The sequence below is a fragment of the Camelus ferus genome, chromosome 26, assembly GCF_009834535.1.
Source record: "Camelus ferus isolate YT-003-E chromosome 26, BCGSAC_Cfer_1.0, whole genome shotgun sequence".
In the NCBI taxonomy this organism is placed as follows: domain Eukaryota; kingdom Metazoa; phylum Chordata; class Mammalia; order Artiodactyla; family Camelidae; genus Camelus; species Camelus ferus.
Window position 1 is genome coordinate 23,831,543 of NC_045721.1, and position 72,089 is coordinate 23,903,631.

The window sequence follows — 72,089 nt, forward strand, 5'->3', positions numbered from 1 at the left end:
CTCCTGAGAGAAGGAAGCCCCCGGCCACCCACGCAGGGTTGTGTCCCCACTGGGAGAGCTGGCCCCAGGTTACTAACGTGCAAGATTGTGAAAGTGAGAGGCTCCGGCCAAAAGCATGAGGCCAACAGGACACAGGTAATCTGTCATCGGTGCTGACCACGTGGAGCCATTTGCCTCCTCCACGGGCCTCCTTCCTGCATCCAGACACCACCTGAGGCAGAATCGCCTGGCAAGTGGTTAAAAAATCAAGTTTCTGGGCTCCTCCCAGGCCCACTGACTCAGTTTCCAGAGGATGGGCCTGGGAGATTTAACGACCAGACCTCCAGGGACCACTAACCCCTTGTCTCCCCAGACCGTGAGGCAGGAGTGACTGTAAGCTGTAAGCGCTGGGGAGCTGGCCTCCCACGGAAGGCAGAGCTGATGGCGAAGTTCAGTCCTGTTCTCCCAGCAGTTGGGAGGCAGGAGAGAAAAGGGGTGCAGAATGGAGCAGATCACCCTGGTGGCAAGCGAGGGCCCAGGAAAGAACCCAGGACCTGGGCCCGGCCGCGGGGCGGCTCCCTGTCCGTTCGCGTTAACAGGATGTCTTGCTGTTGTTACTGCTCTTGTTTTGTTCTCTCGATCTTGGTACTTAACTCATCGCTTAATGACTTGGATTCACGCCCAGTCGTCATTTCCAGGGACAGCTTCAGCCTTCAGTGGCCAGTCATCTATCCGCTGGCCACCAGGTGGTGCCCAATCCCCGGTCTGCGACCCTGGCCCCCTGAGCGCTGGGTGGCAGCTCCCACTTAGCTGGGAGGCAGGTTAGAAGAGAGAAGACGGCGGGGAAGTCCAGCCTAGGAGAGCATTTCAAATGGAACTACAAGAGAAGAGCCAAATGCAAATGTACTAAGTCTGGGAACCCATCTGGCAAAATAATTCTGGGGCCACAGAAGCTGGGAGGCTCACTGTGAGTCAGAACAAGGCCCCCAAAGGTGAAAATCTTACACAGACCTGGCGCCTCCACCCGTAGGAAGCAGCTCAGTCCGGGCCACCTGGAGGCCACAGTGCTGCCCACCAGCCTCCCTGACTCCCGCTTGCTCCCAACACAGTCACTTTCTGCCCGAGCTTGGCCAGTCTGCTGCTCCATCCCCCGCAGGAAATGCCTCTGAGCTGTTTGTGCCTCTGGGGCCACAGCAGGGGCTCTGGCCTCGCTGTGTTTAGGAGGCTGGGGGTAAAAATCCCTCTGGTACCTCAGCCAGGCGCATCCCTTGATGGGCAGAAAAGCTGCCACCTGTGTGGCTCGTCCTGTGGAAACTGTCTTTCCGGGCACATGGCTGTGACTTTTGACTGGGGAGCAGCAGGGCTGCGGCGGGAGCTGGCTGGGGGTTGGCGGGGCTGTGACTCGGACATCCTCTGCCTTCAGTGCCTGCAGGATGTGGCGGTCCCAGGAAAACAGGAAGGCCTGGGGAGAGGGATGAAGAAACAGCATCCCAAAGCTTCCCTCAACTCTGTGTTGATCACCTTTGAGAATGGCCTTATCACATGGGGGTAGAGGCTTTCCTCGATTCCTAAAATACCGCCAGTCTGTTTGATTCTGCCTCTGAGGTAACATGAACTGAAACAATAACACCCTAAGTTAGTTAGTTAGTTTGTTTATAGTGAAGCACAGGCAGTTACAATGTGTCAATTTCTGGTGTACAGCACAATGTCCCAGTCATACATATATTCGTTTTCATATTCTTGTTCATTAAAGGTTATTACAAGATATTGAATATACTTCCCTGTGCTCTACAGAAGAAATTTGATTTTTATCTATTCTTATATATAGTAGTTAATATTTGCAAATCTCAAACTCCCAAATTTGTCCCTTCCCACCCCCTTTCCCCAGGTAACCGTAAGATTGTTTACTATGTATGTGAGTCTATTTCTGTTTTGTAGATGAGTTCATTAGTGTCATTTTTTCCCTTTTTTTAGATTCCACATAAGAGTGATATCATATGGTATTTTTTTTTCTCTTTCTGGCTTATTTCATTTAGAATGACAATCTCCAGGTCCATCTATGTTGCTGTAAATGGCATGATTTCATTCTTTTTTATGGCTGTACTTTGCCAAGGATAAAGTACATAATAGGCCAAGGGAAAGGGGAATGCAATCCAAGTCCCAATCTTTCTCAGCTGTTCAAAGACTAAGACAATGAAAAAAACACCCTACAAATCACTCCCCCCAAAAGCATCTACTTCAGCTCACACAGATGACCCTCAGAACAGCACGGAGAAGTCAGTCCTCGGAGACTCTGCTAAGTGACCGTTCTCCTGTAATGGACCTTAAGAGATCTCAAGATGGAGAGAGAGTTGTTGAGTTGCTATTAGAATGTCAACAGTAAGAAGTATATAGATTCTAGCAATGATAGGATGGAAGGGAGATTTAAAAGCCTCAAGGTCATCTCAGTTCACTTGTCTAGACAGGTTCCATGTATACTCGACTGGCTGAGAGGGTGTCCTGGCCCCGCAGCACGGAGCTGGAGTGGAGCATCAGTGGGAAGCACGTTGCAGTTCTGATGGGCCAGGTGCGTCTCGGGTGCCAGGGTCTTCTGCTGGACGGGGAGGCTCTGAGCCCAGCCGTGATTCCTTGTTGATCTCTGTTGGTCTTCTCTGGCTGCCGTGACAAAGTGCCACAGTCTGGGGACTTAAACAACAGAGAGGCACTTCCTCCCAGTTCTGGCGGCTGGAGGTCCAAGATCAGGGTGCAGGAAGGAGTGGTTTCTCCTGAGTTCTTGGCTTGCAGACGGGCATCTTCTGTGTCTTCACATGGGGTCTCCTCTGCGCACATGTACCCCTGGTGTCTCTCGTATAGGAGCACCATCCTATGGGCCTAGGGTCCCATCGGGCAGATATGAGCATGGACCCTCCATCCCAAGTCAGGCTGAGGCCTCTGTTCCCTCCTCGCTGTCCCCACGGCCCACACGGCACAGGACAGACAGGCAGAGACCCGGGTCCAGGGCTCTAGGAGGGGGTGACCCCAGGCAGGCTCTTACCCACATGGCCTCCGGCTCACCTGACAGGCACCTCTGTGCCGTCCACTCAACTCCAAGGCTGGCGTCTGGCTGTGCAGGTCCCTCGGGGTCCCCGAAGGTTTGTCCACCAAGTGTTTATCCACTGGCCTCCAGAGATGGTTCCTCACCTGAAAGGGCCTGGAGTTTGGGGACCACAAACACATCTAACCAAGACACTGGGCCACAGTCACTGCTGCCCACTCACTGCCCATCTGTGTGAATGAGGATGTTGCAAACACCTCACCCAAAGGTGTGTGCAGCTGAGACCAGAGGAGAAGACAGTCCCCAGGGAGGACGGCCAGGTGTGGGTCTGTGGGGGCCACACAGGCCAGCAGAGGGACGACATCCTTAGGGCTGCGACACGGCCAGGAGTGGGCAGAGGGCAGCTGACTGCAGGTGAAGCCCTTCGAGTGGGCGCAGGGAGGGAGGATGCCGGCAACCCGTCTGCTGTCTCCAAACGTGTGTGGCAGCAACCTGGGCGTGGCGGGGCCCGAGGTCTTCCGCGGAGCGAGCCGCTTCTCGCCAGGTCTTTGTCCTGGACGGTGAAGCGCCATCCTGCCATTAAGTGGCCACCAGGGGGTGGCAAACAATCATGGGGAAGGGGCTGGATACGGAGGTCCTTCCTGCTCTGTCACACTTCACTTGACCCCCATCTCATAAATAGTCATCCCTGTGAACAGGACCCTTGCGGGACCACCATCTGCTTCACAGGGTTATTGTGAGAATTTAAGTAGAATGTATGAAAAGCACTTTGTACACTGTCTATCAGATGGCAAATACTCAGTAACAGAGCTATTCTAATTACTACAAATGGAGCTTTTATTGGCATACGGGCATGGCTGATACTTTGAGAATTTTGTCAGCTATGAGACACTTTATTGATTAAACATTGTTACGTAAAGTCCCGGTGTTACCCTGGTCCGGCGGAGACAGGTAGACATAGCACATCTTTGACTACGTGTTAGCACGTAAAGCCTTCTACAGGGTGTTAAGAATGGCAGTAATCGGGCACACGCGGAAATTAGGGAACGCAAGAGTAAGCCACGTGTCAAAGGCAGCTGCCTCCAAGTTAACTGGGAGGCGTCGGGGCAGAGGTTGGTTAAAGAGTTTTTTGTGCCGCTGAATCGAGTAGTGGGTCACCAGCCCAAAGAGCGTGAAGGGGAGGTTCCCCAGATCCTGGGTTCAACACTGAAGATGTAAAGAGAGGTGATTCAGCATTGCCTGAAAAATCCTTACCGTCAGTGGTAAATCATATATTTATAAGCACACATATTTCTTTCATATGTAAGCTTTCTTTATCCTGTACATTCTTTCTTTATCCTATATCCTTATAATAAAGCCCCATCAACATTTGATGATTACAGTCCGTTGGGCGGGGGACCAGGAGACCACCCCTCACCCCTCTGCCTCCAAGATCGGAATCCAGGTCCTCTCCCGTCACTGTCGCTTCTCTACAGTGAGTCCCCTCCCCCTCCTTGGCTTTTCCAACTCAAGGTTCCCAACTGCGCAATCTAGTAACTATTAGTCTTAACCTACAGCGTCCACATTATTTACTAGATTACAGGAGCATTCTTCTAACAACTCGGTGGGGAGGATTATCTTGTTTCCTATGCACTTCTCGGAATTAACTGCAACCTTGTTAAAAAGTCTCATTCTTTTGCTGTTGGCATTCAACATTTTTAATGTGTCTTCTGAGGCCACTAATAAACACACTGCCTTTCAACACGATTCAAACCAAGTAATTTCCTTTGGGAAGAATGAACAAAGCAGACAGACGTAACACAACTTAAGCTCTTCATTATAAGCAGATGCAACAGCAGACAGACACTTCCAATAATTCTATCTATTGAGTGAATTACACAAACTTCCCGGACATGCAGGGAACTGTGGCGGAGTCTCAGGACCCACAAGCCCCCGACCTCTGTCATCCTGTAGACCAGTCTGTCCAACAGAAACATAATTGCAGACACATATGCATGGGAGAGCGGGGCCAGCCGTCAGTAATAAAGTATCTCAGGAAAAGAAGCAACACAATCAGAAAGGTCAGGGAACCAGCAGGAACCTGAGTGCACGCGGGAATGAGAGCAAGTTAAGGACAAGCGCAGAGTTGTCCCACACAGGGACACGTGGAAGGATGCTTTGTGCTGGATTATTTCATTTTAGATCAGAATCTAAAATTCTTTATCTCAATTTCTAGAAACAGAGAGAGGAGGGAATACAGAGACAAACAAAAGAAGAAAAAGAAGAAAGACATTAGCGCAGAAGAGGGGGATACGTTGTTGGGTTGATCTTTTTAATGCACGTTATTTCACGTCATGATGTCGAATTTGTGCTTGTCATATGCCAAATTAGACCAACAAACCGAAAACCTGAAACAAGACTGTTGCTAGTTCTAGTGGAAGGCAGATCCACGTATGGACGTGTATGTGGACAAAGTAATTGAGATGGTTTAAAACAGAAAGCCCAGGTATAAGAGACTTTTGGATGGCTTAGCGGCCCACTGGATACTGGGATTGCAGGGAAGAGGGGCGGTGACCTGGGTCGTGGCACTGAGTTCTCAGAACACTAGTAACACAGCTAACACAGCGCTTAGGACGTGCCAGGCGCGGTACAAGGACCTCTGTCATCCTGGAACTTTACACAGGTTACTGCATGAATCCTCACAACCACCCGATGAGGATGTACCATCATAATCACTGCTATTTTGTAATTAAGGGAACCACTGCACGGAGCTTAGGAAGCGGACCGAGCTGGCGAGGGGCAGGAGGGCTCAAAGCCCCAGTAGCCTGGCTCCGGAATCCATGCCCTTACCCCTTACCCCACCACCCCTCCCCAAAGCAGCAGGTTTCAAAGACAGAAATGAACACTAAAGGGCCTGGTCTCCCCCATCTGGACAACACAAAGCCACTCTTCCAAGAGACACGCAGCATGTAACTGACAGTTGTCCGTGCTGTGACCCTGAGGTGCTGGAATCTTTGGGTGCCCCTAAGTCAGGGTAGCAACTGCTTTTACTCCTGGTTCCAGGTGAGAGTTGCCTCTCAGGAGAACACGCCAGTGATGGATGGCGTCACCCGCAGCTGTGGTCCACACAGGTCCTTTGAGCAGCGTGCTCTGCCGAAACCTGAAGGAGGGGCGTGGCAGGGTGACCACGCCCAGGGGCACCTATCTCCTAGTATGTCTTTGGCTTTGCTGGATTCACCAGCTTTCCTTACGCCCTAAGCAGGCCCCTCTGGAAGTAACTTAGCTCAGCCCTGGCAGGTGTTCAGTGATGTGGGGTGAGTGGGTGCAATGCCGGCTGTGGGTTTAGAAAACCTGCGGAACAATAACTTAACTATAACCCCAGATGTCCTTAAGTGACAATAATTGTACTGCTAGTTGTTTTTCCTTTCAACTAGAAGGTCAAACTTTAACCACCACCACCACCACCACCACCACCACCATCAAGAATAAAACCACCCCAGCTGAAGCAGGCAAACGCAAAGCCTGTAGGTATTTCTTGGACACGTTCTGGGTTCCAGGACACACTCGGTCAGCTCCTCACATGCGGTGCACGGCAGCCGGACGCAGAAATTCTCCTTTCCTTCAACTGGTACTCAGTCTGAAAATGTTCTTCCTTCTACGGTGGGTTCTTCCCTTCTTCATCCTGGCTTCCATCATACTGATAAGAAATGTTCTCCCATAGCGTTTACTGCTGTTTTCCATTCTGACCGATGATGGGATGGTGGGTGAGAAAAACACAACTTTCTCTGTCATCTTCCCTGAAACAAACTTCCAAGGACCTCAGAGACCATGGGTGCAAATGAGAGAGAACAGGACAGTCATGAACAGATGAGACTGGTAACGGTGCGGAAATTAAGAGTCTGACCTGTGACCCAGAAGGAAAGTAACTCAAGGATGCCCGGACAGAACACAACATAAATATGATCCGGAATGACTGAAAAAAAGTTTACTAATAAATATTCCTAAGAATTATGGGTTTCAGTTCCAAAACATGTCAGAAAATAATTATTTATTCACACATTACAGACAGTAAGTAAAGCTGAAATGATTTAGGAAGAATTGGAACAATCTCTTCACATTCATGAGCTTCATATACGAATGCACTCTTACAACTATTACCTCATTGGACTCTAATGAAACTCCATGAGGTAAGTATTCACTTCATTTTACAGATAAAGGAGGGATCAAACAGGGAAGGTAATTTGTCTAAGATTATGCACGTATAGGGACAAAGCAGATTATCGTACAGTATGGGGTCTCCCTTAGTAAGGGACTTAAGTTGGACAATTTCGAACACTACCCTGCCATTACGGGGACAACCTCCGGGCCTGCCACTACACGTCACCTTCACCAAGCGTGGGAAGGATTCTGTGCTGCCAGCTCCTGGGGGCGGGCATCTCCTCAGCCCTCAGGACCAATGTGGAACCAATCTGCAGAGACCATGAGATTTTTCTTATGAAAGATGGAGAATTTTTCCTTTTGAATCCCTGTATTATTTTATCTAGATTTCAAAAACATGTAATCTTTAAATAACTGTGATTATGGCCATGACTTAAGTTGAAGGCACTTAGGTAGTTTGAAATACTGCATTACATCTTCACGAAGCAGAGGAGTACTTTTTTCTGCCGAAAGTGTTAGTTATGTGACTTTGTGTATTTTATTTGAACTCTGAGCCTCAATCTCCTCATCGGTAAAACTGCGAGCGGGAGGAGAATTACAGGAACGAGACTTATTTGGCACCTGCTGCGTTTCCCGCACGACATACGGTGCTTCAGACGCACGGACTTCCTGAGTCCGCAGCACGATTATTACTGCTATTTTTTATGGATGAAAATAATTGGGTCACAAATTTTAAATAACTTGCCCAATCAAACACCAAGTGGCAAAATCAGGACTCAAAATCTGGCAGTCTGCCTGCAGACTCACTGCTCTCAACAAGAACCAAGATACCCTGCAGTCCGGGATCTGTTATGAGGACTGGATGAGACAGTGTCCAGAGGTCAGCAAGCTGCCTGACACCCTGTAAGCACGCTACACGTCTTGGCAAGTATCATGACAAAATGAGCTTTTAAAATAATATATAGTATTCTGTAGGTATATTTGTCAACAAAACAATACATATATATCACATATATATGAAAGAACTATCACCAAACACATCTTTTATCGTTACATGTATCACCAAATAACTACCTTTTGAGATTTATATCTTCCCCTTTTTTGTTGAGCATTAGCACCAATAAACTCAAGAAGATGTCAGAATTTATTCTGAACATTCTGTAAGGAGAGAAGACTGTTAGTAAATACTCTCTCCTGCTGGACACAGGAGACTATCAACAGTAGCAGCTTCTTCTTCCTCTGTTTTTTCAGATGTCAAGATTTATAAACATGAAACTGTAGAACATGTCTTTCTTACACATTCACATGTAAGATCAGGAACCATCCCTGATCTGGATGGAATACCGACCTGTCTCGTCACCATCAGTAAACATTTACTGAGAGCTTGCCCCACATATCAAATTTCCTTCAACACGGTAGAAATGACTGAGCTTTCTATTTATAGTGGCTTTCTGAACAACAGCTTTTTTTTTTCCTGCTCAGGATAATAACTAGGAAATCTTTGACCCCATGCATGAGTACCCCAAGAATGACTCCCTAGTTGATAGAGGGAATGGGGTTACTTTATCGCCCTCAAGTTGGAGAAGGTGTCAATGAAATCCTGGGGATAATGTCAAGTCTTAACTCCTCTAAGCCTAAATACCTTAGTGATTGCATACACGGCTCCTCGAAGTGTCTGAACAGCAAGTTTTAGATTCAGTCGAATCACATGGAGATTTTACCTATGTAATATCAAATATCTGAGTTTTCAGTAACGGTTTGACCAAGTATGGATTTTCATTCTAACGCTTGGATGTTAGGCTAATGCAGTGTGTTTATAATGCCAGTTATACTAAATGGTAACATAATACTCCAAGGTAGCCAGTCTTTAATCTGAAAGTATCTGTAACTAATAAAAACTGCCCCTCCCCCCAATTCCTACTTATAAGCAAAGATTTGTAAGTTACTACTAGGTGATGTCCGGAATATGTGCTCAGATGGCCGTTCCCTCCACCTAACACTTCAACAAATATTATTAGGTTAAAATTTACCTCTACTATATAGATTTTCAATCGTACACATGAGATCATGAAATACTACTACAACACACATTTCTCTGTTTTCACAAATGTGCACCTGATATACATCTGGCAGTTACTTTGTGACTATACTTGACGGGCAAATTTCTTAGTTTTAACAGTTAATTTATTTAGATCGCTTTATTGACATAGACCTAGTCAGTGAAGGTAAGTATAAAACCCGTAACGTTACAAAAGAAACAAAGTCTGCACAATCTGGCTATAAAGGAAATTGTTATTCTAAATGAAAAAAAAAATCACGTGGAAGTGAAACAAATGAAAGAAATCACTAGTATGTGTGATGTAAAGATTAGTCAGACTGGCACTTTACCCACTAACCTGGCTGATTTTAGGCATCTGACATGTTTCAGTGAGCTATCCTAATAATCACAGAATTAGTAAGCAATTCATATTCGCCATATACTTTGTAAAACATATGGATGAATTTATATAACCAAACTAATATACTGCTTCACAATTTTGAGTATTTTAATATATTTTTTTTTAAAAACGTGCTCTATACTTCTGACAAACTACTGTAGTTTTATATGTTCAGAATGCAGGGCCAGTCATGAAGCCTATTTTATGTAACAGGAGACTGTTGGTGAATTTTGAGGGTTGCAAAACATTAATAGCACAGACATTAGAGACAGTGAAAGATTTTATTTTTTTCTTTTACTTTCATCCAAACACCCTTTTGTGAAAAACATAAAAGCATGCACGCTGATTGCATTCTTTTAAAGGAAACCCAAGTAATAACTAAGCTGTAAATCAACAATAAAAATAGCACAAACAAAAGCTTAAATGATATCTATGTGAAATGATTTATAGGTAGACACAGGGCTCTTAATTTCAGAAAATAGTAATTCAAGTCATATCAATACATGTTAAAAAGAAGCTTCTAATTTTCCAAATATTTTGATACAAAATTTTTAAACAAATATATTATAGACCTTTTATGAGACAAATATAAGGATGGTTACAAGAAACACGATGTTCCAGTGATCTTATGCAACTCACTCTGCCTTCTCCAACTCACTTACAATCAACATCGTTCCAGTGGGACTGCTGCTTAAAATTTAAACTTAGAGCATGTCCATGACACTCAAAGTAAGTTACACAACATGGATTGATCTAAAGTGAACTTTACAAGTAAGAGAAAATTGCAGTTTGGCATGAGAACATGTTTCGTAAGTTCTACCTACAGCCCCATTCATAATTAGGCCAACTGTATCCCGTGGGAATGTGTGAAAATGTGTGCACACTAACGCACACAAACCAGTCCCTGCCACCCAGTTCTTGAAATGGCTGACTCTGGTTCTGGAAAACTCGACACAATTTCCCTTAACTATGAGTTCCATTTTGATTATCATGATTCAATTGGTGTGTTGCATCTGAGACACTGATATAATTTTGCAGCAAAAATCCATTACCAACAAGCAGAAATGTTATCTTAAAGGACTAGTAGCTATCAAGTTTGGATTGTAACATAAAAATAGAGCAGATCACACTTTTAGAAAAGTCCTCTTCCAGGGGATATATTGTTCCATGACTAAAAATTGTGTGATTGGGTTCCTGAAACACAGCTCTTCTTTTGAGGTGACACAGATTAACTGTATGGCTCCATTAATACTCATGGGAACTAAACAAATTCACTCCGTCCTGGTGGGTTAAGTCTGTATTTCACTGGCTTGAGGAAGGTGATTTCTTGACATAGACGAATGCAAAACGCCTTTGCCACAGCCGGTGAGCTGGCTCACGGGCACTTAAGTGATCCAGCTCCGCAGCAGGACACGCTGGCCGCGCGGGGAGCCAGGGAGCCAGCGACCCAGCAGCGCTGCTGCCGGGTAGCGGGGGGAAGAGGACTTGCGTACAGCGGAAATGGTGACAGAAAACATGATTTCTGGATTAAATGTTTTGCTAAACCCAGAGAACCAGGCGAAAGGCTCATGCTAGGAAATTGGGTCACGTGTGTGAGAGCTCCCACCATCTTGGCTCCAACAAAGGCTCACGCTGATTATTTTGATCTAAAAGTAACAGGACGCCTTATTAAGGTTTTCAAGTACTTATGGCACAAATGTTGTGAAGTCCCGGGAGCTTGGCTTCAATCTTGAAAAAGCTGAGCAATTTAAAGTTCGGCTGCAATGAATCAGGGCCGCAATATTGGCTTAAACTTAATTCTCGTATTTTATACATTATTCTTTTGTACAGGGTACAGGGTGTGCAAACGAAGCAATTTCAATAAATATTAGAAATGCTAATTACTTTGCAAATAGAACGTGAAAGCAGCTAATACCCCGGGACGATAAAAGCGCGTGCTGACCAGACCGCCCGCGAACACTTCTCGGCCCTCTCCTCACGTCCTCCTGAGACTTACCCACAGCATCTTTCATTGACTTGGAGAAATTAAGCAAAAAGCAAAATATTACACAGCTGCAGGATACTAAATAGTTTAGTGATAAGAGTTTGGACCAGTCGAGTTGTGAAAAATTGAAAACAACAAACACGGTGACATACACTGCAAATTAACGTTCCTGAAGGCAGCTATCTGAACGACAAGACAATAACAAAGTGCACAGTCCTAACAGTCGTCTGGAGTTGACATTAGTTCATAGGAAATGCCAAGTGTCACACAAACTCTGCTTATCTTTTCCCTTCCGGCAGCTTCCGCACTAACGTTGTGAAGCCGTGTATGTTTGCCCAAGACCAAATGCATATTGGCTTTAGTCAGAAATTCTATTTTATCCAATGTTCAGTCAACAAGGCTTTATTTACACTTCTCATTAAATTCAGGAACAACCGCAGGTTATGTGCAGCCGCCAATAATAAATAGCGCGGCACATCCCGCTGCCCGGAGGCAGCTGCTTGTTTACGCTTTAATACTAACCCACAAGCAGCCAATCAAGCTTCCATAAATCCACGTCTTTACGTACAGGTTCCTTCCGGTCTCGGTCATGAGCAACCCAGCAGTCAAACCACTTAAGATCAAGAGTGATGGTAAAGTCTTCTTGAGACTTAGTTTAGAAGTAACACTTTCTCCAGGAAATTTGTTTCTTCTTTCTGGATCCAGTGAATCATAGAATTCTATAAGCAATCTATGGCCAGAATGGAAAAAAAAAAAGTTTTAACTTGCAGGGTTAGTCATTTCAGTACTTTAATTTGACAAGTATCTATTGGGTGCCTATTACGTGCTGGAGAAGTTATAGGTCCTTATAAGGATACACCCAGGGACTTGGTTTAATTGGAGCTTCTAGACCTCAAAAATATCTTTAAAATGCTCTCAGATTAGTGTATATGAATTATATTATATGTAATATTTAAAAACAGATGGCTTTAAGTAATTTTATAGGGATGTTTTTGTTTTTAAAATTTTAGATCTTTAAAATTGTACAACGACCTGACTCACATGGGCTTTTTCTCCGCCTCTGCACCCTCACAGCTCCCGTCCCATCAGAAGTCAAAGATCCGCAGTTCCTACACAGAGAGCTGCCTACCAAAAGCCCTTATTATTATTAGATTATATGTATTATTATTATAAGAGCAGGTAAAAGGACAAAATAGCACCGTTTATGCATTTTCCCACCTTATTTAACAAATGTAAAATTATAATAGCAGAATATACTCAATATAAAAATCTCAAAGTACAAAAAGGGAAAGTCCTTCTGTTGCCTTGTAACTCACATTCCCTACAGAAAAATCACTGTTTTCAAATGTCCAGGCTCATTCTAAACATATGCAAACACCTATAACACAAAATACTAATCATATTGTTCAGGTGTTTTTTTCTGAGAACAGATTTTCATGTCAAAGCATGTAAGTCCTACTTTTAAAATTCCTTCCATAACCATGTGGGTGGCACTGAATGGCTGGGTTAATGAACTGTCATGTACAACGGAGAGTCAGGGAAACACAGAAATCTGTTCACGCACTTCATACAGTTTCCTTTTCAACACAGTCCATTTTCAGCAGTTCTCACTTGTAAAGTTAATCCAGGAGGGTTCGTCAGGAAATATTGTACTGTCATACAACAAGGGGCGGAGAAACAATGGCACTTTCCCAAGAAGAAGCACATTAGGAGAATAAAACACAGGTAACATTTCTGAACATGAACGAAACTTGGCAAGTATTTTTTAAGTCTTTAAAAAGCCATACTTTTCAATGTGGTCTTAGTAAATTTAAATGGTGCGTCTTATAATTAACAGATCCATTTTTTTTTCCAAAAAGAGGATAAAAAGTAGATATTTAAAACAGAGCTTTCAAAAACCAGGATACGTATTAGCAAGGATAAAATTTCCACTGATAGCAAAACAGACAGTAGATAAATAATACACCCAAGAAAATCCAAGAAAATGCAAGGTCTAAAAATCATATCGAAACCTCAGAACCCCGTTTTTATCTTCCTAAAAAGAAAAGAAAGCTCTAAAACTTCTGCCTTTAGAAGTTTGTATAAATCAAACGTAACACGCTCTCCTGAGGTCACCTGCAGCTCCCACCACTCTTCAGCAAGAGACAGAGCACAGTCACTCCCTCCTGTGACCCTGAGGCCACGCCTCACCCCACAGGCATCCAGACACACCTGGAAGTGACTCACAGGTAAGCCCCCGCAAGCTCCAACACCACAGCTTGCTCCGAAGTCAAGTTATTAGTGGGAGAAACAAAAGGTCAACCCAACTGTTTTCGGCCCCAAAACGCTAACAGCAAAAAGATGTTTTGGTTCTGAAAATGTCATGTGCTCCTTCCTCTTCTAACAAACACACCGGCATCAGCCCCGCATGCGCATCAGACACCGTCCTGGGGAACCCACAGCCCACTGTCCACGCACTGCGGGCCCAGCGGCCTGTCCTCAGGAGGCACACCTCCCCACTGACCTGGGAGCGCAGGCCTCGGGCAGCTCAATGGTGCAAAGCTTTCTGTGTGTCTCTCTTCTTTAAAAAACTTGACATCTTACACAAACTACTGAATGTGGTAAATAAAAATGAGCAGCTTCCCCTAACAAGGTCCTTCATGGTGACTCATAACAGCAATGTTTAAAACGTGAACAGATGAAACATAGAATGCGATTTGACCTGAGTCTCCAAAAAGCATTCTTAAGATAACAGAACTGTTTACATTCGTTTCAAATTGTTTAGTGATTTAGCGGCACTGAAGTTTCTGAAGAGCTGGAGCTGTTACTCACTTGTCTTTTACTTCAAAGCGCTCATGAAGCCATCTCTTCATATATACTTGCTCTTCTGGGACGTCTTTTTTGTCTATCCGATCAATGTGAATATGAATTTTTGGAGAATCTTTGCAGAGAAATTCTATAAAAGAAAAAGATCTCATTTTAATTATTCTAGAACAAACAGTTACATAAAATAACAAGGAAAATGAAGTTTAAACAGTTTTAAAATGATGAAAAGGTACAGAAGACAAAGGTATAGTTTTTCTTTTCAGCAAAATAAATTCAAAGAAAATGAAGACGATAAACTGGTGGTTTTGGGTTTCAGGCTGCAGTAGAAAAGCATATTATAATTTCCAAGTCTTCCACAATTATCAAAGTCATTAGTTAAATCAAACAGTATCCAATGTTACTTTTCATACAACAACCTAGAATTCTACAGGCAGCCAAGGACCAGGCAGCTGGACTTGACAGTATGTACCCATCCTCTGCAGGGCCCCCCAGATGCCAACCACAGCAGACCTACCAGTCACCTTCATGGGACCCCCAGCCCCCTATTCCCAGGCCGAGTGCTTGTCACACGTCGTCACTGCTGCTCCCCGTGCCTGGGCCAGAACACGGCCGCCTGCACGACTGTCTACATGGCAGGAGCCCACTCTGGAGGCCCCCCCCCCCCATGACCTGCTAGTGGTCTCCACTCCCTGCTGCTCCTTGCTTTCCTGGTCCTTGCTGTATTTTAACATATTCTACTTGGTTTGGGAACCAAATTTTTTTGGAATAGCCGTGAGCCCCTAAATCATGACAATTTCTAAAACATGCTAATTTGAAAAAAAAAAAAAGCAGTCCTTTGTCAGCCCGGGTTGCACAAGGGATGAAGTCAGGATTTATTTCAAGATAACAAAGACCTTTGAGTCTGGAAATTCTCTTTTTGGTAGGTGGCTTTCTGTGGAGACAGGAGAATAATAATGTACTTAAATTCCTGGAGAACAAGGAAATATTGCTAACAGATTTAAGAGAAGACTATGTTCCCTGGGTGGGTGGGAAGCAGGAGGTGGAGACCTTTGATCTCAAGTTGAAATGTGGTCCAAGACGTGTTCCAAGAAATGGTGGCTCATACGTTGTCCGTAAGGCACTGCTAATCTGAGAGGAGACGGAGCTCCCACACGCCACGTGCCAACCTTGCCCGCAGTGTGTGCCATGGGAGGGTGAGAGCAGGAAAGCCACGTGAGCTAGAAAGCAGGTGGCGGTGGGGGCCTTCCCTGGAGACAAAGCCCAGACCTGATGGGGGCAACGAGGGGGAAGGGGCCTCACGTGGAAAGGTGGCCTGGCTCACAACCCCCCACTCCAGTACAGGCCGTGCATGGAGGCGCGGGAGGATTCCAGTAACAAGGAGCAAACCAGTTCCCCCTGGGCAGCATTGGGCAGGAGCAGACGGTGTGAAGGAGGCACTCAGGGCAGAGAGCCGGTCCCTGGATGGCAGGCCAGACCCACAAGGGGACACTGCCTGCAGGGTCCCCAGATGGCAGGCCAGACCTGCACGGGGACACTGCCTGCGGAGTCCCTGGATGGCAGGCCAGACCCGCACAGGGACACTGCCCGCGGAGTCCCTGGATGGCAGGCCAGAGCCTGGGGACACTGCCCACGGAGTCCCTGGATGGCAGGCCAGACCCACATGGGGACACTGCCCATGGAGTCCCTGGATGGCAGGCCAGACCTGCATGGGGACGTGATAAAACCAGCACTTTAAAAAAGTTATTGTGGGAATTATAACTGGTTGTCATAAATAATAAAAACATGTTTAATCTTATTTTTAAATGTCTGATAAACGTTTGGCAATGTTGTAGAATAACTAAATATAAGTCTGTCTCCAAATGTGAACTAGGGCAATGACTCCTTCACTGGCTGAAAAAGAAAATAAATATATCATATGCCGCCTTTTTTATAAGAGGGAGGGGCAGTGGAGTCAATTAAATTTGCACCCATCACACCCCAGAGGTGAAGAACAGTGGCTGCCGGGGGAGGAGCGGTGGCAAGGCCAGGCGAGTGGGGGCAGGGTGGAAAGCCAGCTGTTCCACTGTGCACGTTACATAGTTTTGATTTTTAAACTGTTCGATGCATAATATACACCAAAAAAATCACATTTAAAATGAAAAAAAAAAAAGCTTCAGCTTCATACTTCACAGTCATTCTTACTTCAGATGTGGCTACCGCAGGCCTTACTTCCTCCCACCACGATCCGTTTTTGCATCACTTACCCCTCAGTGCCCACCCCGTGTCCTCTCTCCCAGACCTCCCGCTCTGGGAGCTACTCTCTCTGTGTCTGGAGCGTATTTGAACATCGGCCTTCGGAGCTCCCACTGACAGAAGCCGTCTGACAGGCACATTAGCTCCAGGTGAGATGCCAGGCCCACCGCTGCGGACACTTTGAGGCGGGGCCGGCAACTCCCCACTTCCTCGCTGCCCCCTCCCGTGTTCAGATTTCCCTAACGATCATGAGTGTCTTTGGTGATGCTTAACAAAAACATTCTGCTCATGTAAAATCCTGTTTTTTTCTTGCTGTATCTGACATACACGTAAACAACAGCTCAAAGGTTCTTAATAGTTAGCACAGGTTTGAAGAAAGAAAAAATCACACTTAACAGTTTTCCTTCTTGTGCGTGACACTAGATTTCATAAATATTATGTGAGAAGTACATAGGAAGATGCACGCTGACCATCAGCGCCCACCTCAGTACTGCGAGGTGCGTGCCGTTCCGCCTCACTCCTTCCTTTGATGTCTGAACCTTTCCATTTTCACGTGTGACCCCCGGGTAGAGAGAGGCTGAGTCAATGACAATGGGCAAGTCTAAAGGACTAACGTGACAGCCAAGAAGTACCAAACTTAGCAGGACTAGTGAAATGCAGCTGTTACAGATTCATAAAAAAGACAACAAGTATACATACTTGGAAGATATTGCCAAGTAAATGTAATACAGTAGAGTGCACTTACCAATTTTTAAAAAACAAACTATCCATTTGTAAATAGAGATGACCTACTTGATAGAGTTTTTTGTTTTCTGTTTTTCTTTTTGGTGGGGGGAGGTAGTTAGGGTTATTTATACATTTATTTTTAAAGTGGCAGTACTGGGGATTGAACCCAGGCCTCGTGCATGCTAAGCACGTGCTCTCCACTGAGCTACACTCTCCCCACTGATATGACCGACTTTGAAACAGACTCACCAGCCATGGATGGTGCTTCTTTCCGCTGCCCTTTGTCGTCCACAGTCCCTTCAAACGCCACCGTGACATCATAAATTGCATCTAAATAATCCTTCATAGACTCAAAAGCTACGTGAGTTGCCTTAATTCTTGGTGTCAGCACATGTTTTAATACTGGAAGGCCTAGAAAAGAAGTTGATTCAGTGTGGCCATAAATTAGTTACAAAACACCTTGACAACAGAATATAACATCTAAATGGTTTTTCAGTTTCCACTGAGAGACAGACCAGAATATACTGATACCATAATCTCTATAGGACTTCCAGTTTAGGGAGCACTTTCATGTGCCTTTCTCAATTTAAATCAACATTTATTTAATACACGTGTATTAAACAGCTACACATACAAGACACTGTAGGGAAGGGCTGGAAAAGCCACACTCAAGAAGCTTACAGCATCTCAGATACCCTCAGAAACTCCAACAAGAGCAAACACATGATCCTCATCTCTGGCAACAGAACAAAGGTGGTAGCATCTTGCCCATGGCCACTTCAAGATTCAAGAGTTCAATTCATAACTTCTGACTCCAAGTCCATGATTCCTTCAGTTCTATTTCTACTCAAATAGAAACGGGGTGGGATTACCCAAACGACCCCCACTGTGCATAATATCTGAACTCAGGGCTGATGTGATCTATATACCACAAAACACTGGCCTGATGCCTTTAGGGTAAACTGGAGATCTAGTTTCTTAGTACAATTTTTTAAACCTTTGAAATCAAATTCATATACCATAAAATCCTCCACTGTAAAGTACAAGATCCTGTGTTTTTTTTTTGTATATTCAAAAAGCTGTACCACCAACACTACTATCAAATTCCAGACCATTTTCATCACTCCAAAGACACTCATCACCCTTTGTGGACACTGCACACTTTCCTTCTCTGCACATACCACCCCCCAACCCTCCCAGCCCCCCAGTTCCCCACTACCACAATTCTACTTTCCGTCTCTTTGGATTTCCTGATTATGGACATTTCACATAAATGAAATCACAGAATTGTGGACTACTATGTCTAGTTTCTATCATGCAGCATAATGTTTTCAAGGTTCTTCCATACTGTAGCATACATCATTACCTCATTACTTTTTATGGCTGAATAATATTCCACTGTATGGATATACCACATTCTGTTTATCCATTTAAGAGTGGACAGACATTTGGGCTTTTCATCCTTTGGCTATTATGAATAATGCTGCTATGAACATTCATACATACTGCATATGAAAGCTGCACATTAACAAGTTTTGGTATGAACATAGAATTTCAATTCTCTTGGGTATATTTTATATATATAACACACACACATAATATACATACACACACACATGCACTTTTAAAAGCTTCTTTGAGAAACTACTGCAATTTATATAGAATAATTAATCACGTATTCATTAGTATTCCTGCTAGTGCTAAGAATTTGTTCTTCTCTCCTTCCTATTTCCAGCTGCCTCCCTTTTCCTGGATTGGAATATTTGCTCACAGTTTAACAGAAAAGTGTAGCTCTCTGAAGAAGTGACATGAAAATAGATGAGAAAAAAAAACTCGACTTGGATTTTCTACTGCCTGTCTCCAGGGAAAATCAGCTGCATGAGGAAGAACAGCAACCGCATGTTGGGATCTTCCTGCAGAAGAATTTTTAAAATGCAGAGTGGTGTGGGAAAGCAACAGATTCCCACAACAGCGTATCTGACTGAAGTCCCCAGGGCAGAAGCAGTTTAATTTATTCACAAACTTATAACAAAAATCTGAATAGTATACCATGCCGGGAAACATTTATTTGTCAATTAAATTAGTTGATACTGCCTTCTCTGCTATTGGAACTTGCTCAGTTTTACTAAGTCCATAGTTCCACAGAATCACTCTGGTATTCAGTAAAAACAATTAATTCTTAAAATCTAAGTAAGTTAGTAAGAAAATAAGAAGACAGAAAAGTAATACTTCCTCCAAAATGAGTCATAATGAAGGCATGGAAAACCTGGCTTGGTGGCGGACGAGTAAGAAAAACCCATCAGAAGGACGTAAGCAGAGCGGAGACAAGGAACGCACGAGGGGCGGCTCCCATCAACACGTTTTCTAGATCCAGTCCGTGTCCAGCACATTCCAGCTTTCACCTACCAGTTCTTGAAAAGGAAGCGCCAATGGGAAGGAAAAACATAAGGAGGCTGGGGTGACGCAGATGCCCAGAGAAGAAAACGTCTCAAGAAGGAAGTGGTCAAACATGCTCACTGGAAATCACTGAAACGTCCAGACGGGACCAAACTCGGACCAAATGGAGGCCACGCACTCCCTGGACCAGTGTTTTCAGTGGGTGGTAGGACGGAGGGGCAGAGAGAGGGTCAGCGGAGGTGTGGACACAACAGCGACCTGTTCTCTGTGTGTACTTACTAACACACGGGCTATTGATCTTCCAGGACTTAGCATAATATAAGATTCCCTCACCACTCCAATGAGTAGAATCTGGCTTTTCTTCTTTTGGGGGGGGTGTGGGGAAGTAATTAGGCTTTTATTAATGAATTAAATTTTAAATGGAGCTGCTGAGGATTGAACCCAAGACTGTGTGCATTCTAGGCACACACTCTACCACTGAGCTATACCCTCCCCACGGAATCTGGCTTTTCTTTGATGATCAGAAGTCACTTCACAATCCTACAAGCCCGTGGACTCCCCTAGTCCACAAAGGGAACAATTTACAGTCTCTGACCAAGCGGTCTTCAAACAGGGAAGAGGGCACTCACTAACCCAAAACCTTGGGTCATTAATATAAAACCAATTGCATAATAACACTACAGAGACCAACTGGAATGCCAACGCAGACATTCATAATGGACTGCTGGAGCTCGAGCCTGCCTTACTGACCTGACCGCCTCCAGGAGCCACAGAAAACCCCCAAGCTCTAAGCAGAGAACAGGCAGCTAGTCTAGTTCATTCTTCCTGGCCATTGTCCAGTCTCTACTTGGTTTCCATCTCCAGTCTCCTCGACTTCCACTCGGTACTGATGACACTTTACCTTCTGACTAAGCTTCTGCCCGAGGGCCACGGTGGCGGTGCTTGGTCTAACTGAAACTTTGCTGTCAGTATTATATTTAGGAAACATAAACAAATGATAAACTCATTGAATAGAAAATCTCTATTGATCCACGTAGGAAATTTTACATCACGTTCATCATCTCACTTGACTCCTGCAAACTAAGTAACTGTGGCTCAGAGAGAGAAAATGATTTGCTCCAAGTCACACAGATCACAAGACTTTACAATGTCTTGTTCAGCACCCTTTCTATTCAGTAATTATTAACAAGACACTGCTTTAGAACTATAAACATGCAGGTTAGAGGTTAATGAGGCAATGAAATAAACAGCTATGGTACATGGTAGAATATTCTAAAGGAGACTAAAAATAACCTCAGAATACAAAAATACTTCTCACACTTAAAGATTCTTTTTTTCAGTCACTCATCTGATTGGTAAAAGCTTCAGGAAAGAGAGAGCATTGGAGAGAGACCAACGTGGATGCTCGGAGAAGAAAGTGGGGACAAACCTGACAGGTGAACAAAGGGCCAAAGCAAGAGAGGTCAGAGGTAAGCCAAAAACCCAGGCTCAGAGGAAGGAAGAGCAAGGAAGAGGTTCGAGGCAGAACTGGCTACATAATTTGCAGGACCCAGTGCAATTTCGAGCCCGTAAAAGCAGAGCATTAACCCAACACTGGATCCTGTGCAAGAAAATGGATTTCCCCCCGGGAGCGTACAGATAGAACTACGGTTAGGACCCCATCTTGACTTTTGCCTGTGAGACCCGTTTCAAACTTCTGGCCTCCTGAGCTGTAAGGGGACACCTCTGTATCATTTTAAGACACCACGTCTATGGTACTTTGTTGCAGCACCACAGAGAACAAGTATGCATCTTAGCTCCCAGCAGACAGGTAAGTGTGACTTTTCCACCAAATCTGGACCAACGCTCGGCAGTAATTTTCTTTTTTAATGTTTGCGAGGTGGACCTGTTTCAGAGTGCTCATTTAATTTGTATTTCTTTGATTATAAGGGAGAAAGACTATTTGTTTATGTGTGTGGATCATTCAAATCTCTAAAATTTCCAATTCATGACCTTTTTTTCATTTTTCTCATTTATGTCTTTTTCTTACTAATTAGCAAGAGTTCTTTCTATACTAAGTTTATTAATATTACATATATTAACTTGACATTTTTCACTTAAATTTGTTTATGTGATGCTTCAGATACAATAATAACTTTTATTCAATTAAGTCTCCAAAGAAAAGAAAACATTCTGCATTTAGGGTTTTTTTTTAATGTTGGCAGTATCGTTTATTAAGCTGTGCCTTAGGACAGGCGCTGGGCTTGCCCACAGTGCTCTTAACATACAAAGCTTGGATGTTCTGCCAAATTTTCTTGAGCGATGACACCAGGAAGTTGACAGCTAAGTGGACGTTGTACACAAGCACATCATCTGTCATCGGCACGTGGCAAACAGACACAGCACCTTCTTCATCTGGAACGTGATCGTGGCCTTCACTTCATCAACTCTGGCCACGTGTTCTCATTGTGGGTCAGCAAGGAAGGGAACTTGCCAGCCTTATTCAGACCTGGGCCCAGGATTCTTGGGATCTGCCTGATCAGAGACTCTGAAGCCAAAAAGGCATCATACTTCTTGGCCGCCTTCTTAACCAGGTTCTTACGCCTGTTGAGTCTCTTCAGAGCCTTGACATCCACACTGGGGAGAGCCACAGCCTTGGCCTCATCACAATGCTGCTGGTCCCCGAGGACGTTCTGCATACGGAAAACCTGGGGCAGGGAGTGGGCGGCAGCCTGATGGTGTCCGAGAAGTGTCTGTCCTCCTGAGGGTCACAGTTCTCCAGGCTGACCTGTTCCATTGCCTCCCGAAACTTCCACTGGTTCCTGGGCAGGGCTTCTCACACCACCTCGCACAGGGCGTCGCGGGAGACCCACTGCCTATCGGGCCTCACACCGCGATAACCAGAAAAGAGACTGTTCTTAGGCAGTGCTAGTCAAAGGAGGAAGGCCAAATCCCATAAATCCTAGAGCCTTAAAACTACAAAGACCTTGCTCGGTAATGTATCTGGCTGAGTAACGTGGACACTCTAGGTCTTTGGTTGGCCACCACAGAGGGGTGCCCCCTACTACTACAGCTCTAAACTTCAGGTGTACGTCCCGCTGGTCGCTGGGGTGGAAACCACTGCGGAGCTCACTTTAACAGGGCCGGGAGGAAGAGTTAGACACGTGAGAGTCCAAATCCCCTAGCAACGCCTGGCAAGCAAAACAACAAACGTGCTTACAAGGAAAGTCAGCTCAGATGAAACACTTCCCATAACTGAGACAGGTCTAAATTAGGAAAGCAGCGCCTAAGTGTCCACAGGACCCAGGCGGGCAGCCTCCTCCTGGCGCCTGCGTCTGTTGTCTGTAATGGGTAAGTAACTGCTATTATGTTTTTCTTTTTCTTCATGAAACTGAAGTACAAAATGAAGGTTTACCAATAAATATTAGACCCACATGTTCTGGGCAAAACACTGACCCAACTAACCTGTTAAGCACATGACTCGTCTTACTCAGACCAGTGGTTCTAAACCTTCAGGAAGCATCAGGGGCATCTGGAAGGCGGAGCCTCAGCCCGAGGACGTCCACGGTCTTAGGTCTGGGATGGATCCTGAGAACCTGGGTTTCAAGCAAGTTTCCAAACGAACAGCACTGATGCTGTTGGTTCAGGACCAGTTAGAGAACCGCTGACTTGGAGTTTAGACCACAGCTTGAGCAGATCAAGAATTCACAAAAGGGCAGCTGGAAGGAGTGTGAAAAGGTAGGAGGACTAAATAGTAATATTTATTCTGGTAAAATTTTTGAGTAAATGGTATGGAAATGACCTCAAAGACGTAAAACAAAGCTCACAAAACCACTGACCATTTGGTATGTCCAAAGCCCTACAGAGTGCTGTGGCTGGTAACCTGACCTTCCAGCCCAGGACTTCCAGACCTACAAATCCTGCCCCTTGCTGCCGCCCTCCCCAGGCTGGGACCCGACCTGGGTGCCCGCTGGAGCCATGCTATACAAACAGAAGAGGCCAAAGCTGCAATTTAGACATTGAGGAGGACTTGATATGCAGAGTGAAGAACAGGTTTCTTGAGTATGACTATAAACATAATTCAAAAGCTTCCTCATTCCCTTTATTCATTCCTGTTCTTTTTCAAAAATGACAAGCATATAAGAATAAATGAGAACGTAAGGTTTGAGTGTAGTTTTCCAACATAATTCTTCTGCTTTTATATCCTGAACCACCTGTGGTCTTTGACTCAACAGTAATCGAGACCTGTGAGATTTCCTTTTGTGGCCTTACTTGGAACAAGCAGCCTTCTACAGCACTCTATAAATCACTGCCAAGATTAGCAGACACCTCACCACACACAACAGCAATAATTGGTCAACAACTGGCCAAAAATGAACTGCCTCGGGGAAGAAGTCACTTTGTGATAGGTTTGTTGGATTTAAATTAAAATCATCTAACCGGTCACGTAAACACTTTAGAAACACAACTAAAGAAATTTTTTTTTACCTATCATACCAAATCCTTCGTATTTATGCAATACTATTCTTTTTTTTTTTTTTTGCAGGGGGGAGGTAATTAGGTTTACTTATCTATTTGATTTTTCAGCGGAGGTGCTAGGGATTTGAAGCCAGGGCCTCAGGCATGCTAGGCATGTGCTCTACCGCTTGAGCTACACCCTCCCAGCTTGCAACACTATTCGTATATAGTACTACTATATTTACATATTTATATCATTCTGTACTTATATACCACTACTATCCAATATAATTCTCTTACATTTATATATTATGTTGAAGCTCTTCTTATTAAATGTTTCACCGTTTCCTTAAATGAAAAGTTCCACGTCAGCATTTCTGAAAAGACAATTCTCTTTTCCCTGCATGTACTATTACAGAATTGAGCAGCCTTCAATATATATACCTTGCTTAGTAGTTTTTTGAAGATTCTACCTATAGTTCAGACCTCTTAAAATCTTAATTTTTGTCCTAGAGAGGTTGTGTTAAAATTGACTAGCATTTAGCTTCAAGTAATTAGGGAATTTAGAGATCATTAATATGATCACTTATGATTAACACGTTCACTCTGAAGGGAACAACAGTAAGAGTTCATGACACGATAACACAGGTACACCTTCAATAACAACTCTTATATGGAATCAACACATTTTGTGCCTAGTATGTTTTCGAAGCAAGATACTTCTAGGAAACAGTGATAATCAAGGCCTTGAAACACTTAGGGTTAAAACAGACAGAGACACCTATACCTTCCACCCATAGCTCTTAGACCAGCCAATACCACCGTCAACAGAAAACTGAAGAAGGGTTTACAGCATAATGACTTAAACATGCAAACAAGTATCAAATTTTTAAAATCTCAATTAAAAAGGTTGGTTTGGGTTTGTTTTTCTATTTGCTTTTTAAGTCAGATTCAAATGAAGGTGTACCTTAGGAGTAAAATGAATGTTTTTTGAAGCAAAACATATCACAGATGAACAAGTGCTATTAAGTTTCAATTTTCCTGAAGAAAAATTAGCTTAACAGATGGAGAAACAAGTTTGTTTGCTTTTTATTTTCAAGTAATCTCATTTAGTTGTGACCTAAGAGGGAAGAAAACAGGAAACACTTTTTCTAGCTATACCGCTCACAAATCAATTTCCTTTGTGCGTGGTGGGAAAGAATTACCTTTACAGTCACAAGAAAACACACTCGTAATGGACAGCAAGTCTTCCCAGTTATATAATTTAAAGAAAGAACAGTTGGCAATTAAAAATTATTTGTCCATAAAACAAACTTTTTCATTTTTTTCCCTTTTGATAACTTTGAGAAAGACCTACAAGTCACAGGGAAATGACAGACCAATAATGGTCAATTATTGGTGATGAGGGTGTTATTAGGTTTAAAAGCTAGAATATATCTCATTATTATGCCATTTTAAGAATTACTTAAAAATACTTGTTTTAGCATTACAAAATTAATGCGGATTTTTAAAAATAAAATTTAGTAGCTATATGTAAGCTACTAAATTTATATAAGGTAAAATATTCATATATGGTAAATACTCATCTTAAATTATTTTTTAAATGATGAATTATAAAATATTAGCATTAAATGTAATTACACATAGAAAAATAATTTAAGGCCCTGTTATGGACTGAAGTGCGGTCCAGTCCCACCACCCCACACACACCCAACCCCATCCCCACTAATTTTGAAGCCCTAATCCCAAGAGGCCTTAAGGGAGGTACTTCAGGCTAAATGGGGTCGTAAGGGTGAGGCTCTAATCCAACAGGACTGATGTCCTCACAACAAGAGGAAGAGATGCCTGCGACCTCTCTGCGAGCACACAGAAGCAAGCTGTGTCAGTGAGCAGGCGGCTGTCTGCAAGCCAGAAAGGGAGGCCTCAGGAGAAGCCAGCCACGCCGACACCTTAATCTTGGACTTTCAGCCTCTAGATCTGTGAGGAAATAAATGCCCGCTGTTTAAGCCACGCATTCTGTGGTGCCTTGGGACGGCAGCCTGAGGTGACGAACACAGGCCCCAAAACCTGCATGGGACTGTAACGGCGAAGGACAAGCGTGACTCCGTGTCGGACGTGCTCCTTGTCTCTGGCCTTCCTGCTGCCGCCTGTGCTCAGCCATGCGGGCTCTGCGCCTCTTGTAGGAGAACGTGGCCTACAGCCTGAGATGCACACGGCAGCCCGTTCCCAAGGCGCTGGCCTTTCAGGGACAGCACACGTACACAAATACAGAGAGGAGAAGTTCAGAGCAGAGAATACCTTTTGTCTCGTTGGAGGTTTATAGGAACTTTGTGCCCAGACCTACGTGGACAGCTGCAAGAACAAAGGATTCTTCCTGGCAAGAAGTTTACAATAACCAGCCATACCCCTTCTCTCCTTTTAGTATAAGGAAGCCTGATCTCTAAATCGGGTAGGATGGTTCTGTGGGACACCAGCCCACCATCTGACTGATCTGCTGGCTTTCCAAATAAAGTTGCTATTCCTTGCCCCAACAACTCCTCTCTCAATTTACTGTCCTGTAGTGCCGTGAGCGGCACAGGCTTGGACTTGGTAACAAAGTTACAAATCTGAATAAATAATAACATAGTAAATAAATCTTTTTGCAAACAGACATCTGTTTTACCCATTTGAAAAAGGTACGTCAATATTTAAATAGGAATACACACACACACACACGTAAATTTTACAAGAGAAATCAGAAGTCTTTCAAAGCGAAAACACAATAATTCTATTATTCTTCACACAAACAATAATCTGAGATTATGCTCATTCCATCATGCAAATATATTATACCTCAACAAGTAACCAGTGATTTGACCAGTGACAAGACACAATAAAAGATTCAGGGCCAATTCTGTCTTGCTGAGTATATTTAAAATTAATGAATTGGTCCACCACTCCGAAAAGGGCTGTAAAGGTAAAGTTGTTGAAAAGCAGCGCCCTCCCGTCTTCGGAGAGCCGGCCACCCCTGGGAAGCAGGACGTGCGTCTGGACTGGCTGACTGCCCTTGCTCGGGGCCCTCCCCACCAGTCACCAGGAGCACCCTCCAGTTTCTCACTGCCTGCACCCCCCACGCTGACTGGTCTTGCCAGGGGAAAGCACTCCCGCCTTGTCAACACCTTGTCACATTTCCCTTCTCCAGGCCTGCACTCACGCCATCCTCTCCCACTGAAAGGCAGCCCTCCCCATGATCAACTCTTCTTCCCAGTGACAGTCTTTCTTGCCCAGCCCAAGTGCTTCCTCCTCCATGAAGCCTCCCTGAACCCACATCAGGAAATGATGTGACCTAAAGTGTACTTTGCTTATTCTTTTCTTTTCATATTCTAGTTGGATGTAACTTTATGTAAAAATCTTATTTAAATGTCCTTGAGGTAGGCAGCCTCTAGAATGGCCCTTAACAGCCCCACCTCTTGGTATTCCCACGCTAGCGCAGTCTCCCCTTGAGTGTGGGCCGGGCTCGGTGAATGTTTCCCACAAACAGGAGATGGCAAAAGTGACGGGACATTGCTTCTGAGATTAGGCTATGCGAAGACTGTGACTTCTGTCCCAACTCCATACCTGGGACACCAAAATCCACAGATGCTCAAGTCCCTTATAGAAAATGGCCTAGTATTCGCATATAACCTCCACACACCCTCCCATATGCTTTAAATCAACTCTAGATTCCTTATAATAACCAATACAATGCAAACGCTATGAAAACAGTTGTAAATACAGTGTAAACGCTATATGAATAGTTGTCAGCATGGCAACTTCAGGTTTTGCTTTTTGGAACTTCTTGAAAATTGAAAAAAAATGTATTTTCCATCCATGGTTGATTGAATCCACGGACACAGAATCCAGAGATCTGGAGGGCTGACTGTATGATTTTTAAGGGATGAGAAAACTGATGCTCAGTAACATCAGGCAGCCGGCAACTACATGGCTAATAAAGGTCAGAGTCTGGACTGCGATCTACGCCTGTCAACCATGGCACAGAACCCACGCTGCAGAAAGGTTCCATCTGCACAGTCAGGCACCTAGATAGACTGTCTCTAAATCCATGGTATCAAAGTATGTGTTGTAGCAAGCACCTGAGCTTCATCTCTCAGACATGTAATAACATGCGTATGAATTAAAGAGAAGAAACTTCATTTCCTAAGAGATAATACAGACATTCATTCAAGGAATAAAAACATTCATTCATTTCAACTGCTGTGAAACATAAATATCTTCTCTAGGAACAAAAATGTAAAACGTCATTGTCTCTAAAAATTATTTTTCCAAATCTGGTCAATTTTTCACTTACCTTCTTGAGCAGCAAATGCTTGACTAGCTGCAAGGACTTTTGTTAGTTCTGGATTATACCTTGTTCCCTCTGGAAAAATCACAAGATACATCTGCAAAGCCATAAAGAAAATTTGGTTTGTTTTGTGTGAGTGTTTTTGTTGTTGCTGTTAACTCAACAAGCTAACCCTATTGATGCTAAGAGAGTATTTCCTATGGTGGGAAAAAAAGTGGGTGTTCAGTTACCTGTGACCTTCATTGTAAGCAGAACAACCAAAATGCAAAAACTCAATTAAGTCTTAACATAACATACACTCTATTTAAAACACAGTCCTACATTCACCCTTGGTAGGTCAGTCATTAAGAATCTAAAAACATTTCTAATTACATAGCAATATTCACTAATTAAAAAATTGGTCATGAATTGCTGACTCATACAAAGTCTCAATTCATTAATGAAAGAGGTTTTCTTTTCCCCCTGCTAAGATTCTGCAAAGTGACTTTTAAAAAAGTGCAAATTTTAGACATCAGGGTCCTTATATATCAAAATTAAAAGTACGTCTCATTTGAGGGAAACCATATATAAATATATAAATTTCTGCAATATAAAAGGTAATAAGTGTTCATATTTCAAAAGACATGATATTCTTATTTTATAGAGCTCCCTTAATGCATTTGCAATGACTCAATTTATAAGTAGCGTCATAAATTACAATAATGCACTTATAGATGAAGTTATAAATCAAGCTGGATGTTTACTAAATAATCAGTCTAAATTTTACATTTTTCTGCTCTGGGAAGGTAAAAATAGAAATGGTAAACTATACAGTGAAAAACTCCTAACTTTAGAACTGAGTTACAAAAACTACACCAACATGTTTAATTGACAGCCAAAAGACAAAAACAAGACATTCATGTCAAATCTTTTCATATACAAACAGAACATAGGAAACAAAGGGACAGAGGAGCTCATGGGAGAAAAGTATGTTCACTTTACCCCTCCTCACCAGATCCCAGGCAATACCATCTCCCTGATGTCCAGTACAGAAGCATTCCCTTACCTCAGTGATCTCTGATTGTCAAACCCCTACTAAACGAACCTATGTGAAAATTCATATTTTTTCCATTAGACAAACACATGATCGATCTCTTCCAAATTTCAATCTGAAAGGCTGGTATAATGGTGGCGCTGCAATTTTGCATTTTCAGCTTCCACGCAAATACAGAAGCTTTTTATCCATCCCATATATATAATTTTTAGAACCTATTATCTTTGCCTAACTTAGGAATTAGTCGACTGTGTTACATGGGGAAAGCCACAGGGCAACAATTAGCACTCTCCCAAGAGCATGTTGAGATCTCCTCGGCGGGGAGCAAAGTGTTTTTATAAAATAATACATTGAATGATTCTTCATTTGTGGATATTCATACTTCTTTGGCTTTTCAAATAACTCAATACATACAAGAATCCAAATTAACTCTGACAGACAGAAAACAGTTGTTTCTTCTAAAACTCAATCTGACACAGAAGAAGCGGCATCAGAGGAGCTCTTAGGCAGCTCAAGGGTAAGGTTACATTTCTCTGTTTATAGACTGAAGACACCAAATGTTCTCACTCCCCCTTTCTAAGGTCAGTGGTGACCACCTCCAGCAGGCTTTCTGACGGCCAAGAATCGCTTACCCGTATTTAGAAGGTTTTTGTTGCCTCAACAGAACTCTGAATTATCTTTTACATGTGGCATAGTACAGTTTCAAAATAATTCTTAAATTCTAACTTAATTCTTAAATTAAAAAAATGACAGTTGATAAGAAAGATAATAAAAACGAGCGTAGTCTTACTGGAGTCCCTGCGTCCATGTACCTCTGCAGCTTCCTCCTCATCTCCTTTTCATTGAATTTGGCACTTCTCTTTACGTAGATTCCTCCATGCTGCCGTGTTAAAAAAAAAAAAAGAGAGAGAAAAAGTAGTTACTATTAAAATATCCAATGGCCAGTCATCAAAAGGGTAACTTTATTCCCAAAGAATAAAAAAAAAATTACATTTTAGGAATTCAGTGATATTTAAAACATTCAAACAGTAGCACCTAAAGAACATTAGCTGAAATATTTTTCTATATAATTCAAAGAAAACTGTGTGTGACATCTTATTGGAAAATGCATGAACATTTAGTTTTGTTGGTAGGTAATGCTTTCTTTCTTAAAATATGTATTTTTAAAATCAAAGACTCAATCGGATGGATTTAAGCTCTAAAGTTTTCACTGACTTATTATGGAAAATAATTTAAAATATCCTTACAATTTCAACAAACACTTTCTTTTGCGATTTTAAAAAAGGACCCAGCTACATATATTTTGGTAGCACTATGAGGAACTGAACTGTGTTCCCCCCAAACTCTTATGTTGAAGCCCTAACCCCCAATGTGACTGTATTTGGAGATGAGGCCTTTAGGAAAATAATTAAGGTTTAACGAGGCCATAAGAGTGGGCCCTGAGCCGATAGGAATGGTTCCTTGTGAGAAGAGATTAGGACACGGGCGCCTGCATGCACAGGAAAGACAGGGAGCCGGAGGCCGTCTGCAAGCCCAGGAGAGAGGCCGCAGAGAAACCACCCTCCTGATGCCTTGATCTTGGACTTCCAGCCTCCAGAACTGCGGGCAAACACATTCTTGTCGTCAAGCCACACACACTGTGTGATATTTTGCCATGACAGCCCTAGCGGACTAACACAGGACTCTTCCTGAAAATTAAGGTAACCGCAATTAAACCTCACAAGTGTACTTCACTGAAATCCTGCGTCAGGTCAGCAGTCTTTCTTCTGCATTCCTCTGTGCTAATTTGAACGCATCTGTAAAATAAACCGACTGACTGAATTTGATTTTTGTCTTCATGAAGAATATGAGTAAAAGGAACTGAAGAGGAGCGGGCAGGGGACAGGATAAAGAGGAAAGGAAGGGTGGCCTGGCCTGTTTTAAATACTACTGAAGGATAATAGTGACTTTTATATTTAAAACAATAAAGGAAGAAATAATAAATACAAGCAAAAATGTAAAACTACAACAGCTGGGAGAAAAAGCATCTTTCAATGAAGACAAGAAAATAATTTTTAATTCCTCTATTATTTAATAACCAACTATGATCTACTTAAAATTTCACCAGCTTCATGGCCCAAGAACACAGAAAGACACACAGTCATAAATGACACGGGGAGTAAAGCAGGGGTCAGCCACAGCTGCCACGCACATCTCAGGTTATCCTCACAGGTCTTAAACGAGCAAAAGCTCTCTACTGTACTTTTTAAAGAATTTAACACAACAACAAGGCTCCCAAGACACCTGCTTTTGGTTAGGATGAGAAAGCAAGCAGAATTCTGTTGTTCACAAGCTGGCAGTTTGGAAATGTTTCATTTTTCTGAATGTCTATATATCAGTATCTATTTTCTATGTATATGAAATACTTAATATTTTATAAACATAATAATTATAAGAAATATAAAACTTGGATGTCTGTTTCCTTATATTTTGCTTATAAGTGACTTTTTTTTAATAGCATCATTTCTGCTTTGTACAAACTATGAAAAACAAGTCTGTTTAAAAGGAAAACGTCCTGACACATAAAGCCCACTACTCTATTCCAGTACCCAGTAGTTTAAAATACCTTTCATCAAATATATGTGAGTTTTATTTTCCTTTGAAAGACTGGGTGGGGGTGGGGGTGGGGGGTACAGCTCAGTGGTAGAGCGTAAGCTTAGTAGCATGTACAAGGTCTTGGGTTCAATTCCCAGTACCTCTTTAAGTAAGTAAATAAACGTAATTACCCCCAACCCCCCCAGAAAAGGCTGAGGAGAAGAGGACAGAGGAAACGGGCAGTCCAAGGCTCTACCCTCAAACACAGCAGGAGCGCCGGTCCCTGGACTGTGGGCCGCACAGACGGGGCCACCGCTGTCTTTCGTCCTCGAGGTGACTTTCAGGCTCACGTGTTTTCAGAACCCACTGTCACTTTAGCCTTTCTTCTTTAATTGATTATTAAAGTCTTACTGACAAGCATGTGTTCCATAGAAACTTCATTTTTCATATTTAGAAAATTAAACAGCAATTTATTCAGAAAAGGCATAGAAAAATGCTAGTAATCCCATTCTGAACTCTAAAGAACCTGTTGTGTAGTTTCATGGTCTGACACTATGTGATTTTTTATTTTTACTGAAGTACAGTCAGTTATAATGTGTCAATTTCTGATGTAAAGCATAATACACCAGTATATACATATATATATATATACACACACACATATATATATTTGTTTTCATAAAAGGTTATTACAAAATATTGAATATAGTTCCCTTTTTTCTTTTCTTTCTTTCTGTTTTTTTTTTTTAAAGATTCCACATATGAGTGATATCATATGGTGTTTTTCTTTCTCTTTCTGGCTTACTTTTAAAGGACATTTTGTAAAATAACATATATTGAATATTATGTACCTGACACTCTTGCTAAGCACTTTACATACATAGCTCACTATTTTTTTTATGTCCTACAGATCATAATTACCTTTATTGTTTGTGTCTTAAGATAACTATCAAATTCTATGCCTTTAAATGTTTCTACTTGTTTGATTTTTGTGCATTTGCATTTTTGCTATTTAATTTAATGATCTGGGTAATCAGATATGTATATAAAATCACACCACTAAAAATGCCAAATAAAATTACTTCAGTTTAGAATAAGCTATTAAACCCATAAAAATAAACCAGGAAACTCATACATTTATATTAAGTGTATGTTGAATTTTAAAATTAAAATTTTCATAAGCTATATATATATATATGAAAAAAGCAGCAAGGAAAAACGTTACCTGAGAAAAATAACAGCCATACAGTGGAAGCCATTTCAGCCCATCTTTCAACACGTAGCGCACGTGTCCCAGAGCATTCTGCCTGATGGCCAGAATATCGGCAATAATCCAGTCAACTGCAAAGACACAACCCGTCAGTGCGCCCACACGATCCCTGCGTGAAACCCAGCCCTCCCTTCAGAAAGCAGGAAAAACCTCTTCACAAGGCTGTACGAGGAACAGGCTTGGAAAATATTAGGATTAGAATGTTAAAATCACTTAAAAAAGAACATTCAACAACCCCAGACATTTGAAAAATATAAATTCTAGTGGTTTTTTAAATTTGTTTTTTGTTGGTTTCTGTTCATTTTTGCATTTCTTGAAAAGCTTCTTATTTTGAGGATAAAATGCAAAAGTCACAAACCATCAAAGTAGTCCAAAAGCAGCATGAACAAAGAATAAAATAAGCTTCCCCAATTCTTCTGTTGCTGTTGTTGCTGACTCTCTGTTTTATTCTTTGGGGAAGTACACTGATGTCCTATTTATCCAGCATGACTGGGGTTGAGCTCTTCCACTAAACAGATTTTTTCCCCAGAAATTTCACCTCTTCAAATGCAGCCTTCAAAAACTTACAGCCAGACTCTTTGTGTATCTTTCTAAAATATATGAAGCTTCTCTAATTCTTAAAGTCTAGAAAACATGAGGAAATTATAAGCAAAAAATGGCTAAATGAAACTGCCATGGGCAACTAAATATTCTGTACATACTAATACGTTTAAAAAAAAAAAAAAAAAGAAGGCCAGGACACTTTATCTCTACCAATGAGTCTCAGGGCACAACAACAGGAATTCAAAACAAAGATCTCTCAAAGCTTACAACTATCCTGGGCACAGATGTGCTCTTTACAAAACCAAAGGACACGTAGCCAGGCTGCTAATAACCCTGATTACATAGATATGTTATTACCAAAGCGTCAGTAAACAAAAACAAGAAGGCATGAGTGAGTGGGCAACAACAACAGCAAAAAACCTGTAGGAAGAAATAAGTTGTTAATTGACCTTCAAGCAGAAAAAAATCCGATCAGAGGGATCAGCCCTTCCTTGCCAAAACAAAGAAACAGAAAGCAGCAAACTGTGCAGAAGATGGTAAACAGAAGAGACAGTGTAAAGAGATGAGAGGAAATAAAAGGAAGAGAGCAACTGGTGAAGGGTCTTGAAGACCAGAGATCTGGATTTGAAAGTAAACGCTGGCCAACCTCCCTAGTTCTTCATAAGAATGAAGATAATAAAAATGAAATGTGATGATGACTTTTTGGTACTACAGATGAGTGGGAAGATGAATACTGGGGAAAAAAAAGGATATGCAGCCCTACAGTCACAGGTATATTCAGGGCCAGGGAAATGAGAACAGAAGGGGCAAATCTGAGGAGGAAAATGTTAAAAAAAAAAAAAAAACTTGTAGAAAATAAAAGCCAAGAAAATGAAGGAGATACAATAAAGTTTTAACCAAAGGGGACAGTTTGCCACAGGCTCATGCGGTGATTAACTCTCAGCTGTCTGAAATCCTTTTGGTGATGCACCCTACTGGACAGAATATCCCAAAGAAGATTTAGCCAATTTAGACACTAAAAAGCATCCTTTTGGAGAAATACTTTATCAATTATTATAAATCTCTCTTTTTAATCTTATCATTCGTAAGTTAACTATTTCTTGATGACTTAAGAGTTACAATTATTATAAATAAATTCTATCAAGGCGCCCTTTAAATAGTGATGCAAAGATTTCCCCTATAGTAAATCACCCCACAGCTAGACACCTACACTATGGAACCATCAACGACACTTTTCTCTAAAGTATCTCACTTCCTCTAGAAGCCCTCTCCCTATCTCCTTCCCTCTAGTTTAAATCATCTAAATGGACACTGATAAACACATTTCTCTCTAACCACATCTTGGAAACCAAATAATCAAGCTTGTTATAACGGTACCTGATGTAAAAGTAAATTGACTCAGAATAAATTGTGAGAATTAAGTGTATGGTTTCCATGCTTAAGTACATCCTGGAAGATATGTAGGGGTACAAGGCTAAAAGCAAGATTTGGTATCTTTTCCTGGAACAATCATTTTTTTTAATTTGGAGGAATCTGAAAAATGCATTTTTATATTAAAACACACATGGTTATATTATAGCCTAGGATACATCTTCCAAGGATTTTTAACAGAAAGTGTAAAATTTATAAAACATGTAATGTCTATAATGGACTGTTCTGGCCTGAGCCCTTTAAACTTTTGGAAATTTCAGTGGAAAAGTTTTAAGAACTAACAAGTAGTCAAAAGACATGAGCTTTGTACCATCAATTTTTGCTATTCAATAATCTTTTTTCACTTTTTTATAATTCTCAACTAGGTTTCAGATAGGAGACCCTAGACTGCAGCCGAGTTACTGACAGCTGAGGTGTTACCTTATAATAACTATCCACATTTTGTTTTCTGGCACAAATAACTTAATGAAGATATCAAGGGATGTGGCTGGATAAGAATCCTTCCACGGTGATCCAGCCAAAGCAGTGCCACTGTTCCCATCAACTTGGGAGAGAGGAAGGGGAGGCAGTGAGGTGAGGCAGCAAGAAAAGCGAGGCTTTTCTCATCTATGTTACTAATGTAAGGACAGTTCCCAGTTCCTAAGGGTGTTGTGCAGCCTCAAAGAGATACAGCACACCAAGCCCCCGCCTATCAGAGCCGGCACGCCCTCCTGACTGGCTACCGCTCCTAAGGTTATGAGCCAGGCTCTCTAAGAGATTAACGAGCTAGCCTATGAAAATGCCTAAAAACCTTGAGCCGTAGTGATTACTCACACCTGACCAGTAAGGCTCAGAGAGGCTAAGTCATTTGCCCACAGTCACACAGCCTATTGCAGAACAGTATATAAACCAGGGTCTGACTCCACAGCCCATGTCTTCTTATGAAAGTCTAATCACCATGCATGTTGTCAGTCAAGAAAAATGTCACCCATACAGCAACGTGGATGCTCCTGGAGAATGTCATTCTAAGTGAAGAAAGCCAGAAAGAGAAAGAAAAATACCATATGAGATCGCTCATATGCAGAATCTAAAAAACAAAAACATAAACACAAAACAGAAACAGACTCACAGACATAGAATACAAACTTGTGGTTGCCAAGGGGGCGGGGGGTGGGAAGGGACAGACTGGGATTTCAAAATGTAGAATAGATAAATAAGATTACACCGTACAGCACAGGGAAATAGATACAAGATCTTGTTGTAGCTCACAGCGGAAAAAAAATGTGACAATGAATATACGTATGTTCATGTATAACTGAAAAATTGTGCTCTACACTGGAATTTGACACAACATTGTAAAATGACTATAAATCAATAAAAAAATGTTAAAAAAAAAAAAAGAAAAATGTCACCCAAACCAAGAAAAGGGAACATTTCGTGAAATGTAAAAGGTTCATAGTGTCCAGAGCAAACAGTATAAGAAGGCTGAGAGGAAGGAAGCCTGGCCGCTGTAGCCTTGCTGGCTCTGGATGGAGAGAAGTAAGTTAACGGAGACTAAGGACGTACAAACAGCAGGGCACATCCAGTGAGAACACGGAGGAGAGGGACTAGTTACAGTGCCAACTCTCCGGAAAACAAGACTTGTCCTCTGGCAGAGGGTGAACCAGGAAGTCAAAGCTGAGCAGCAGTCCCTGAAATGTTCTTCCTGCTACTGACATTTTTCGATTACTCAGTTGTGATTTTTAATATCTCAGAAGGGTTTTTAAAAAGGGCACCAGGACACAATAGGCCAATGGCCCACATCCATGGACGAGCTCTAGGGGCCTCTGGAACCTCAAGCTACGGGCAAATTTTTATGTGCCCATGTTTCTGGGAAGAGGCTACATATCTTTTATCATTTCTAACTGAAGCCTGCAATTCTAAAGTAATTTAAAATCACTATCTAGTTTTGTTCTTAAGTTACATATTTTTTAAAGACGTTGAAAAAAGTAGCCTTCTCCAATTCTAAAGACCGACTAGGGTCGGACCTGGTACCAGAGAGTCAGGGTGCTCCGAGGTCGGGGAGAGGCTCTCCGCAATGGCAAAGGCGACCTCTGCAGGTCAGCCGTGGGCTGGCTGTGGAGCTCACGCTTTCCTATAATCCTTCCAGTTCCAAACACAGAAGAATTTTTAAAAATCTGCGTTCCTCCAAGTGTCTTCCCAGAAGTCCTCACTCTGAAGTAAGGCATATGAACGCCAACACACAGGAAGTACACAAATGACAGCGGTGGTGTAATTTTTGCAGTATTATTACTACTACTATCACCCTCAGCAATGTTCAGAGAGCACTCACTCCACATGCTTGTGCTACTACCGAAGCTCTGTTAACAGAACACTATTTCCACTGAAACCTAGAAAAAGGTAAGTTGGCAGGGAACCTGAACAAGGAATTTTAAGAGCGAATCCTTTAAGCGGAAAGAAAGTTCTAAAACTTCTAAATGAAATTAGCCACGGCCTCCGAATAAAGGAAACTGGGCTATCATGGGCCACTCCCTGCCCTAGACCCACAAATCCGCTTTATCTGGATATTGGAACCCTGGTAGAAATACGCCGTCAGCAACGACAGCCAGACTGTGTCAGCAGAACAAGCCCAGCATGACTGGAGAAATGGTCAAAATAAAGGAGGAAGTCAGGCTGCTTTATAGGCCCTAGTTAGAAGCAGACCCTGACCAGAGGGCTGGCTGGTTTGCTGAAGTCAAATGTAATAAAAACAAACAGTCTTAGCAGTCATGGTAATACGGTTAGGGAAATAACAGATACATCAAACTCTAGTTCACCCTTGGCAGCATCAACTCTTGACCTAGAAAAGTGAGTGCAGTCATTAACAAGCTAAGCTGAGAAAGACGCATTTCAGCTTCTCTCCTCTCCTCGCCTCCCCTAAGGGAGAGGTAACAGGTAACGGAGAGATAAGGTAAAAGAAATCGTGAAGAAACCCAGGGGACAGGAGGAAGATAAAGGACGGCCCCAGGCACCAGTGATTTCCCCATCAGGTGTTACCACTGATCAGCCTGTTTTTAGCTTTAAACTTCGGGGTACAACATTTTTTTAAGTAATAAAGACGGAATTTAGGAAGTGTGCATCAAAAGCAGTCACAGCTTTGAAAAATATGAAGTGGGATGATTCTTGGACTGGATGACCCGAGAACGGAAGAGCACCTTACGCACTGTTCATTTCTTTGCTGTGATACCGTACAGCAGTTACATAAGATGCCGCCATCGGGAGAAATGGGGTCATGGGACTCTATGTACTATTTTTGCAAATCCTTGTGAATCTATAATTATTTCAATATAAAAAGTTTTTTAAAAGTACCTTGACCTAATTTAAATTCTATAGTGTGCTATTTTAAAGACAGGAGTCTTCTGTGATTCCTTTGATAGAGTAGCAAGCTATAATTAAACCACAACATTTGAAGAGGTAAAAGGAACTGCAGACATCAGAAATTAATACTGTGTTTAGGAAATAAGTACTCACAAACTGGTACAACCTTTCTGAGATTAACAATCACTTTATAAAAAATATAAAGAGTATATACAGTATGATCCACAAATTCCACTTCCAGAAACGTAACTCAGAAAGGAAGAATGCATAGAGCTAGTCAAAGAAAGAGAAAAAAAAAAGTTAAGAAAATAGCTTATAGACACCCGGCAGAGGGGAAAGGTAAGTTTAGGGAAATTCATAGCTTTCAGATCCTTCAATTTCCAAAAAAGTAAAATCACAAAAATACAAGGTCACATATAATATCTGCATTGAAAATTCATGTTTTAACAACAAAAAAATTCCATTTAAATATATCAGGACATTACTCTGAATTACTCCTCTACTTTGTGTAGAGAAACATAAGTTTCATGCAAACGAGATACAAACCTGTGCTTTGATGATTTGCTAAATATATTATATTTTCTTTATTTTTTGGCAAATCTCCATATAGTAATATCTAAAAGATAAAAAAAGAGAAACATTACTTTGGTATTTTAAAACATGTACTACTATAACATAGAAAATATGACAATGTCAAAAAATTGGCAAATACATGATGTCATGACTATTCCCATCTGTGATCAACAAACATCAGATTTCTCTTAGGAGCCTCAGAGACCAGAAAAGCACGTTCATAAAGCAGTTGCGCGTAGGGCAGGTTAATGGTCAGGAAGTAAGACAGAATGATCAGTGTCCTCATGACTTTTGGCTGACTGCTCACATCTGAAACACTGTTCATAGGCGACATGGTCCTTCAAAGAGCCGACAGTGTAGTGGAAGAGCCAGGCATGTAGATACTGACTGTGATGAGACATTATGCAAATATTATTAAAATACAGTATATTTTACTTTAAAGAACTGGCAACTGCAGAGCAGCAGCAGCATTCTTAGGTGCGACTTCAGCGGATGAGATGAAGGAAGGACCCATGAAATGAACAAAGGACTGGAGGTGTTTGGTGTGTCTGAGGTGCCCCTGGCAGTGTCACAGCCAGACACAGGCTGCCTGCAGCGTCGGTGAGCTGGACCTGAATGTAAACAGTCTTCTGAATGCCAAGCTGAGATTAAAACTTTACTTTCTACTGGGGACACTTGGTTCCATGATACAGAACAGAGAGAGTTAAGGATAAGGGGTTTCTAGGAAGGGAGGGCACTGCAAGACTGGGGGACACAGTACGCCTCCACTCTAGAAGTCATGTTTTCTTTACCTGGGTGGTGGGTACACAGGTGCTCCTTATACGAGTCTCTGAAGTTCTGTGTGTCTGAAATCTTTCACAGTAAATTATTTAAAGAAAATGGCAGTATATTTTTAAAGACTTCAAAGGAAATGACTGCTAACAGTGGTATTTTTTGATTCAGGGCATTTTTGTTTCTGTACCTTGCCATCACAGATCATTCAAGATTATGGATTAAATAAGTTAAGGTTTTTCAGATCTATCTTTTTAGATCTCCGCAGAGACAAACTTTTGGTCACCAACACTACTCATTAATATCTTAACAACAGAACAAAGAGAAGGACATGAAGCCAACATTGCTGGAGACAAACAGGACTAGGTGACAAAGGTCTGAAGTCCAGGCACTCAGACTGAGATTTCTATCATCTTCCTCAGAAAACTGTGCAGTGCTATGCAGGTAATGTGTGTTTAAATATTTGCTCAATGATTTTTTTAAAATTAATAAAGTTTATCAGTGCCAAACCCAAAAAAACCCCAAACTAGTAGCTTTTGATCTACACAGAGTTAAAAAGTGCAGTCCTGGTTTGTGAGCAATCGCCATTCTTACCAATGAGCCAGAAAGGCTTCGGGACCATTGGGTTTAAAGGGCTGCAGCTATTTGAGCTTAAGTTCCTTGGCTGGATATTCACAACGAACAGCTGTATGTAGTTTATTTGATTCAACCTGAATGAATCCACTCTGAAGCCCGCCTGCCCCGCGCTGAAAGCGGCACTGGAACCACCCAGGGCACTCTCCTTCCCCTTTCTTGCTCCGAGCTTGATTAAAAGACTACAGCCTTTGAAGCTGGATGAGAAACAAGCTATTAAACATTATTTTTTAGTTTCATTCTGGTAATTACTTCATAACACAGACCTATACCAAAACATCACGATGGACACATTAAATAGGCATCATTTTTTATTCGTCAAAAATATATAAACAAACTATTTTAAGTAGTAAAAATTATTCACAGAACTATGGTATCAGTTGTATGGAAAACAGCGCTGCAAATTGTATCTTCTGTAAAACTAAATATATCCATTTTAAAATAAAATAAGCATGGCGAGGGTAAAAAGGAAACCATAAAAATAAGCACAGTCATCTAGTGTCATGATAAACAGTTCCCAGCGGAGGGTGCAGTCAGTGCACGCACCGGCCCCGGCCAGCGTCTGGCCGCTATCTGGCCCCCGCCCTCCGCTCCACACCTCAGGAGGCGGAGGCGGAGGCGGAGGCGCGCCCCGACCACGCGGCCTCGTGCGATGGCCCGTGATCAGCCAACGGCACCAGCAGCTCGAGGAGATTCCACACCTCCACTGTCTGGGCTCAGTCCACATGCTGCGTACCACGCTGGCCTGGAAACGCCACGGTTCGCTACTTTCGTGTAAACATGAGCCGAGAGGCTGTGCAGGAAAGCCAGCCCTGCAGTCCCTCTCGGGCCCGCTGCCCTTTGTCCGGGTGACACCTAGCCCCCCGAGGGACTCCAGCCACCTCTTAGTTTTCCCTTCTTTGCTGTGAGGCCCCGGTAAAAGTATGAACATGTAAAACATTAAAATACTTTAAAAATATTGACATCAATAAAATTTGTATGCCTTTTCTCCTGTTAACCTGGCTTTTGTTAGTATAACTTGCACGCCCGGCCACAGAACATTTTACCTCGTCTAAGCTGCAGCATAAAAGTCACTAAGGACACTGGCAGGGGTGTTCAACTTAAATTACGACGTGGCTGTGAATCCTAGTCCATCACCTTACTGACTACGTGAACTTGAGCAAAAGAATCTAACCTCCCCATATCTATTTTTCACCTGTAAAATGACTGCAGTAATAGTGACTGCTCCCCACAGGGTTGCGGTGAAATAAATGAGACTGTGTAGACTACTTCACACAATTCCTGGATCATAGTAACTATCCCCCCAAATATTCAGTTTTATTATTATTATTATTATTATTATTATTATTATTATTATTACTATCCAATAAAATGAAATCATTTACACAAAACTGTTAAATTAATGGATACGAGAAAGAGTTATATAATTTCTCTTCATTAAAAAGGGTTGCTGATTATGTAGAAACGCAGCTCTCGAGAATTTCAGTGTCAATAAGATTGCATATATAATTTATACTCTATGTTTATACTCATTTGAAATGAACTTTTAAGTGTATTTCTGTGCCAATGAAATCCATCATTTCAAGATTAAGTACAAGATTTCTACTGTTATGCACACAAAAACAATGGTCTTTTTCTGACCAATCTGAAACATTTCACTGAAGAGGAAAGTTATGAAGACCCTCTGAAACAAGGTTAAAGTCATTTGTCTAATAATCGGTTATGCAAAAGTAATTATTACACGACACCTCAGCCGGACCCCTACAAAGCACAAAGCTCTTGTTATTCATTCGTCATGTTCAGTCTCTTGGTACCGTGCTTATTCGCAGGGTGTATTTTTCCTGAGCATCTAGGATGGACCAGTCAGTGAGCTAAGCAGCTTCACGTATTACCTCATTTCGCCATTAAAGCAACATGACAGTAAGTATTCCAGCTAAGAAGGAGACTGTGGAGTCGAGAAGCTGACCTATTCAGGTTGATACAGAGTACAGCAAAGAACTAGGAATTACACCCAGGTTTCTCACCTAAGACCCAAAAATCTTTTGACTCTAACAAACTATTATCTGCAAAAATTCCAAATAAAAAATGTCAAATGAGAAGGTTTCTCACATTCAGAAGCTTATGTAATTTTTTCACTTTGAACATTAACCTCAAGGAGATAAGAAACTCATGCCAAAAAAAAGTAAAAACTGACATAAAATACTTTCCTACAGAAATAGAAATTAAGAATGCGGGCAAAGCATTATGCAAGCTCAGGAAGGGCTGGCATTCACATCCAGCCTGACATGCACGAAGCAACTCACTAAGTGACCACTTGCACTCAGCTGTGGTTCTCCTGTACTTCCTCAGTTCTTTGCTCATTTTGGTATTTTGTAACTTATCCTGTTGTAGTCAGTTAAAAAACAACTGACTTCTTTCTAACTGCTCAACTATGTGTGTTACTTGAGATGAGAGGCATTTTCATTTTTCTTTTTTTAATAGAGGTACTGGGGATTGAACCAACACTGCGCATGTGCTCCACCAACTGAGCTATTCCCCACCCCCAAAAGACCGTTTCATCCACCTAAACTAGCTCCCAGCATGTGGTTAGCACTAACATGACCCTCCTTTCCAGGTATCGCCCCCCTCCCTTCTTTCTGCTTCCAGATATCACACTTAGACACGCGCGCAGCCCTCTAAATTCCCAGGCAACACTTGCTTACTTGCAGTTTTCATGGCCAGTTCCTACAAAGAAGCAGAGGAAACAAAATAAACCTTACAGAATCACTTACTTAAAAAACTGCAAGAAGTACAGGTTTTTATTGACAAGTAAACAAAGGTTTCTCTGTATTGCCTGCTGTCCTGGAATTCACTTCTGTAACGTCTCTGACCTTCTTCTCAGGCTGACTGCTAAGGGTGGAGCGCATGTTTCTTCCTCCTTTATCTATTAAAAAGGCAAACTGACTCACTAGACCTGTAGACCCTGTTAGATCAAAACCTGTCGACTAGCAAGGGCATTCAGAGCCTCACCTCTTAAAAAGTGAGATTCACCTACATTTCCAGAAGCACAGATCAGTACTGCTGTCCAGTGCTCTGCCCTTTTGTTGAAAGGGAACAAGCAAGCCAAGTCACCCCCCCCCTTAATTGCCGCCTCTAAGGGGCTACAATCTTGGAAATGGGACAATAACTATATTTAAATACGTTAATGTTATGTTAATATTACATATGAATGTTACATATAAGTGATTCTGACTTTGAGATGGGGTGAGATCATGACAGATGAGGAAAAGCGGGGCCCTGAGTTGGAAGAACGCATACAGAGTGGTCCAAAGGTATGCTGTTGAGGATGTGTGATTTGGGGAGGGCTGGGGAGGAAGTGGCTGGGCTACAGTGAAACCAACAAATGGAAAAGCTGGCCAGGGCAGAATTTAGACAGCCTGGAACGCCATGCTTAGGAGCCTTCATGTTTACTCAGTTATCCGTCAAGAACCTCTTCTCCTGAAACACACTATAGTACTCCCGCTTGAAGTAAAAACTCAAAAAGTAGTTCATAGCAATTGATACAGCCTTCCTGAATAACCAAGTCATATTATCTTTGTGTCATAGGGCTAATAAACGTAAACACTCCAAGTTCAGTACTGTCCTCCACTGTAACTGCCAGTGTGTTTCCCAGTGTGAATATCTTGAGAGCAGGGATGTTATTTCAACCAATGTAACCACACCACCTAGCAAAGCATCTTTGGAAAACAGACCCTGAAGCTAGGCTGCTTTGGACTGAATCCTGGCTTGACCACCACAAACGTGAACCACGCGTGCCTTAGTTCTATGGTCTGTAAAATGGGAAGAATGGTGCCTATCCTGTGAGGATGAAATGACTTTACAAAATACAGAGGTACCCGGTACACAGTCAGCGCTCACTAAATGCCAGGTTTGCTGCTCACCCCATCCTCTCCACTCCCTACCCAAAGCCCCATCAGCTACCTCTACATACATCTCGGATTCTCTTCAGTCCCTCCACGCCCACACTTTCCCCCACTCTGACCATCACCTCTCGCCTGGATTACCACAATACTTCCCCAACTGGCCCTTTTTCAGAGCTCAAGGCATATGTCACTTACTTGCTCAGGGAAGTTTCCCCAAACTCCAACCTCCACCCACTAGGTGAATGAAGTCACAGAGCACAGCCCATTTGAGCCTTCGTGTTATTTTTTGTGTCCCACTAGAATGTGAGCGCCATGAGGCCAGGGACCTTGTCCCTGTGTTTCTTCACTCTATCCCAGAGTCCAGCACAGGGCCTGGAACACGGGGCACACTCCGATACCAGACGAGGGAATGAAGACTGGGTTCTGAGAAGTTACTACTTTGTTTTGGATTGTCTATTAACATTAACCTCTGTTTAAGAAACCATAATACAATGAGAAAATATTAAAGGAAAAATTAACTTCTAATTCCATTTAAGAAGGGCCAACTCTTAGCGTATTCCCTCCTACAAAATAAGGCATATTTATGTAAGAGGAAAAGTAAATTCTGTACAGAGAGAGAGTCAGATTTTCTTTTGTTTTCCTACATCATGGCGCAGAGGTGTCCCCATACGTCACGAGTATATCCAGTGCTACTGTGGAACCCATCCAAGAAGTCAATTTAATGGAGAAGGAGATTTCCCACAATTCATACATTTATTTAAAAGCTCTTGGCAGAAATCTAAAGTTACACACCTAACTGTTGCACACCTGGGAAAGGCGTGTGTAGGTCTGGGAAAGTTTAATTTTCTGAAAATATTTTGGCAGTGTTTGAATATTTTATTGCACCTGTGACATAAAACAGAAAAATAAGATATTTTTAAAAATCATATACAGATGCAACCTAAAATAACTGTCTTGCTCACAGTCCAGGATTTATATTTATAGAAAGTATAAAAACAAGGTTCTAATTACATTCCTCTAAGATTTTCTTATAAGTCCACACCTACTCCCTGGCCAGACTTACAATGTGCTAGACTGGAATCAGATTTGATTGAGAAATGTTTAATTTCCTCTACCAAAGGTTTGTGTCATTCTACTTAAATGCAGCAGCACCCCGAAATCTGCTCCAATCTGTTACCCCGAGTTAAACTGAAGTAAGTAATCGAAAGACCTTTAAGGTCTTCATGTGGTTGATAAATAAGGAGAGGGGAAAAAAAGATACAAGCAACAACAATTTATATTCTATTTAGAACTAAATCTATTTAGGATTACTGATATTTGAGAAGCATCTGGGCAACATTTCAGCAGAAATGCAGAAAGAATTCAGACATGATAAAAAAGGGCTGGACTTGTGAGGTCTCTTCTCTGATTTTAAATAAACATGTTTCATTCTAATAGTTCAGCTGCTTTTACAGCAAGATACAGAATACAAATTTAACTCATTAAGAGTTTAGGACTATTTTGGAGGAAACAATACCACCAAAAGAAAGAACCAGTTATAAATGGCCTCTAGATATGAAGGCTTTGAGGGTTTCTGAGGAACTTGAAACAATCTTTCAAGTAAAAGTATGAAATATTAGAGAAGTTCAGAATATGCTAACTGAACACATCATATAAACATCAAAATCTTAGACTCAAATTCTATTTCTTCCTTCTAATGTTATTAGAACTATTTTATACTTGAAGCCGATCAGTTGAAAAATAAATTTAGTTTATATCGAATTTCACACTTGCTTGTTATCATGTATGATGTTAGCATTTGGGGAAGAGGGAATTAGCAGACAGAGCCATTAGTGTAAAACACATTTTAAAGTAAATCAGTTGTCACCAACTGATGTAAGCAGGAAGCAAATGGTGACTAAAATATTTAGAACATATTAAAGAGGAGGTATGTTTCACATCACTAGATACGTCGCCTGCAAATATCAATGACCACTTTTTGGTATATTCTAGCAAGAGAAAGAGCAACCAAAAAAATTTTTTTAATAAACAAAGAAAAACGAATTCTGACATTTAGAAGATTATCACTGGATACTGGTTCTTCATGCATTTATAAAAGGATGTCTGATGGACCTCAAGTATAATTTAAAATTTTATTTAATGTTAAGTCCCTTGATGAAGTTTGTTAGGAATTCTAGAACTGAGGGCCCACTCATCATCAACAGATTAAACTTTTTAAAAACCACGTGCTGAGAAGTCAACCAATAAACTGGAGGTCTGTACTGAACAGACATGCAGTTAAGATACAGAATTTCAGAAACACTGAAATTTTACATCATTTTTTAAAATAAGAAACTTGCTAAATACAAATTACTTCAATGGTATATGTGTTACATGACATAGGACATGTTATATGCTATTATCTAAAATAAAATAACCCACCATATGTAGAATTCTTTTTCTAAGAATTAAATGACTTTGTCATATGTTCTGAGTCTGTACCCTAGCCCACGCCAGCTGTCATATGAAATTAAATACTTTTCATGATGAAAACCATACATTTAGACAAATGTGGCAAAGAACAGAGTGGGGAAATGATTGTTCTGAATTAGTGAAAATTTTAAATAAGGACAATTTTAAAATTCAATTATCAGGAAACCACACGATCTGGAAAATCTTTCTTTCCTAGGAAACACTTACAGATACTAATTTAAATGGAGGCCCTGGCTTCTCCCGGTTCCCTTCCCCCAAACCTCCAACTGGGGCAAACTCAGAGTCTTCTAGGATCGTCAGCAATGTAACTGCAAATTCAAAATAGTAGCTGGTGGACAAGAGGGTGAAAGCAGCTGCTCTAGGGAAAATAAGACGACAAAAAAAAAAAAAAAAAAAAAAAAAGAAGTCATCCCACTCAAACCACCCCACCCCCACCAAAAAAGAAGAGGACTAACTAGATAAGGAATAAACAAGAAATGGACCTTTTTTTCTTTTTCCAAATTGGGAAATAAAAGGAAAATTCCCAATTGTTTTTGTGTAAGAGACTTCAAATACTTAAGAAAGTTAAGGGGGCCCTCGACTTTTGCTTGTTTTACAAATTTAATCTACAAATCCAATCTCTATAAAGAAAGTAACAGAAAGAAAGTAATCAGACAAAAGATTAGACACACATTTAAGCCTAGTCAAAGTTGGCAAGAATTTTATCTATGCTAAGGCTTCTACAGAAACAAATGTATTAATTTCCTCGCCCAGCTTTCACTTATACTGGAGAAGAATGCAACAGTTGTACTTTTTGTCCAAATAGAAACATCAGTCTGTTTCAAGAGGTCTCCGATTTCTAAAAGCGCACTTTTGAGTTCCATCAATACCATTTTCTTGGACTAAACGCCAGTAACTGTCAACTGCTTGCCCTACTTAAATGTTCATCTGCACTTAACTTCTGAGCACCAAGACAGACAGCTGAAAAGGAAGGGAAGAGGGGGCAGCTGACCTCACTTGTACCTCAAAACAATGTTACTGAAACTACCTAGTGATCTTGGGGTACCTGTAAGGAAGCATCCGGCCGAACCCTAAGTAAGAACGTGAAACTCGCCCCAGGGTTGGAGGATGGGGTAATGGCACGTGTTCCTGGGGCCGGATCTGCCCTGGAGGGCCGAACGATCCCACACTAGTCGGAGGCGCAGGCTGGTTCGGAGCTGGGAGGTGCGCCTGCGCCCCCGTGGGACCGAGAGGGAGGGAGGGGCGGCAAGTGCGGCGGGCGGGCGCGGAGGGCAGGCAGAGCCTCACCTGCACCCCGGTGTAGTTCTCGAAGAAGAAGAGCACCATGCTCTGATAGATGCAGTAGAGCCGGTCGTCCACCGCCTGGTAGAAGCGGGAGGGCAGGAAGGCGGAGAGCAGCCGCCAGGCCCCCCAGGCCAGCACGTAGGTGGGGGCTGTGCCCAGGAGCACGGCGGCCGGCAGCACGCAGCGCATCGAGTACATGTGGAGCACCAGGGACAGCAGCATCTTCCCGGTTCCGCGCGCACAATGCTAGCCGGCTCCTCCCAGCCCGGCCGCCTCGCGGCCCTCAGCTGGCGGCCAATCACCGGGCCGGGCCGGGACCCGCCGCCGCCGCCGCCGCCCCCTCACCTCCGCGGGCCGCCGGCCACACCTGAGACGCCCCGCCCGCGCCGGATCCGGCTCCCGCTCCCAGCCGCATGGGCCGCGCCGCCGCCGGGGGGTGGACGGGCGGGCGAGGGAGGCGCCGGCGCGCTGTTCGCGGCTGCGGGGCGAGGGGATGCCGCGGCCCTCGGGGGCTCGGTCGCTCAGGATCGCTTACACCCCATGACCCTCGCCCGTCACCCTCTGCCCCTGCTGGGGGCGGGGCTCCGCGCCAACAACACGCCTCCTGATTGGGCGTCCGTTACCATAGTCCCCCCGCCGGGGGCGGGGCTTCGCGGCAAGGTCATGTCTCTTGACTGGTCGAGTGCGGCTGACGGTTGACGCGCAACTGCCTCCGGGACGCGCGGGCTGCCCGGCTCTGGCTACTGCGCATGCTCCAAAGCCTGGCGTTGCTGCGGACGCGGGAAGGGAGGTGGGGCCTGGCGGGAGGAACCGGGTGGAGGTGGGTGTGGGCTCACGAGGGTCCCCGGCGGCCGTGACCCCGTCTCGGTCGGACTCAGCGCGGGTTAGCTGGAGGGGTCGCCCCAGTTTTGTTTACACACTTGGGGGCCCCTGGGCCTGGGATGCGCCCTTTGGCCGAGGCGTCCCCTTCCGTGGGGCGCGTAGGTGACCCGGGGGTCCCTGGGCTGAGCGGCAGCCTGGCCTTCCCGCCCCGGAGGGCTCATGCCGGCAGCAAGGGCTTGTCAGGCCTACTGCGGGACCGCCGGCAAGACAGCCGCTGGAGCAGTTACAGCAGTGCGGTGAGCGCTCTCAGCTCCCGTCCTGGGCATCGGGCCAGGCTCGCCTTCCTTATCAATGGGCTCCCACCCGTCCGCCTTCCCGGCCCCTTCCTCTTCTCCTCTCCCCGGCAGGTGCATGGAACCCCCCATTCCTTCCCTTCACTCGGCGCTAGGGTGTTTCCCAGTCAGGCCCCTTTTGTCTTCCATCACGATAATGATAATGACAAGTTTACGCACACCCGGACAGCCGTTTTACAAGGTTCTCCCCACACTGTCAGATTTTTTCAAATTCACTCTTGCTTCCCTTCTCCAGGGTCTGGCTCTTTAACTTCTTTCTGATTTTTTATGTAGAGCCTCATATTTTTGTGTGGTTCTTGAAAGTACTTTGCCTGTGCATGTAGAATAAAGTACTGACATGCTTTTGTGACCTTGATAAAAATGTAGGAAGGCAGGGAAGCTACTTTATTGATGTAAAAACAGATCCAAAGGCCTTCTGAATCCTACTGCCCTTTAGCTACAGTGGTGTAGATTACTGTGTAACCCTTTGCAGTGACAGTTGCGCTTCAAAAGAACGCCAGATGCTTTAAGTGAGAAAAAAAAGTTTTCTGAATGTAGCTTTATGCAGGAACTCATTTTAGTGGAAAATTCGAATCAGGGCCAGGATGGCAGCTATTTTCTCTGACTGCCTATACTTACTTGACATCATGTGACGATTGGTAAATGGTGACCTTGCCAATGGGACAAAGCCAGGTGAATAGAGAATTTGCCCAAGAATTAAGTGTTTAGATAGGTATGTTGCCAACAGGAAGCACTACACAGTAGAAACGTTTTTCAATGAGGTTTCCCCTCTTTCTGGGGAAAGTACTGCCCTGTACCGTGAGACCTCATTTTGGAGGGAAGAAGTCATGGGTGTGGATAATGGACACAGCCAGTGCTGTTCATGCTTCCTTTATCTAAGTGAGACCAGACATACCTACAGTTAGAGTATTTATGAACAGATAAAGTCAGTTCAGTGTTCACATTACAGTCTGTATACATGAAGTCAGTAAATGTGTGTGATGTGTGTAAATATGTTACTTCCTGTGAATTACCCCCTTATTGCTATTAGTTACCGAGCTGTAAAGTTTTGTGCTGTGTTTTGGCGCGGGACGCTGAGAACTCACTCTCATATCTCTTGTTAAATCCAAACCCGTCCCCCTCCTACTCGATTGTTCCAGTGCTCTCCAGTCTCCTTTCTCCCTTCTGACAGTCCCAGACTTACCCTCCTTTCTGCCTGCCCACCTGCCCCAGGTTGTAATCAGCCCACCTCCTCTGCCTCTACTTCCTTACCTTGTACATTTTTTAACCCCTTGCAATCTGACTTCCTTTTCCACCACTCGACTGAAACGGTTGTTTTCAAAGAGCACACCTAACTTAGCCTGCACACAGTGGCTCTGGGGTCTAATGGTGAAAGGCTGCATTCAGCAGGGAGTTACGTGTAGGGTGAGTTTTGTGAAAAAGGGGAGGTTCATGGTACTCTGGGGAAATATACTAAGGAGATCTCATTTAGTTTGGGCACTTATCTAAAATTACTTTTATCATAAGTTTAGTTACAAAAGAAAGAAACTCTGATGAGTTGTAAGTGAAATTCTAAAGTGATGACAGAAATCTTTCAAATGGACCCCATAGTGATTTCATACCACCATCCCCATTTAAAAACTACTTCTGGATCTGTTTTTACATTGATCTTTTGTCTCCTTGAAAACATTCGCATTTCACTTCCACCACATAATTGTACCCTAGTGGAATATTAATTATGCTTCCAAATCTTTTATTGACCAGACTGTATCATCAGGGTCCTAAGAGTTAACATTTCTTCTGGATTGAGCTATGACCATTGTTAGCAATATGCAATTTAATCAATGTATATCAGAAAATCTAATAATTATTGTAAATAAAGGTAGAGTTTTATTGGAAATGCCTTTCTTAGTGGTGACTTAGTTTGAAGAAATTGTCAAATTAAGCTTTGGTGTCCTAAGGTTATTACATTTTTCCACCTCAGTGCAGGGCAGTATAGTAAGATTGGGCCAGGCCAAGTGGGCAGGGCCTTTGGAAAAGGCAAGGTGGGTCTGGGCTCCAGGAGTCTGCTCAGGCAGATCCATTTTAGGAAAGTTGAGCATCTGAAAATAGAGTCCCTTAAACTCCTCATTCTTACATATTCTCAAGGATACCGATGGCCCGATTTGAAGGTTTGAAAGTAGAGAAAGTATGAGGGACCAGGGGAGGAGCTCGGGGCGCTGGGCGTTGAGCGAGGAAAAGGGAGGCAGGCAAGAGCCAGAAGACAGTCTTAGGAGACATGAAAAGGATTTTGGACTTTACCCCAAAGATCCTGGGAAGATACTGAATGGTTTTAAAGAGGGAAATGAATGATTAAATTTGATTTTTTTTTTTAAAGGTGTTCCAGGCAGTGTGGAGAGTAGATTGGAAGCAGTTTCAAGATTGTTGCTAGACCCCCAGCTGGAGACAGTGGTGGTGTAGACTTTGATAGTGACCGTGTATGGAGAGCGAGAAGTGAGTTCCTCGTGTACAGCTTTTTTGGAGGGAAATTTGGCAGTATTGCCTAAAAATGGACAGATTCACTCTGAATCAAGAAGTCTGCTTAATTGCACATCAGTAACAACAGTTACGTGAATACACAAAGATGACACATAAAATGCTATGCAGCAGTTAAAAGAACAAGTAAGCCTGAATGTAACGTCAGAGATCTCCAGGTTAGGTGAAAAAAGCAAGTTGCTGGATAACTCATGCACTATTATCCCATTTCTGTAAAAAAACAAAACAATGTCTTTCTAGATGCAGACGTCCAGAAACGCCTGATGACATTGGTTTTCTCAGGAGAGGGGAAGTAAGGTCACATGAAGGTCAGCTAGACTTCCTGTATTTTCAAGTTTTTACAAAGAAATACTGATTCAACAAATATGTACCCAGTGGTACACACCCCACCCACTTCTCCCTGGTGTCAGGGATAGAGAGCAGATAAAGGCCCTGAGGTCACGACACTTTCGGTCTAGGGTGGGGCGGTGGGATTAATTTACTACCTAGGCAAATACAAAATGAGTAAAGGAGAAAAATAAGCAAAGAGATGCCCTGTGCAGGAGACAGCTAGCAGGCGGGATCCAGGAGTTACTTGACCTTGGTGTTGAGGAGGGGGAGGGGGTGAAGAATGCCTTCCCAGTTTCAGGCTTGAGTAATGGGGGAATTTAGTTTCTGCTATGATGGGGTGGAAACAGGAACTTCCTCAGCTGGTGCAGAGGAGCGCCCTTTAAGAAAAAGGACACGTTTACAAATACAAAATTGGATTTGAACATGCATATTTCTTTAGAATGCAAAGGGGCAGTGGGTAGAGTACATGCCTAGCATGCACAGGGTCCTGGGTTCAATCCCCAGTACCTCCATTAAAAATAAACCTAATTACCTCTGCCCCCTGACAACAAAATAAAAAAATTAAATTGCTTGATAAAAAAAGAAAAATTCACAAAAAATAGATGTTTTTCACAAGCTGACATACCACAAAAATAAACTATTCAGATAACATTTTATTATGTAACTATCATGGATCAGTGATAAAGTATACCTTTGTTTTGATTATGAAAACCATTTTATATTTTCTACACAGAAAAATAACAGCCTTTCTAGCACGATAGATGGAAACTTGGTTTTTAACACTGATCGTCAGGGTGCGTAATATTCAAACTCACACTATGACTTTAATATGTACTCAAGGAAATTCCAGGTTTACTTTTTGAGGGGGATGGTGCGAAGGAGAAGACCACTAGTGGGACCTCGACAAAAGCATTCTAAAGTTCATGTAGGAAAAACAACTCAAAAGTTTTGGAAGAGGAGGAATACTGAGCCTTGCAGACAGAATGATGGCCATCCCATCCAAAGGCGTCCACATAATTTCTGGAACCTGTGAATCTGTTAATTTGCCTGGCAAGGGAGCATTTGCGGCACAAATGGAATTAGGGTTGCCAATCAGATGACTGTAAGGCGAGAACCCTGGGTTATCCAGGTGGGACCAATGTGGTCACCAGGGACCTTCAAAGTGGGGAGGGAGGCATGGAAGGAGTGCGGACCAATGCCCAGCCTGCGAGGGGGCCTGGGCTCACCCACTCGGGCTTTGAAGATGGAGGGCCAGCCCGGGCCAAGTAAGGAGGGCAGGCTCAGGGCCGAGCAGACGACAGTGCCAGCTGTCACCTCCAGCCCCGGAAGGACACTGCCCCGCTCCGTACCTTGGCTACTCCAGAAAGACCCGTTTTGGACTTCTGACCTCAGAACTGTAAGTTAAACTGATGTTAAGTTTCTAAATATGTGGTAATTTTTGTAGCAACAAAAGGAAACATATACAGAGTGAGGGAGTTTTCCAGTAGGTACCAAAACACACTGTAAAGCAGTAAGAATTGAGTTACTAATGAGGAAACAGATGGCTCAGTGGGGCAAAAGAGCCCAGAAACTCAACGTGTGTGTGTGTGTGTGTCTGTGCGTATTTTGTATTGTCTTCTGAAGGCAGCATTTAAAAATCTGAGGGGAAAGAATGAATTAGTCAAGAAATGTCAGTACATCTGTATATTCTGGGGAAACGTTATGAACGTTGGGGGATATGTTATAACCTACACCAAAATAAAAGCCAGGTGGGAGGTAAACAGAAATGTATCTTAAAAAGTAAAAACAAACACAGGAGAAAAAATACAGGGTAATCATTTTATAATCTGCACGTGGAGTTTTTTTTTTTACGTGGCATGATACTAAATAAATTATTGATTCTCAAGATATCTTGGAATCTCCACAGAGCAATCTGACAGCAGAGTTAAATAAACTAGTGTCTGTATGACAAACCACAGAACATTTGCCCTGAACACTGTGAGGTCTCGGTGTGCCTGCGGGCCTTGGCACAGCCAAGCTGATTTTACCTGAACTCAGGTGTGGATGTAATTAAAGCTGTAACCTAATCAGTGATACTGTAAACTGACTATCTTAGTGGTAACAGAAGGGTGCTATCTGACTGAAGTACCCACAGAAGGGAAGGGAAACTTATTCATCTTGGCGTGAAAGCATGGAAAGGTCTGGAACAAGAATGCCTCCTATTCACTGACAGCTTGGAATTGTGGCCCAGTACTCTGCCTCTATCTGGTCAGTCACCATTCAAGTTTTTATTTATTTGTAAAACTAAAATAAGAAGGCATTCTTGTTCCAAAAGATTTAAACAACCCTGTTCGAACACTGAATGAAATGTGGACACCTTCCTTACTTGTGTCTCAAATCCAACTTGTTTGCCTAGGGATTATGGTTGTAATAAATTAACTTTCTAGTTATTTTCTTGGGCTTCTGTTATAGGTTGTTTGTGCATCCACTGCCCCCTTCCCCTCCTGACATCCCTAAGATTTCCATTCAGATCAAATAGCCACCCCCAGCCCAACACAGCTCCCGTGCTTTGGGGGAAGTTGACCCCCCCACTCTCCCAGGATGGGCCATGATCCGTGTAAGGCAGTGGTTAGTTCTGAGGTGTGTACGTTGAACCTTGAAGCTCCCCAAGACCCTTTGGGGTCTAAGGTCAAAAATAGTTTCTTAATGACCAGAAACGTTGGTTATTGGCACTGAATTTGCAGTGATGACAGTGGGTAAGCCTGGCAGCCCCTTGGCACCAAGGCAGTGATACCAAAGTGCGGGGTGGCCGTGCGTTCATGACCGTGGACTGATGGTGAAAAACACTCGTTTCGCTTAATTACCTCAACAAAGTAATAAAAAAAAAACATGAATTCTATGAAATCCTGACCCTTGAGCACACATCCTTTACCATTCTCTGAGTCAAAGGTAAGCGAGCAGAGGGCGTGCTTCTGAGGCGCCCGGGTTGACGTACAATTGTTCTCTGGAGGAAAAACCTTCGATTTGTGAGTTCAACTGGCTTCTGCTTCGTAGAACATAATTTTTACTTGAAAGAATGACAGATAAGCTATTACTATTCTGGCAGATATTTTCTCAACAATGAACAGAATAATTCTGTCACAATATTGCTGATAGCAAAGCTCAGTTTTTAAATGAAAATTAAGAATTTTGAAAAACCTGAATTTACTCTCATGAACTTGACACGTTTCCAATACTTGGACTTAATGTAACAGGGTACAAAAACGTCATTGATCTCTCAAACTTTCACATTGCTAACAACCTTTAAGAAATTTCTAGTTCCTGTGTTTTAGTGTAATGTGAGAGAATATTCACATTATCTGAAAAGGCCATTAAACTTCCCTTTCCAGTCACATGTCTGATTGAGGCTGGATTTTCACCATATGCCTCAACCAAAAAAACCAAAAAACCCAACAAAACCATGGCAACAGACTGAATGCAGAAAATCCAGCTGTATTCAATGAAGTCAGACATTAAAGAGATTTACATTCTGTTAAAACAATGCACTCTTCTAAGTTTTTTGTTTTTGAAATTTTTTTCATAAAAATAACATAATGGGCTTTACTGTCTTTTAAAAGAAATTATAGAGTATTTTCTTGTCATTTTAATTTCCACTATAGGAAATAGCAACGGTATAAGCTGGATTTGAAAAAGAAACAAACCTCCTCGGGTAAAGGGTTCCTGAGCCATTCGTTTAGGACAATCAAAATAGCCTTACTTCTGTCGCCACAAAAACTGGTCTAGGATGAGCCCCCTTAGGACACCTGAGACTCCAGTGGGGGTGACTGGGGTTTCCGGAAAGGAAGCTGGCTCACTCTGCCGAGGGAGCTCCTCCCTCTCCCCAGTTGGTGACTTAATTGGGGTGAAAGCTGAAAGTGCACAGCCGCTTCACTGTGATGCAGACAGTGTCTCACCCTGAAGGCAGAGCTGAGAGAGACGAGAGGCCTTTGAAATCCTCGAGCTGTCGAATCAAACCAGCTGGGAAACACACCCTGTCTCTCCACCTTCTAGTCCGTGAGCAAACGCGTCTCTGTTAAAGCCAGGTTGAGGCAGGTTTCTCATCTCCATCTGCCCAGTCATCCACCCTGGAAGCCTGCAGGTTATTAGGGTTCCCTGGGCTTCACCTGCTGTAGCTGTTTGGCACTAGGTCACTTATTCACTCAGTTACTGAGTGCTTGCTTGGGCCAGGCCCTGTTCTCTCGGACCTGGTGGTATAAGTGACCGAGGCAGATAAGGCCCCTGTCTTAGTGTCACTTCCATTACCAGTGGTGAGACACGGATCAAATTAAAAGGGTGAGCAGTGAATTAAAATAGGGTGATGTGATAGCTGTGGAGTGGCTTCTTTGAATCATAAGGTCAGGAAATGCCTCTATAGGGAGGGGACATTGAAGTCAAAATAGGAATGATGAGCAGATGGAAGATGAGACCATTTCAGGCTAAGGAAACAAGTGCAAAGGTCCTGAGGCAGGAAGGAAGGAGCTTGGTAGCAGCAGATCTAATCTACCAGTGGCTAAAAGTTCTGTGACTCTGCTCTTGCCCACCCTGTATCCTGTCCCTCTGTAAGCGGTTACTTTCACCACCACAACACCCAGAGGCTATGCCCTCGCCCTGTCTCACCTGCATGACTGTTGCAGCCTCCTGCCAAGTGTCGCTGTTTCCCACATCAAGCCCTTCCCCCTTCCTATTCAGAAAGAATCTTCTGCGTAGCAGCTGTTGTGGGCAAACTGTCCCCTTCAAAATTCTTGTCAAGTCCTAACCCCCAGGACTTCAGAAAGTGACTGTATTTGGAGCTAAGGTCTTAAAAGCAGTGATAAATGAGGTGCTTACAGTGGGCCTTAGTCCAACATGACTGGCATCCTTGTACAAAGGGGAAATTGGGACACAGACCCGCAAAAAGAGGAAAACACAAGAAGGAGACAGCCATCCCCAAGCCAAGGAAAGTGGCCTGGAACAGATCCTTCTTAGGAGGGAGCCAACACCTTGATTTCAGATTTCCAGCCCCAGAGCTGTGGGGCAGTTTCTGCTGTTTAAGCCCTCAGTCTGGAGCCCTGTTAGGCAGCCTGAGCAAACACACAGCAGCCAAGGTGAGCCTTGTCAGTTCTCTGCTCGAGACAGTTGACCCTTGGACCGCTCAGGGGGTTGGGGCACTGAGGCTCCACGTGGTCGAAAATTCGAGTGTAACTTATAGGTGGTCCTCCAGTCCTGCAGTATTTACCATCAGAAAAAAAGTCCAAGAATAGGTGGACCCTTGCAGGTCAGACGTGTGTTGTTCAGGGGTCAGCTGTACTCCCACCTAAGTAAAATCCAAATTAAGTCCTGCCTGTTCGACCCTGCCCTGCCCAGGCCTCCCCATGCCCCCCCCCTCCCCACCATGCTCACCACGGCTCCGCCTGCAACTCCAGCTTCAGCCATGTAACTGATCCGGACACCCCCCCCCCCAAGTGCGACTTTACTCTTTGTCCCAGGAAGATAAGGTTGTAAACCAGTAACTCTGCTGTTTTCTTCGGAAATCTCTCAAAATTCCACTGATGTGGACGACAGTGAGCTCAGCCAGCCTTTCAGAACAGCAGGTGGTTCATCTGGGCAAAGCCCTTCCCAAGACAGTAGAACCCTCCACGGGGGGCTGAGCAAGGGTAGCTTGTGCCTCAGACTTGCTCAGAGGCCCTTGCCTGGCTGTGTACACCAGTTGAGAACCCCTGTCACAGCTGCCCAACCCCTTAAGTACCATCTCTGCTCCCATCTAGGTGATAACATTCCTTACTAAAGTGAGGAACTGCTTCTGCTTGATCCATGAGTGACTCTGGTGGTCATTTTAAAGAGGCAGCCATCCTGACCTCTTGCTGTTCTTCCTGTGCATGGAGCAGGACAGGCCTTCCCAGAATCTGGAATGTTCCTCCCTGTATATGGACATGCTTGTCCCCTCACTTCTTTCCCAGTCTGTCAGATGTTAAAGAGCCTGTCCCTTAACCATCCTGAATGACACGTGTGCTCACCTTGCAACAGACACTGCTAGTTTCCTCCAGTATCACACTCCCCTTTGACAATGATTAGATCCCTAATTTTCACCTAGGCATGTGGTAGCCTAAAATAAAGCCGTTTCCCAGCTTTTCTTGCACCTAGATGGTTTGACTAGTCAATGAAACATAAGGAAATGGTATGTGAGGTATGGGGTGTGTGGTGTACCTTTCCTTTTTACTGAGTAAAATCATACGTGATGGCTGGAGCTCCAGCAACCATGTTGGCAGTCACACATGGCAGAACAATCATAAGAAAGGAATTTGAATTCCTGACACTATAGAGCATCAGACTAGCATTGGACTTACTACCTCCTGACTTCTTGAAAGCAAAAACAACAACCCCCCCAAAAAAACAAAAAACCTTTTTAACTTGTTTAAGCTTGTTTCAGGTTTTTATTTGCAGCCATGCCTAATCTTCATTATTATAATCCCCCTTACCTTGCCTTATGTTATATTTATTTCTGTGATATAATATGTATTATCTGTTTTTCCCTCTCTAGAATGTAGGCTCCTGGAGGGGAGGGACTTTTTGTTTTTACTATATTTCTACAGCCTGAATCAATCCCTAGCAAATAGGAAATCAATACATAGTGAATGAATTAAAGGAAATTCACACTCTAGGAAGACATGTCATGTTTTTTCCCTAGGACTTACTGGCTACCCCTAGCCCACTGCCACTGTGTAGAAGCATATGGGGTGCTTTTCTAATCTAAGCCCTCTTCCTTGGCAGTGCTCCCCCGAGGCACCACTAAGTAAGATCTATAGAAACAGGTTTGTACAAGGGAATCCCTCTCTCCAGCCTCCAGCATTGGATCCAAAGTAATGAAATCACAGACCATCAGATACAGATTATGAGCCAGACAGAACTGAACACTAGAGTATTGAAGTCAGGTAGACTTGCAGTCATAATTGGTTCATGGAAACCCCAAACCACACACATGCTGATGCTTTGGGAGTGCAGGAACAAGTATTGCAGAGAGGCAAATGCAGCAGGCACACAGCCCATGTGCCCCAAAAGATGGGGGGTGGGGGGAGAGGCACAGCTGCCCGCTGTCTATCCTGTGATTTCTAGCTGACTCCCAGCAACTGAGTTAATGGAAGTTCCTTGATTCTTTATGATAAACTCTTCTACCTAATCCACCCTGAGTAGGTTTGTATTCTTGGTTTCGGAACAGTCCTGCTAACGTTCCCTACATCTCTTTGGGGTATGTGCTCTTAAGGACAGATCTGAAGCTCTTCCCAGGCTGGTCCAGACCTGCATTTCTGCTGCCATATTCCATTGCTTGCCGCCTTCTAGACTAAGCTTCAGTCACACAAGTCCCTTTCATTGTCTAAAATAGCCATGCTTTCTGGTACCTTAGCATTTCTGCAAGCTCTATCATTTCTGCTGGAATTTTCTTCCTCTCTGAGTCACCCATCCGGACCTAACTCAAGTTTTCTTTCTACTGAAAGCACCCCCAGACCTTGTGCCCTTCCCCTTCCCCAGAGCATAGTAAACGCCCTTGGCTATGCCTCTGTTATAGGACCTACCATAAGTTACTTCACTTCTTGAAATATTTACCAGAAAAGGTGCTCCTGAAGTCATCTCTTCCTCCTCTGTGTAGCCTCTGCCCAGGCCATTGTCCCCAACATGCCAGATGCTCGGTCCTTCACTCAACATTTTTAAGGTTGTCTGTGATTTGCCTACTGACAGTGCCCCCATCACATCCAGCCATCCAGTTCCCCAGACGTCCCTGAATGAGTCTATTTCCATGTACAGGTTTGGCTAATCCACTATTTGCTAATGGCCCCCACATCTACAGATTCCTTCTCCCAAGCTACGAACTTTAAAAAAAAAAAAATTCTGAGCCTGGAAATTCTACAAGGATTTTGCTTGTTCTTAGCAGAAGCACCAACCCATCACCCTGCTCTTTTCTTTGAATCCTCTCAGTTTGGTGCTAAAGACTTGAAGTTGCCCTTCGATCTTCCCTTGGCTTCATCCACGCACTCCCCACGCTGTATTGTTACCCAGTTGGCTGGTGGGCTTCCTTTATCCCAGTTCCTTTTTAAAGAGATGTCTTTCGGCTTATCCTGCCTTCTCCACTGGCTGCAGCTCCTCTCACCCGGACGGTTGTGCTGCGACCTAGTTCGAACCCTTCCCACACTGCTGCCAGCGCCGCCTTTCTAAAATCTGATCTCATTCTTCCCCTTCTGAAAATCCTGTTTCAGACTCCTGTTTTCTGGGATTAAAATCGCACCCTCTTCACGGTCGCCAGGGCCTTTCACAATCTGGCCCAGCTTGCTCTGCACCTGTGCCAGGCAAGTGTAAGTGGAGCAGTCACTGGCTGGGCACCGCAGCGCTGGCCTGACCGACAGCCGCCTTCCAGCCGTGCAAGCAGCCAGCCTTCCGTGGACAGTAACGCCCAGCCACCTGTTTCTCCTGGAATCCCAGTTTCAGATATGACTCATGCTGTTGGCAGCCGGTTTTGGTTGCGACTCTTCCTTTCTAATTTTGTCTCTTTGTGAAGTATTTAAACTTGACACATGGTAATAGCTTGTTTTTGTTAGTTGCATGTACATTTCAGTGTGTTACAAATAAACTATACGGTAATTTACAATGATGCCAGCAGAATAAAATAAGTAATAAAATAAGAAAATTGAGGAGAGGTGGATACCGTGATGGCAAGATGAGGTCAGTCCCTGCAGACCTCCCCATGGTGAGACCATAGCTTTATCCTGAAGTCGGCGCCCAGCTTTCAGAGCCTGGTGTGCAGAGAAGTGCAAGTGATCTACGTCTAACACCAGAGAATAACAATGATACACAAGTAACAAGTAACATCAGAACAGCTGTCTTTAATGCGCATGGCTTACAGTTCCCGCGAGCAGCCCAGGATGCTGACCAAGCAGAAGGCTCTTGAATGGTCTTGCCAAATTCAGGTATAACTGGGCACCTGAGGCAGCTGCACTGTGGCTTACATACTGATAAGGGGTACAACCATTTTTTTTCTCCCACACTGGAAGAGCAAACACACCCTAGCAGCTGCACTAACAACTGCTGGCACTACTGATAGGCATGGAAATATTATTTTTGGATTAGAGTAGTAGCAGAGATTCCTGGTATCAATTCTCCCCTTCTTTGTTAAAAAAAAAAATCCGGAATTAATGTGGGATGGCTGCCATGCAGCACAATGACTGTCTTTCCTAACTGCCCCTTATAGCAAGTGTGGCCACGTTGACTGCGTTTTGGTCAATGAGACGTAAGCATAGGTGTTGAGACCTCCAGGAAGTGTCTTGAGTGGGCGCTTCCTTTCTCTCCCGTTTATCTCTTCCGGGTGGTGGAATGAAAAAGCGGTGGCTAAGGCTTGAAGAGTGACTCTGGGCCATGTGGCAGAGGATTAAGATGGAAAGAGTTGGGATCTTGGAGCTTCTAGGACCACTGCTGAGTGTGCATGTGTGTATGAAAATTGTAGCTAAAGTTAATCCTGACCGAGAGAAAAAGAGGATGTTTGGAAGCTGGAGTCCATGACCTGCTTTTGCAGTTGCAGAAGCCAGGGCATCCTTTCAGGGAGATACTGGAGATGTGGAGTGGGCAGAAGGAGAGTGGAAAGATGGTGCCCACAGCCTTGCTGGTCTGCAGAGATCCCAGTCAGCCCCTACGTGTGTGTTAGATTAGAAGCCTGACCATCAGACTGCAGTTTTAAAGACACACAAATAGGCCTATATCATGGAAGGACTGTGAGCTGGGCATGTCAGTCTGTTGCTTCTATGCTGAGTCTTGGGGGGATAGCTGTTGTGAGTCCTGCGGGCCCATTTGTTTCCTCTACGCTGTGGACGCAAGCTCTATTGGCCTTCAGAGTTATGTGTTTGGGGGCCTGCCCAGGTTGCAGTTTAAAAGTTCGAGTGCTAGGTTTTGAGTTCAAACCCTCCACTTTTTAGGGAGAAGCTGGGAGCTGTGAGTCACTGAACGTGGGTCACTGTGCCAGGAGTGGGGTTTATGCTGAGATCGTGTCTGCCTCTCTCCTACCCATTCAACGTGGGCTTTTTCTCATTTGCTCAATGTGTAGGACTTGCTCAGCTAGTTTCTGGATTTCTTTCAGAGGAAAAATTTTTTTCATTTGTCGCTATAGATTCAGTGTGCCCATGGGAGGAGATGAGTTCAGGAGCCTCCTATGTGACCATCTTGAACCAGAATCTGTCTGTTTAATGTTTTTAAGGAAACTCAATAGTCTCTTCCACAGCATCTGTACCAAATTACATTCTCCAAAACAGTGCCCAGGTGTCCCCTTTTCTCCGCATCCTTACTAGCATTTGTTATCTTTTTGAAGATAGTCATTCAACAAGTCTGGGGTGATACCTCATCCTGGTTTTGATTTGAATTTCCCCGATACTTAGTGGTGTTGAACACATTTTCATGTACTTTCTGGCCATTAGAATATTTTCCTTGGGAAGATGTCTATTTGGATCCTTTGCCCATTTTTAATTGAATTATTTGTTTTGCTGTTGAGTCGTATGAGTTTCTTACGTATTTTGGATAGTAACCCACTATCAGATGTTTGCAAATATGTTATCACATTTGGTAGGAAACCTTTTCATTTTGTTAATCACTTCTTTTGCTGTGTAGAAGAAGCTTTTTAGGTTGATGTAATTCCACTTGTTTATTTTTTATTTTGTGGCTGTGCTTTAGGTGTCCTATGCAAAAAAAATCATTGCTGACTCCCATGTTAGAAGATTTTCCTATGTTTTTTCTATGGGAGTTTTATGGTTTCAAATTGTAATTTAAGGAACTCCATACTGTTTTCCATAGTGACTGTATCAGTTTTACATTGATTTTATAAATCATATTGATCATGGGTTTTTATCCTTCCTTTTGTTCATAAAGTTGGGTATTATATTGACTTTGTGGATATTGAACCATCCTTGTACCCTGAGCATAAATCACACTGATTGTGGTGTATGATTCCTTTAATGTATTGTTGAATTCAGTTTGGTGATATTTTGTTGAGGATTTTTACCAACTATGTTTATCAGAGATTTGTAATTTGCTAGTGTCATCCTTATCTGGTTTTGGTATCAGAGTGATGCTGGCTTTGAAAATGAGTTTAGAAGTGTTCCCTCCTCTTCTATTTTTTGGGAAGAGTTTAAGAGGAATGATATTAATCCTTCTTTTAAAGTTTGGCAGAATTCACCAGTGAAGGCCAGATTTTGCTGGGAGATTTTGTTACTGATTTAATCTCCTTACTAGTAATCTTCCTGTTCTTGTTTTTAATTTCTTTCTAATTGAGTGTTGAAATTCTTTTCCACTTCTTCTAGATATCAAATTTGTTGGTGTATAATTTTTTATAGTATATAAAATTATAGTATAAGGTATAATTTTTTATAGTAGTCGCTCATAATCTTTTGCATTTGTGTTATCAGTAGTAATGTCTCTTTCATGTCTGATTCTTTCCATTTGAGTCTGCTTTTTCTTGGTGACTCTAGCTAAATGTTTGTCAATTTCATGTCTCTTTTCAAGGAATTAGCTATTAGTTTCATTTCTTTTTTATTGCCTTTTTAAACACTGTTTTATTCATTTTCTCTTTGATCTTTATTTCCTTCCTTCTAACTTTGAACTTTGTTTAACCTTCTTTTTAAAGTTGTTCCTGAGGTTTAAAGTTAGTTTATTTGAAATTGTCTCTTGATGTGGGTATTTTTGCTGTGAACTTCCATCTTAGACCTGGTTTTGCTGCATTGTAAGTGCTTTGGAATGCTGTATTTGTATTTTCATTTGTCTCAAGGTGTTTTTTTATTTTTCTCTCAATCTTTTTCTTTGATCCATTGTTTCTTCAGTAGCTTGTTGTATAATCACATATATGTAAATTTTCCTATTTCTTTTTGTAATTGATTTCTAGTTTTATACTATTATGGCTGGAAAAGATGCTTGATATATCAGTCTTCTTAGATTTATTAAGACTGGTTTGTGAGCAAGCATATGATGATGTATCCTGGAGAATGTTCCATTCACTTGAGAAGAATGTATATTCTACTGCTTGTTTTGTATATAGCTGTTAAGTCTTTCTGGCCTATCATGTCATTTAAGGCCAATATTTCCTTATTAATTTTCTGTATGAATAATCTATCTACTGATAAAGGTAGGGCATTAAAATCCCCTATTATTACTGTGTTGCTGTTTCTCCCTTCTAGCCTGTTAATATTTGCTTTATATATATTTAGATGCTCCTATGTTGGGTACATAAATATTTGCAGTTATATCCTCTTGTTGGATTGACCTTTGTATTATTTTGCAATGCCCTTCTTTGTCTCTTTTTAAACAGTCTTTGTTGGAAAGTTTATTTTGTCTGATATGCGTATAACTACTCCAGCTTTCCTTTGGTTTCCATTTAAATGGAATACTTTTTCCCATCCCTTTTGTTTTGTGTATGTGCTTACATCTGAAGTGAGTATCTTGTAGCCAGCATATAGAGGGCCTTGTTTATTATTTTTAATCCATTCAGCCACTCTGTCTTTCAACAGGATAATTTAATCCATTTACATTTAAAGTAATTATTCATAGTTATGTACTGATTACCATTTTAATTGTTTTCTGGCTGTTTTGTAGTTTCTCTCTGTTTCTTCTTCTCTTGCTCTGTTTGTGATTTGATCACTTTCTTTAGTGGTATGCTTAAATTCCTTTATCTTTTGTTTACCTACATTAGTTTTTGGTTTGTGGTTACCATGAGGCTTACATAGAACAATTTCTATTTTAAGTTGATAATAACTTAAGTTTCAATGCTTTGTAAAGCTCTACATTATTTCTCACTCCCCCTATGTTTTGTGTTTTTTATGCCCCAATTTACATCTTTTTATCCTGTTTATCCAATAACAAATTATTGTAGTTATAATTGTTCTTACTACATTTGTCTTTTTACCTGCATAGTAGCTTTGTAAATCCTTAATCTACCACTGTCACTACATTAGATTATTCTGAAGTTTGCTATACACTTACCTTTACCAGTAAGATTTATAACTTTATGTGTTTTCTTGTTACTAATTAGCATCCTTTCCATTCATCTTAAAGAAGTCTCTTTAATGTCTAAGGCTAGACCTAGTGTTGGTGAACTCCTTTAGCTTTTGCTTGTCTGGAAAACTCTCTCTTTCTTTCAGTTCCAAATAACTTTTTCAGGTAGAGCATTCTTGGTTTGTGTTTTTCCCTTTCAGCAAATTGAATATATTGTGCCACTTCCTCCTGGCCTGTAAAGTTGCTTCCGTAAAAGCTGATGATAGTCTTCTGAGGGGTCCTCTTGTACATAACAAGTTATTTTTCTCTTGCTGCTCTTAAGATTCTCTTCTTGTCTTTAACTTCAATATTTTAATTATAATGTGTTTTAGTGTGGGTCTCTTTGGGTTTATCCTATCTGAAATTTTGTGGGATTCCTGGATCTGTATGACCTTTTCCGTTTCCAGGTTAGGAAAATTTTTAGTCATGATATCTTCAAGTAAGTTTTCTGCCCCCTTTTCTCTTCCCCTGTGGGGCCCCTCAAATACTAATGTTGATCCACTTGATGCTGTCTCAAAAGTCCCTTAAGCTATCGTCACTTTTTTTCATTCTTTTTGCTGCTCTGATTGAGTAAATTCCACTGCCCTGTCATTGAGTTCACTGATTTTGTTTTTCTTCTGCGTCATCTAGTCTGCTGCTAAACCCCTCTAGTGTATTTTTTATTGCACTTATTGTGTTCTTCAGCTCTTTGACATCTGCTTGGTACTTTGTGTTTTCTCTTTGTTGAAGTTCTCGCTGTGATTATCCATTCTTCTCCCGAGTTTGATGAGCATCTCTTCTTAGCCATTACTCTGGCCTCTTCATCAGCTAAATTACTTACCTCTGTTTCATTAAGTCATTTTATGAGATTTTATCATTTTTTCTTTTGCTTGGAACACACCCTGTGTTTCTTCATTTTTCTTGACTCTGTTTTGGTTTCTGTGCATTAGATCAAACAGCCCCTTCTCCCAGTTTTGCTGGAGTGGCCTCATGTAGATGACAAACCTTATTGTTCAGCACTCAACTTGTTCTTGCTTGTCTCTGAAATGTTTTGAGTGTGCAACATGCTATTTTATTTTTAATGGTTCACTCTATTTTATTTTTATTTGAGGTTGTGTCAAGACCTGTCAGTGTTCCAAAGCAGAGGCTTTCAGTCAGCACCTAGATACAGGCTGATTATAAGCCAGACTCTCTGTTTTTAGCAGCTTTTAAAACATGCAAACATATCCAGTACTATGGGACCATGACCCTGGCTACCAGTGCCAGGTGAAGTAGAAGTGTCCTCTGGTCTGGAGGATACTGAGGAGCTATAGTGAGAGGGGTGCGGAGGTGGTGCGCACCGGTCTCCATTCCCTGCCAGCACATCTGCAGGCCCCTAGGTGTGTCCCAGACTGGAAGCCTGCCCCCTGTTCAGAAGCTCCAAGATGAGCAAATAGGCCTCTTTTAAAGAGACTGAGGATCTGTTTCAGTCTTGTTTTTATGCAGTGCCCTTGTGGTGGTAGCCTGCCAAGAGCTATCTCTCAGACTGTTGCAGTCCCCATGGGACCCAGGATCACAAGGCCCTGAGGCCACCAGAGCCAAAAGATCTGGGGCATCCCCTGGGTAACACCTGCAAAGACTGGGGCATTGGATGTAGAAACCAGGGCACCAGTTTGGTGTAAATGCTCCCCTCTGGGAGATACTGGTGCTCGGAAGCACAGCAGAGAGAGTGTGTGAAGACAGCACCTGCCCTCTGAGGTCTCTGGAAAGGATAATAGTTAGATGTGTATTTAATTCATGTAATGGATGTGTCTATAATGATAAGCTAATAAGCTTCTTTCACAGAAAAAGCGAGCTCCTGGTTCTGTTGACCCTTGCCGTGTCATAAAAGTGTAGCCTTTTAAGACCTTTTCTCTGTTGATTATAGGTTTGTGGGACCTCTGAATGTAAGCCCCATTGGAAAATCAGAGCCAGGCAAAATAGAGATGTCTCCTTGGTGGCAGCTGCAAAAACCAGGCACCAGACAGAAAACTGGGCCACCAGAGTCATGTAAAAGCTCCCCTCTGGGCGTAGCAGGTGCTCTGGAGTGCAACAGAGCAAGAGTGCAGAGGTGACACCCACTGGCTGGAGTAAGGCAGAGGGTGAGTGTCAGGACAGAATCCACTGGGAAAGAAAAATGGAAAAAAGAAAAAGAAAAAACATATGCCAGCTGGTGCACAGTGGAGGGTGAGTGTAAAGATGGTGCCCACTGGCTAAAGCAAGTCGGAGAAAAAGTGTAGACTTGGCAGCTCCAGGAAAGAAAATCGTAGTTTTCAGTGTATAGATCTTTCATCTCCTTGGTTGAATTTATTCCCAAGTATGATTATTGCTATTGTAAATAAGATTTTTAAAATGTCTTTTTTGTATAGTGACTTGTTAGTGCATAGGAATGCAACTTTTTGTATGTTGGTTTTGTTTCTTGCCACTTTTCTAAACCTGTTTGTCAGTTTTAATGGTATATTGATAGCCTTTAAGGTTTTCTGTGTGTAAGATCGTATCATCTGCAAACAGACAATTTTACTTTTTCCTTTCCCGTCTGGACGCCTTTTCTTTGTCTTGCCTGGTTGCTCTAACTAGGGCCTGCAGCACTATATTGAATAAAAGTGATGAGAGTGGGCACCCTCGTCTTGTTCCTGAAATTAGAGAGGAAAAACTTTCAGATTTTCACTGTTGAGTATGATCAGCTGTAGGCTTGTTATTTTGGCTTTTATAATGATGAGGTACATTTCTTTTATACCTAATTTGTTGAGAGTTTTTACCATGAAACTGTTGAATTTTATCAAATGCTTTTCCTGCAACTATTTCTTTTAACCTTTATACTAGTCTTACATGTGATTTACACACCACCGCTACAATATTAGTGTCTTATGAATTTGAGCATTGATTTGCCTTTCCCAGTGAGCTTTATGCTTTTGCGTGCTTTCACACTACTGGTTAGCATCCTGTGTTTTTGGTTTGAAGAACTCCTCTTTGTGAGGAACTCTTTCGGCTTCTGTTTGGGAATCTCTCTCTCTCTCTCAATTCTGAAGGATAGTTTTGCCAGCTCAAGTGTTCTCGTTTGGCATTTTTCCCTTCAGCTCTTTGAATATGGATCATCCTGCTCTTTCCTGTCCTGCAAGTTGTCCACTGAATAATCAGCCTAAAGACTTAGTGACGTTTCCTTGAATGTTACAAGCTTCTTTTCTCTTGCTGCTTTCAAGATTCTCTTTTATTTTTGACAGTTTTATTATAATGCATCTCAGTGAAATCTTTAGGTTGACACTTATCTGGAACCATTCAGCTGCATGGCCCTGAATGTGCATGTCTTTCCCCAGATTTGGGAAATTTTCAGTCTTTGTTTTTTTCTTCTTAATTTTTTAAATTGACTTGCAATTGGTTTACAATCTTGCATTAATTTCTGGTGTACAGCATAGTGATTCAGTTGTACATATACTTGTACATATATATTCCTTTTCATGTTACTTTTCATCATAGGTTATTACAAGATGTTGAATATATGATGTTCCCTGTGGTTTACAGTAGGACCTTGCTGGAGGGTGGGGGTGTAGCTCAGTGGTAGAGCACATGCTTAGCATGCACCACATGCACGAGGTCCCAGGTTCAATCCCCAGTACCTCCACTAAAAAATAATAATAATAACAGTAGGACCTTGCTGTTTATCTATTTTATATATAGTAGTTAGTTTCTGCAAATCCCAAACTCCCACTTTATCCTAGTCTTTTTCTTTAAGTAAGCTTTCTGCCCTTTTCTCTCTCTTCTCTTTCTGGGAGTTCTCATAATGCAAGCATTTCTCTTGACAGTGTCTATCATCTCATTTGCTTCTTTCTTTCCTTTAATTTTTCTTTTTTCTCCTTTGAGAGAATAATTTAAAATGATGTGTCTTCAAGTTCACTGATTCTCTCTTTTGCTCAATTAGACTGATGTTTAAACTCTTCATTGCATTTTTAGTTCATTCTGTTTTTCAGCTCCAAAATTTGTGTAGTTGTTTTTTGTTTTATTTTTTTAAACTTATTTTGTATTTTTATTTTTTTTAATGTAGATAAATTATTTATCTGTGTTCTCTTGTACCTCTCTGAACTTTGTTAGATCAATTATTTTGGATTCTTTATCATGCAATTTGTGGGTCTCCGTTTCTTTGGTGTCAGTCACAGGTAGTTTATTATGCTTCCTTGTTGTAGTGTTTCCCTGACTCCTGTGAGCCCTGTAGCCTTCCATGGGTGTCTGCACGTTTGAAGAAGCAGTCATGTCTTCCAGCCTTGATAGGCTGAGTTTAGTAAGGAAAAGCCTTCTTCTGTAGGTGGGTGTGCATGTTAGCATATCGTGGCCCTGTGTCTAGTGATGCAGGATGCCAAGTGTGAAGACATGTGGCAGTTCTGAGTTGAGAGTGGCGGAGAGATCTGCATGATTGGTCCAGGCTACTAGGGTCTATGACATTGACAAGTGTGTGAGCCTTGGCATCAAAAGCAATGGAGCATCTGTCGTAACTGCAGAGATTGTTGGAGTTTTCATTGACACCCTCAGATCCGGTGGTGTGGGACCCAGGTAGACAGAGCCAGCAGTGTGCACACGCTCAGCCAGGGAGGCTGGTTGCAGGTGGCTGTGTAGTGGTGGCGGCTGGCTGCTGGCACCCATGCAGTGGTGAGGGCCAGGTCCAGAAGCAAGGCCTGGGGCCAGGGCAGGTGTGTCAGGCAGCTCCAGGCACCTGGGCTGTCAGCTTGCACTCGTAAAGCTGGAGGTGCGAGATGTAATATGTGCATGTGCAAATATTTACCCATAATGCAAATATTTCTCTTGATGGTGTCCATAATCATAACTTTTTTAGAAGACAAATTTCCTATTTTGAATTCTTGATTTTAGAAACAGGGAGAGGGGATAGCTCAAGTGGTAGAGTGCTTGCTTAGCATGCATGAGGTTCTGGGTTCAATCCCCAGTACCTCCTCTAAAAATAAATAAACCTAGTTACCTCCCCCCACCAAAATAAAATAATTAAATAATAAATAAAACATAAAGCTATTTTTTTAAAAAAGCAAGAAAGAAACTTTAGAAACAAATTGGGCCTTACACCATGGATAAATGACTCATAATTCCAACCAAAAATAATACACACACACATAAACTCTAAATAACAGAAAGATGAACACGTGTAATTTTAACTTTCAATTACCACTTAATATGTAATGACAGTGCCTTAAAATAGATGTGCCTAACAGCCACAGGTTAAAGTCACATCAGGATGCTACAATGACGTTCTCCAATTCCCCTGTCTGGGCTGGGCTTGGGTGATTGGCCATCTGAGTGACAGTGTATCCCCAAACACTCTCTGGAAGGAAGATGTTTTCTGTATTTTGAACTCACTGACAAGTTAAGATACATAATGCTACGGCATGGTATATTCTTGTACAGTGGATGCTCAGGTTAGGTTTTTCTTTCATTTTCATATTTGTCAATGATTTATACATTAGTTACTGCTTGGATAGGCAGCTGACATTTATTTTAAAACCTTTTGCATTTGGACTTGGTTCAAAATAAGACACGACTGAAGAACCCCTCCCCACTGTCCCCACCGTCCCCCTCAATGTAAATACCTTTGCCCCAACGTAAACTGGTGGAAATTGATTTTCTGCCACATATCAGAAAATCACCAGGAAAGCACAACATAAAGCAAACATTTACCCCAGTGGGGGAGGATGAAACTCGGGTGTAAAATGGACATCAGCAAAGTTCCTGGTTTAAATTATAGATTAACAAAGGGTTCGAGCACTCACAACTGTCTTGCTTAAGATCAGTCACGGAGATTGTCGTTCCTCTTACTGCTTTGACTTCATAACAAAAGTTTAAAGTCGGGTTTTATGTACAAGTAAAGAATGTTGAGAGACGCTTTTTTTTCCAGACTTGGGTGGGCTAGAAGCATAAATGTATAAGCTATTAATGTAATTAGAATGAAAAATGTATTTTTCAAGGGAAGTAAATCTTCAACAATAACAAAAAAAGTCACCCATCCACAATTAAACTATTACCTGAAAAAGGAAATAGTAAGGAATAAAATATGGGGTACTTTTAAAAGGCACAAGATTCATAGGTGCTGGAGTCATTCTGAAGACACCACACAGGAGTCTGGGGTTACTCTTTTATTTTTTATTCAGGTATAATTGACATATAACATTATATTAATTTCAGGTGTGCAATATGATTTGATATTTGTATGTCTTGCAAAATGACCACCACAATAAGTCTAGTTAACATCTGTCACCATGAAGTTACAAAATATTTTTCTTGTGATGAAAACTTAATATCCACTCTTTTTCCAACTTTCAAATGTGCAATACGGTTTTATTAACTACAGTCGCTACGTTTCCTTTATTCATCCATCTAATGGACACTCGGGTTGTTTCCGTGTCTTGGCTACTGTAACTAATGCTGTAATGAATATGGGGTCTGCATATCTTTTCCAGTTAGCGTTATTTTCTTCAGGTAAATACCCAGAAGTTGATGGCTGAATCATGTGGTAGCTCAATTCTTAATTTTGGGGGGTATCTTTCATGCTGTTTTCCATGGTAGCCGCACCAATTTACATTCCCACCAACAGTGCACGAGGGTTCCCTTTTCCCCACAACTTGTCACCTCCAGTCTTTTTGATGGCAGCCATTCGAACAGGTATGAGGTGATTGCTGATTGCGGTTTTGACACGTATTTCCCTGATGATTATGACGTTTA

The 72,089-nt window shown here is 42.5% G+C and overlaps 1 protein-coding gene and 1 pseudogene across 2 annotated transcripts; both read right to left on the minus strand.

Annotated features, from left to right (window-relative positions):
- Positions 1-9,850: 9,850 nt before the first annotated feature.
- Positions 9,851-48,920, minus strand: AGPAT5 (1-acylglycerol-3-phosphate O-acyltransferase 5). Of its 2 annotated transcripts, XM_032468792.1 has the most exons (8): positions 48,316-48,915; positions 39,224-39,293; positions 33,323-33,438; positions 30,314-30,403; positions 28,497-28,587; positions 17,585-17,746; positions 14,384-14,507; positions 9,851-12,302 (listed from the first exon to the last, which is right to left on the minus strand). In XM_032468792.1, exons 1-8 carry the CDS (start codon positions 48,532-48,534, stop codon positions 12,077-12,079), a joined length of 1,098 nt encoding a protein of 365 aa, XP_032324683.1. In that variant the 5' UTR covers positions 48,535-48,915; the 3' UTR covers positions 9,851-12,076. The 2 variants fall into 2 exon arrangements, with proteins under 2 accessions (XP_032324683.1, XP_032324684.1); XM_032468793.1 differs by lacking the exon at positions 17,585-17,746 and having other exon boundaries at positions 48,316-48,920.
- Positions 18,391-25,838, minus strand: LOC116660096 (annotated as a pseudogene).
- Positions 48,921-72,089: the final 23,169 nt, after the last annotated feature.

Excerpts from the sequence above, each read along its gene's own strand:
- AGPAT5 (XM_032468792.1), bottom strand. The coding sequence starts at position 48,534 with ATGCTGCTGTCCCTGGTGCTCCACATGTACTCGATGCGCTGCGTGCTG. Across the intron at positions 33,439-39,223 it reads AGCAAATCATCAAAGCACAG|TTGACTGGATTATTGCCGAT; the intron begins GTTTGTATCTCG and ends GTGTCTTTGCAG. Across the intron at positions 30,404-33,322 it reads ATGGCTGTTATTTTTCTCAG|CATGGAGGAATCTACGTAAA; the intron begins GTAACGTTTTTC and ends TTAACACGGCAG.